Consider the following 72,089-nt stretch of genomic DNA (forward strand, 5'->3'; position numbering starts at 1 on the left):
GTCTAAGCTCCATAATCTACCCAATTCCTTGTCACTTCATCTAAACCATTGTAGAAATTGAGAGTGAGTTCATGATTTGAAAGATTATGGTTGGCAAATTGCTCTACCAATTCATTAAATCTTCTCTAAACATCATAAAAAGGTTTATTATATTGTTGAATAAAATTTGTGAAGACTTGCTGATGAAACATCTCAATGATCCTCACAAGAAAAGCACGTAAAAATAAAATTAGACATATAGAAAAGTAAAAATAAAAAATATACTATAAAAGAAAAAAAAAAGTCTAGATCAATCAAATCACTAATCATTTGATATTAAGCACGGGTCCCTAGCAACAGCTCCAAAAACTTAATTACTTGTTTATAGCCCTGCAAGTGTATGGATTGTGAACAAGTAATATAGTAATGAGTAAACACGAGGACCATATTGAGTACCAAACTATAGTGATTTTAATTATCTAGACGATCGAGTTGTGGAGAGATAGCAATTAAAAGAAATAAAATCTAAAACAATTAACTAAACTGAAATATAAATGGATAAGAGCATTCTAGAGTTAGGGGTTCACACTTCAACCTTATCATGGACTTAACCTTACCTATTTAACAGATTGAGAATTGTTACTTTGATGAAAATTAATCCTAAGATATCTTAAATCCTCTCTTAAGACACCTAAGGTGTATTTTAGTTAACCTAAACCTTACTTTCATGGTGATCACTGTTAATTAAAACTCTTTAAGCTGCTTGATTAATTATGGAGCTCCACAAATGATTTTAGCCTGTCTCTAGGTCAGCTGTCCTAGGTTCAAAATCCTAATTTCCAATATTAATTTTCACCTTTTAATTCTTCAGTTAGGATCTTATATCATAGATAAGTGGGCACAAACACATAGTATGCATTAAAAACACAGAATATTGAATCAAAGAACAAAACTCAAATCTATTAAATAACTTTAGTATAAATTCATAATAATTGAAAGTGTTACTCTCCTAACCCTAGAATTAAATAAATTACTCACTCATTATGGGTTTAACAAATGTAATGAAATTAAAATAAAATAACATAAGACAATCTGAAGAAATAATATAAAAGAATCCAGAATAAAGATCTACGGCTTGAACTTATGGAACTTCAGCTGAGAGTCCTTCTCCTTGAGCTTTGATGCAGATTCTCTCCAAATTGCTTAGAAAACTAGGGTTTGCAAGTAAAATGAACTCTTCGTCCCCTCTCTTATACATGTTTTGATCTTCTAGTATTTATATTAGGTACCTCAGAGTCATGTTTCAGAGTCCCAAAAGACTTAGAAGTCTGTTTGGAATGAGTGTAAGAGAATTTAAGTTGAAATAAAAGTCTGTCTGGTGCAAGTTGCATGGCCGATGTGGCACTACATGGCCCTAGCCAGTGTAATTCTCTAGACTACTTTATAATTAGCATTTGAGGGAGGACAACAAGTTATGCAAGAGTGAACAAGTTACACAGGGCAATTCACACAGCCCGTGTACTGAAGTCCTTCCTTGGTTCTTCAGGTTTTGATGGCCAAAAGGTTAGATGGGTGTTGGGCCATGACTACAAAACCCGTGTAATGTTGTGCAGCAGCTGTTTTTGTATTTCCTAACTTCCAAACTTATCCAATAAACTCCTACGCCTTGGATTTCGATTAAAATACCTGAAAAGATATAAAAAAAATTATGAAATTAAGCAGAGATTATCAAACTTAACAAAAACTAATGAACCTGAGTAAAATTCATGCAACTAACTACCTAAATGCTATAAAATGCAATGCAAAGTTGTCTAAAAATACCTATATGATATAGGTATCTGAAGCATCTTACACCGATTCCTTATCGTTTTGAACCTGGCAATGAAACCATCATTTGAGTCTCCATTTATTGGGTGTGGAAAAAGCCTCTCCATCTATTACTAAGAATAAATGGAATTCCTTAGAAGAGTAGAGTACCAATGAAAGCTATTTTTGTACGAGAATTTGGAAAGAGTCTAAGCTTGAAATTTGGGAAATTGTCATTGTTAGCCAATTCTCCACATTGTATAGTGAAATTTGCTATATGTTCTAAAGTCTATTGGCCATCTTCTCCAGAGAATAGACTTAACTTTGGAATTTTGTATTCTCTTGAGTATGAATTTTCTTTATCAATGACCTATAAATATGGCTTGTGGAACTCCGAGTGGCTAATTTGTCTAAGGCTAAGCACTTAAAGCTCATGCACATCATCTTTGATAGCCTCTACGGTGACTTGAGGAGTCACTAGAGCTAAAGGAATTAGGGCAACTAGAGGCACTACCTGTTGAATTGGGATAATGGGGCCATGATTTGAGGAATTTGGATTGGATGAGCTAGTGTTGTGATTACCCTGTAAGCCAATTGCCATTTAGGTTGCTTGGCTCCCTCACCTTCATAAGCAGTGTGGTGAGTAACAGTGTTGGCGTGTTCTTATAGATTTGGCTGGGCCAATGGACTTGCCATTGGAGTGACTATATGGAGGTAGTGTTCTAGGTTAGCCTGTCATCTAATTTTCACTCTTATGAGGAGGTTGGTTCTTTTCTTTAGGTTGAGCATAGCTACTATCTACAACACCTTATGGAACATGAGGTTGACACCCCCTGATTTCTTTGACACTCCTAGAAGTGAAGTCAAACTCTTTAGGCTTGGGGATTAGCCATAAGGGATGTGGGAATTAAAATATTAAATTTTTCCACCATCACTAGCATAATTGAATTAAGTTTGTCCAAGATATTATTAGTTTTATCCATCTGCTTCTCAAGTCTTTTCTCCAAAGTATCAATGATGGAAGACACATCAGTATTGTAAATAGGAACATGAACCATCTCACCTTGTTATTGGTTCAAGTCAGCAACCAAGGTAAGAATAGCCTCCATTTGAGTTAGGTTAGGATTATGAATCTCTTCATTTCCTTGAGGAATTAATCCTTATTCAAAATGCTCCACCATCTAGGGGATTATGGTACTGAGACTTACTGTTGTAGGACCTCCTTTCTTATCCTGAGACATGTCTTTCCCTAAAACATTTCTCATCTTTGGAGGCATTAAAGAGCCTAGCCAAAAACTACAAAACAATAACAAAATAGGAAATTATCTTATTGTAGTGAGTGAAACAGAATTTCGTCTCATTCGGAATGCCAAAACATTGTTTGATTGAAAAACAATCGGTTGGACAACAAATTGAATTTGCGGCCTACTAGACACTGGGTAGGTTTGGGTATGTTAATCCAAGGTGTGCTAAAGACTAACTTCTAAAAAATAAATAATGAGACATTGGCTAGACTAGACACAATTTTGCCATTACGCACTTAGTGAAATTAAAATAAAATTGCAAGAAATTAATAATGCTTCTATGTACTAGAATGCAAATGTAACTTTCTTTGTTTTTGTAACAAGTACTGGAAATAGGAATATAGGACTTGAAATTAAAATTACTATACTAGGAATCAAAAGGAAAATGATTGAAATTGAAATAAATAAGGACTGAAAATTGAAAGGGAAATTGTTTTTGAGTCGACTTGCTATGTTGGTTAATTGTTTAATTGGCAGAGTTTTTGGTGTCCTCATTTGCAGCTCATTTCTTTTTATAAGCTCCTTAAGAACACTCTAGATCTCCACATTCTCACTCTTACACATTCATAACAGTTACTCCACATCTTGTTCCACTCTGCTACTCTATAACTCCCCACTGCAAAATAACTAACACAATTATCTATAGCATTTATTTTTAATTAATTTAGGCTATCTAATTTAATTGATAAAATAGATTTAAGTGAGAAAACAAAAAATAACTATACTAGGTTTAGGCTAAAATTATTTAAAATTAAATTATGACACTAACAAATATATTTGAATTCTCTATTATTTTAATGAAATGATTTTTTTTAATAATCATAATAGAATTTAATAAATAAATTCACCGAGAAAGAGTTAATTTTGCTTCTTCTTTTTTTGTCATTTATTGAAAGAAATTTTTAACTATTAATCCTTGAAATCTTATTAGTTTCAAGTATATACAAAAATTGTTAAAATGTCAAGGTTCAAGGATTGACAAAGGCATATGTAGAGAGAGAGAGAGAGAGAGAGGCTTTGTCTTCTTTTTAGAAATCCCTTATCCTCTCTCATCTTCCTTATCATTTCTCTTTTCCTTTTTTTCCTTTTCTCATGTATATCTTCTCAATGAGCAACCACTAGTGAATTCTCATTGGTGACTACTACCCTTTGATTAGTTCTTTTACATTTTTTTTTCCTAATAAACTCCCATATCTTTGCCTGTTTGAAACATATTTAGATTTATCTCTTCATACATGTGTTTATTATGAACAGATCTGAGGTTTCTCCTTAATATTGAGGTCTTGCTCTTCCATTACTAGGGTTCTATTTTTTTTCCCTCATTAATAGGTTTTTGTTTATTTTTCGCAATACTTAATGAGCTCTTTAAAGTTCAAAATATAGCATGGATTTTACCCCTTTTGATTGGAGACTTTAGATTTTGAAGTATGGGTAATGATCTTCAATAAATAGAACTTGATAGTGTAGTCTATTCTTTCATTGATGTGTAGTATTTTAAACTCTTCTGGAGGTTAAGAGATAGCAAGTTTCTAAAAGGTCAATGTTGTAAAAAGCTTCTTTAGTTGTCCAAAATAAAAAATGACCTACTACTATCCAGAAAATTATGCTTTTTTATTTAAATTATTTCTAACTAAAAAAATTTAATTATTTGTATTTATTTTTTTTCTCTTATTAAATGGTTATGTTATTCTTTAATGAATTCTCTAAATTTTTTATTTTAAAACAAAAATGGCAAAGATATATATATATATATATATATATATATATATATATATATATATATATATATATATATATATATATATATATATATATTAAAAGATAATTTTGAGATGATTATGGTGTTAGTAGATAACCATTTCAAATATATAATTCTCTTTTAAATTTACTATTTAGTAACTAATTATTAAGTGATTAGTTTTTTTTTAAAAAAAAAAAAAAAAAACTATAAGGGTTGACCAATTTTAAAATCATTTGGCACGCAATAATATGTTAGATATTAAAAAAAAATGTAGATGTTGTTGATGATAACCGTATCTTGTCCCGCAATGCCATGTTAACCACAATCAGAGACATGCCAAGAATTCCGGTTATTTTGGATCTTGGGAATCAATTGTTTCTTTTAATATTTCATACTATATATTTTTTATAAGAAATGAAATATTATTATCATCATTTTTTAATAACACTTTTTAATATTATTTTTTATATAATATTAAAGTAATAAATAGCATTACAATAATAATAAATAATATATATAATATCATATATAATAATACCATAAATTAATATAAAATTTTATTAAAAATTTTACGTTATGAAATTTATAAATATCATTATGCGTTTATTGATCATTTTAATTAACAGCATATTTTAAATTTTTAAAACATGTTAAAATTTAGATTTGTTGTAGTTACTTCCAAAATAATGTAACAGGATTATTATTATTATTATTATTATTATTATTATTATTCACAATGATAGTGATTATATCAACTCCATCTTCTTCTATTTTTCTTTTTTTACTTTTATGCTTTTTTAGATGGCAATTAGTAATCGCCTCACCCCCCTCCTCATTTTATACTTTTCTATTTTTGTGTTTATTTTATATTTTATTAAAAAAATTTATATTTCTTAAATAGATTCATGATATTAATTTAGATTTTTTTAAAAAAAAAATAATAAGATACTTCATTAAACACTAACAGAATCAAAGGCTAATACATCAAGAAGAAATGGCGGAGATTTAAAAAAAAATATAAAAAAAAATAGAATCAAGGAGAGAAGTATTTAAACTTGATGATAAATTTATAAAAAAATAGAAAATCATTCTCCTCTTATTTAGAATGTAGAATTTGACAAGAATTTAATTATTTAGATTGTGATTTCATCTAGAATCACTTTAATATGGTTCCATCTCGATTTCTATTCGATTTCTTTCAATTTTAATAAATTTAATTATTTAAATTTTTCAATTTTTTTAAGAAATTCAATTTAAATTCAAAATAAATTAATTAATTTTAATTTGATTTCAATTTGATGTAAATCTAATTTTAATAGCACAAGTTTAACTGATTGTAATAAAATTTTAATTTTGAAATAAATTAACTAATCTGATTTTATTTGATTTCAAGTCAATATATGCGAAGGAACTTTGCACATCTATTGTCATCCTAAGATACAACGTGAATGCATGGCTTGATAGTTAGCTATGGTAGATGTTAGAATTATTAAACCACTTCATTGAGAAATAAACATATATAAATATAAAAATATAATAATTATTATTTTAAGTTAATATTAATGAATGATACTTTATTATTAACTTACTAAATTAAAAAATATTTTCCTACCAAACAACTTCTATATATTATTTTATAAAAACTATAATCATTTATTTTTTTTATGCATTATGTATTTTATTATTAATTTAATGTTTTGAAGTAATTATTTTACAAAAGATAAATAATTTTAAAATAAAATAATATAATATAATATTGTGTTATTTTAAATAAAGTAATGACATAATATATTTTTTTTTATTTTAAGATAGAGAAAGAAAGTAGGGGAGAGAAAGCGGGTAGAGATTGCATCCACTAGATATGATTTATTATAGATTAAAAATAAAATATATAGTGAGATATATGTATTAAATATATGAATTTTTTGAGTATTGTAAGAGCGTATAAATTATAAAAATATTTATGTGATTCACCTTCTCTATATAAGCTACATCTACGGGCATGTTATCTTACACTATCAATAAAATGATAAAGTTCAAATTATACCACCCTTCAACTTAATTACACCCAAGATAATATATACTATATAGTAAATACATTAGTTGATCATCTCAATCTCCTCTAAATATAACCTAATATATTTACTACTTTAACTATTACACCATAAGAATTCTCTCGTCAATGGATAAGAATTACTTCCTCTTGAATTTTGTTTTTTTTCCATCTTAAGCCAAAGCCTTTTTTCCTTTATAAGATTGCAATGAGCAATAACCCCACATCAATTAACCAAGTTAAATTCTCAGCAATCGATAAAACTCCTTTCTATAATAGGAGACAACCCCACTCTATTTAAGCCACTCTCCATAAGTAAAGTTTTTCTCTACGGGTAAAGTTAAATTATTTTTTATAATACTTTTATTTATAGTATTAATCTTTTAATTCTATTTTAATTAAGAATCGCACTCAATTTAAGAATAATATTAAAAATAAAACTTTTATTTCATGTAAAAAAGTATTATTTCATCTTATTAAAAATATATTTCTCTTATTCAAATAAAAAAAAATCTTTCAAATTAATTAGAATTTTTTATTATAAATTTAACAAATTTCATATATTGTCGAGTCGATAATCAGCCGACTCTAAGCAAGAATGCCGCTAATGGCTTTGCTGAAAGAGACGAAAGTGGTGGCAGAAGATCACATGGATATGACACAGTTAGATGCTTTCACTTGTCAGATAAAAATATACAAACGTCCCCTTCAAATATCAAAGCAAATGACCATTTCCTAACCCATCCTATTTGTTCTTTTCTCCTCCAAATCTACTTGCCTTCTTTCCTCTTGGAATGTGTGCTCATTAGAAACCCTTTTTCTTTTTCAAAGTACTATGACCCAATAGCTTAGATTTTGCTTCAATAAATAAATATTTATGAGTTAATAATTTTATATATATATGAATGATTTGATTTTGTTGTAAAAAAAAGTTTGAAGATAGCCTTAAAATGTTATTCTCGTTATCTTATTCTCTTCCCTTTTAAATATAACTTTTTTTTCTCTTTATGGTGCTTAATTACTCAATTTTATAAATATTTTTATAATAATTATAAAATTATATTTTTTTTAAAACTCACTAGACTTTAATTTTATTTTATAAAATTTACTGTAACTAAAAATTAAAGATTTCCATATTAATCCATTAACCTATTAACTATTTTACATTAAAATTATTTTATTTTATTTTATTAATTTTTTAATAAAAAAATGATTATATATAAAAGCATGCATTAAAATATTATTAAAAAACTAATAAAATAAAATAATTTTATTTATAAAATAATTTACAAATTAATAAATTAATCTGAAAATTTTTAATTTTTATTTACAATGATTTTTAAAAAATCAAATTAAAGTGAATTTTATAAAAAAAAAATTAAATTTAATAATTTTTATAAAAATACTTATAAAATTAAATTAAATAATCGTGTATGATATTTACTCTTTCCCCTCTTATTCTAATACACCCAACTCTCCTATCCATGCAGCAAATTTGCAAGATCCTCTCCCTCGAGGCTAAGGCCAATCTCTCTCCCTCCAAAAAATATTTATTTTTCTTGCATGCGATTTGCTTATAATACGCTTTTGATCTTATGTATCTTTTGAATTTTGTGGTTGAATAATTACGTTTATGCGGATTATACAGAATTTGATGGAAGTGTTGTGTAACACTGACTTTCTTTGACTTCCAATTTTCTTAATCTTGCAAATATAAAAAAAATAAAAATAAAATAATGGGTTTGGATTGATTTTTTATTTTGATATTGTGCTGTGAATTTTGCGAGTCTAATTTATGAATCTATTTATTGTATCTATATAGTAAATAAAGTTTTTCTCTGAAATTACCATATAGCGCTTTTTAAGGAGAGATTTATTCTTTAAAACTGTCATATAATGCCCCTAAAAAAAAAACTTGATTTACTAAGCAATAAAATTATATTTTTTAAAATATTATTATATTGATATTTTTTCAATCATAATTAATTTATGGTCTAATTAAAATTCTAATATTAATTATCATTAGTTATCATAATTATAATTATGTAGAAGATTAATAATTGCTTATTAATTATGTATAATACATAAAAATTATGTATTTCATCAATAAATTATATTATACTATTGCACTTTTCCCATAAAATAATTTCAATTATTAACAAAAAATAAATTTTTTGAGAAAAAAAAATTTTATTCAAAGAAAATTTGTTTAATTTTTTTCCCAACTATTTTAATTTTTTAAAGAAAATTTTCCCAGAAAAATTCAAAGAAGCACTTTTTTGAAATTCTCTAAAGAAACAATATTTCTAAAAAGACTTATGAAAAGCAATATTTTAAAAATCTCAAAAAATCACTTTTCAATAATTAAAATAAAAAGAAATTTTTTGGAGAAAATTGATTAATAATTCTAAAATATCATATTAAGATTGACCGGTGTAACCTAAATGATTTGACCAGATGAATCAATAAAATTTAAATTATTTTGTGAATAAAGTAATTTTACTTTATTTTAAATAAAGTAATAATAGAAACTATCATTAATTTATATATAGGAAAAAAATTAAATAAATTATTTTTTATTAAATACACCAAAAATTAATTAAAAAATGTAAGTGAAAATTTATTTAAATTAAATTAATTAAGAAAAAAGGTTTGAATAAAAATTAATTTAATAGTAATTATTATAATAATTTATCATTATTTGGAAAGTCAAATAAAGTAAGAAATAAAATTTAAATTATAATTAATATATTAAATTAAAAATAAATATTATATATTATTGTTGTACATAATACGGATATTTTGTTAATTTCTTAATATTTTAGAAAAGAAAAAAATAGAGTGAGTAAATTCTTATTTAAACACAGTTTACTATGAACTCAATATATAAATATGTTTGATTTATGTATTTAGTAAGTGGGTGTCATCATACATTTATGGTTTGGGTCTATAATAAACTGAGTTTAGGTAAAAAAAAAATCTATTAAAAATGAAGGGAAAGACTGAGAAGAGACGTGAGGCAAAAGAGATAGGATTAAAGAAAAAATAAATTTGATAAATTTAATATGATTACAAATTTAATAACGTCTTTTCCATGTACTTAATGGTAAAATATGAAACAAAATCAACTCATATGTACAAAATAACTTTTTTTTCAACAATAGAGAAATTGGTTTATGAATAAAGATAATACCTATCGATTAAATAGTAATTTCTTTAAAATATTTATATATTATATAATCTACCCCTAGTTATATTAAGTTCCAATGAAAGCAGACAATTAAATTGGCTAAGGCTTAGCATTTTAGAATATTTTAAAATTAAGAACAAAATATCAAATCCGATTTATCATAACATGTGGTTGATAGTATTTTAATTTATATTCCAAAATTTCATATGTAAAGATAGTTTAGATTATATATATATATATATATATATAATTTTCATTGCTAGAACTTTCTTTCTTACGAGAACTTTCTCAAAGCAATTTCATGAAACTTTTATGTGCTTTAAAAACATGATTCCAAATCACCAACATGCAATTAAAAAGTTTAAGAAAAGAAATTTGCAAAGTAAGAATCCTTTTTTTTTTCTTATTGATGGCCCATGCAAGCTACTTGCCAGAGCTGGAAACCCACTCAGGCACATGTACCTCAACTATAAGAAATGTTCTCTCTCTCTCTCTCTCTCTCTCTCTGAGATTCAACCAACCTAGCAAAATATATATCAAAGTATGGGGATGAAATTGTTCCATTCATTCAGACCTACCAAATTCCCCCTCACTGACTTTGGGGCCATTGTGATGATAATCAAATTTGTTCGCTTCTCTTCTTTATACACCATTCTCTACACTTAACCCAAAAAAGGAACAGAAAGAACTGAAATTGGTAGGGGAAAAAAATCCTAATTAAATTTCTTCTTAATTAATTAATCTCACTTAAGCATAGCTAAACCATAATTGATGGGTGTTAATTATTGGAGAATTGGGTTTGGTTCAGTGAAAATGGTGCATGCTGCTCTTGCCATGACCAAAATCCTTGCTGCTCTTCCATGCCATTGAACATGTTGCAGAAATTTTCTTCTTGAACCAATTGATCAACTTTCAGGCCAAGGTCTGGTCTTGATGATGAGATTTGGAGCAGTTGAGTCATACTTGTAGGCCTGATGGATGTGGAGAAGAACTGCTTAGTGCTTAGTTGGGAATTAGAGATTGGGCTGGTTGCTACTGGAGTTCTTGAGATATCTAAATTAGCATCACGACTGTTCTCACTTGCATTGCTCCAACAACCCTTATCTGTTTCTTTCTTGGGGTTAACTTCAATACAGTTTGACTCTGTACTTCTTAGAGACATTAACTGTAGGATTATTGGAATCAAACAGTGAGGAATTTATGAAGATCATGAGAAAGAAAATTAAAGATATTTCAGCTATATATATATATATATATATATATATATATATATATATATATATATATATATATATATATATATATATATATATATATATGTCAACTTGAGATTAATTACCAGAACTTAATTAACTTTGATTTCTGAAGCTCCGTAACTAATATTGGATTAAAAACTAATAAGCTTATATATGGAATTTCTTAGTGAGATAATGAATTAATTAATAAAACAGGAACTTATAAGAGATTTATGAAAAGAGAGGAAAAAAAAAAAGTTGTTTTTTCAAGTTTCAGTTTATATGCAGTTCCAAATTATGTTGCAAATCAGCAAGTCAAGATCAAGAGGGTAAAATTAATCTCATTTTAATTTAAGAAAATTTTTTAAAAATTAATTGTGCCCAGATAAAAAATTTTCAATTTTCCTTTTCCTTACTACAAATCAAGTACTAAACTCAAAGCAAATGTGATTAATGGAGACAGAAAATTAAGTTGAGTAATGGAATAGAAAGACATAATTACCTCTGCATGAAGTTTCTTATTCTGGGCATGAAGGGCATCATTGTCAGCTTTAAGTGAATCAAACTGTTTCTTCAAGACTTCATAGTCTTTCTCCAACTGTTTAGTCTTCCACCTAGCCCTCCTGTTCTGAAACCATACAGCTATCTGCCTTGGACGGAGTCCTAAAGCCTTGGCCAACTGCATTTTCCTCTCAGGCTCAAGCTTTTTCCCCATCTCAAAGCTTTTCTCAAGTGCCTTAACCTGCTCCAAGTTGAGCCTCTTCTTCTTCTCTCCTATTTGTGATCCATCATCAGACAAGTCATCATCTCCATGCACTTCTTCACACTTTTCCAGCCCAGAAAAGGACATCGATCTCCTCATCATGAAATGTCCCCCAGCACCTGCAAACAAAAACTAATTTCTCATATTCATCTGCACAAATAATACCCAACAAGTATCAAAGTATATATATATATATATAGAGAGAGAGAGAGAGAGAGAGAGAGAGAGAGAAAGAGAGAGAGAGAGATACCTGGGAAGAGCTGAGGAGGACACGAAGAGGGGAGGGAGTTGAGAGAGGAAGGAGAGGGAAGGTGGCCATTGTCTTCTTGAGAATGGAAGATGAAACCATGATGATGAGGAGGGAATGCCATGTCAATTAGTCGCGTGCAAGATCGATCGATCGATCGATCGATTATTCATTCATTCAATAAATAAATTATGGGAAATAGTTTCTCAAGATTTAAGGGGAGGGAATGGATTAGGGTCTGACTAAGAAGAGTGATTCAAAAGTGACAAGTTATAAGAAGACATGGGGTGGTGATGGGTTGCGCAGAGAGAGAGAGAGAGAGAGAGAGAGTTGTACAATACATTGTGTAATTTACACAAAGGGAGCTTTCATGGACCCATCCTCTGATATATGGGTCTCTCTCTGTCTCCCTCAGTACCTCTCCTCTGCTATTCTCTCTCACTAGCATTTTAAAATCAGCTAATCATTTGACATTTACTTCTAACCCTCAAACAAAGGAGCTGATGATAGGAATATTTTGATCGACGGGTCTTTCTTTAATTTTACAAGTACAAGAAATAAAGAGATTTGAGCTTGAATTTATGGAAATTTATCATTTTAACAATTATTTTTATTATATAATATATTGATTATTATTTAATCTATTATTATAATATATTGATTATTATTTTATATATTATATTAAAGTAATAAATAATATTAAGATAACATATTTAAATATTAAAATAACACATAAAATAATATATACAAATATGCATAATAGTGTTATAAATTAGTATTAAAATTTTGTTAAAAACTTTATATTACAGATTTAATTATACATATTAGTAGGTGCTTCTGGTTATTTTTATTAATAATATGTTTTAAATTTTTAAGAGTAGTGGCATATAAAACATGCAATTAAAACCTAGATTTATTGTAGACCTACTAGATTGAGATTTGAGAAACAATTTTAGCTTATTATTTAAAAAAAAAATCCTATCATTCTTTCTCATTTCTCAAGGGTTGAGCTAGACAAAAAAATATATATCAAATTTGAAAGTAGTACCAAAGATATATATTTTTCTTTAACCCTATAGTTTAGTTATTAGTGATTTTATCATAATCTGATGCTAAGTAGCTTGATAGACTCAGAAATCTACCAAATTGTACAGGTAGGTGGCCCTATGTAGCATGCTATTTATTTATTTATTTATTTTTTTTTATATTTTTATATATTAGAAATATAATAGGCAAGATTAAGAAAAAAAAAAAAAAAAAAAAAAAAAAAAACATAAAATATTTTTTTAATTTTTTTATATAATTACAAAAAAAATTATATATATATATATATATATATATATATATATATATATATATATATATATATATATATATATATATATATATATATAGATACACATACTACTCATAGTTAGAAAATACATTAGTTTATCTCTCTTATTCTCCTCTAATCATAATTAATATATGTATTATTTAACAATGTCACCACACTACATAGACATAACTAAACTCTATACTATTATAAACTACTATTATAACTTCATATCATTTCCCTTATCCTAGAATGGATGATATGATTTCTTCTTCCTCTTTGATGATTTTTCTTTTTTTTATATAAAGTTTCTTTTCTAAATATATATAATATAATTATTTATATATATAATTAATTTTCAATTACTAAAAATTTTATATAATTAAATATTAATACTAATTTATATAATAAAATAATAATATAATAATATAATAATAATAATATAATATAATAATATATTATTTTTTTTTTAAAAAATAAAAAAAATTTTTAAATTTAATCCATTTTTTTTGAGTAATTTCATATTTTTTTTTTTTTTTTAAAGATTAAAAATTTTTTTTTTTGAAATGAAAATAAAATTTTAATAAATTGAAAATAAAAAAATAAAAGTATTAAAAAAAGAAAAAAAAAAAAAAAAGAAATTAGTAGAAAAAAAAAAAAGATTAAATTAAATAATAAGAAAAATATAATAAAACAAAATATAAATAAAAAAATAAAATAAAAATAATTAAAAAATTAAATACTAATAAAAAAAAAATAAAAAAAAATAATACTAATAATGAAATAATTAAAAAAATGAAAAAATTTAATTGAGAGTGAAAAATAAAAATAAAAAAAAAATAAAAAATACAACCCATGTGTTACGAGGAAACTTGTCAACATGAAAACCCAGAATCCAAGGAGAAAAATAATATACAAAATGCTGTATATGTCTCATATATAAATATTCATCTCTGTGGTGGACCTTCCTCTACTGTCATTAATTTATGCTGTATATGTAATATTTTTAACTTTTAATTCACATTTTAAAATATTATATATGCTAAAGAAATATAAAATAAATAATGCATTTTTGTGTTTATATTTATACCAAACTTTTTCGGTTGATAAATAACAGTCTTTATTTATTTATTTTTTTCATCATGTGGAGTCCCCATTCGCTTAACCAGATGGAAATAATCCATATATAGACTGGAGTGGTAGCTAAATACAACTCTCTCAATAATGATGATTCTAGGATTCAAACTAGCTCCTAAGCCGATTGGGGATACATCCATTTTCATTTATCTAACCATTTATTGGTTACATTTTTTTTATTGAGCTATAATTATAATTTAAATTAAAAATAATTTTGATATTATCAAATTAAAGTTTATTATAAATGTTCTTCATTTCAAATTTTGATTTACCTAAAATTAAATAATTTTAGAATGTTTTACGATGTAGGAAAAGATATGGGATAGCAAAGAAAAGACCTAAAAGATTTGAGTTTTGGATATAGAATTTATATTTAACAGAATTGAATACTAAAAAAGAAGATTCATATAGTCCAACTTAATTAATTTGAAATCAAAACTTAGTTAATGTTGTTGAGATGTGCAAGCAATTAGAAACATCAACCAACTCAACCCTAACTGAGTGAAGAATAAATGGCAAAATGAGATTTCCAACCAAACTAAAAATAAGGGCATCATCTTCACCAATTTGTCACCCACTCCTTTTGCTTAGGGCTCCATCATTGCCTTTTCAAGGAAAAGCAGATGAGGACATGAAGCGAGGAAAAAAAATGTATGGCATGCCAAGAATGCAAGTGTCATTTATCCATTGACAGAGAAATTATTTTTTGCTTTAACTTTATCTAGCGTTCAAGTGTATCCAAGGGAATTTGAGAGACCCACCACCCTAATATTTTATGGAAGGGCATGGGTCCTACGAAGTACTGAATTGGCCTGCCCTACAAGAAGCTCCTCACATGCCTTTATTAGAAGATTAGGGGTGCACCTTTGGAATGGGGTGGATCCATGTTATTCCTTGCTGCGTTTCTCAAATTTTCAATACAAATGAAAGCAATTTCTGAATCTTCTCCACATGCCTTTTCTGTTCCCATGTGCTTTGCTTCTCTTTGTTCATCTCTTGCTACGCTTTCCTTTCCCTGAAGTCAGATAATCCTTGGATAAATTACTATAAAATCTTTATAATTTGTCAAAATTAATTGTTTGATCTTTATTTTTTAAAATAATAATTAAAATATATTTATATTTTGTAAAATCAAACTCTTTAATACTTCTATCAAAGAAAATCAAATTTGTTTAACATTGGATATTTACACTTTCTGATTCCTATAGTTTTAACTATTCATAATTCTTATAAATTTAACTATTTATACTATTTACTTTTTTTAATCAATGATAAAATAAGTTCACTAACGTTTTTTTTATAGGAATCTAATAAAAGGAATAAAGAATTTAATTTACAAAATATAATAATGTTTTAATTAAAATTTTTAAAAAAAATTAAATAATAAATTTTAACAAAATATAGGCAGCCAATAGTAATTTACCCATAATCCTTCTATGTGCTATCTCTTGAATCTATATATTTACCCTCCATTCCATATATGTGACACGATTCTTCCTTCTTTATTTTTTATATTTTCAATTTTTATTCCATAATTTATGTATACTTTTATAATATATTTTTCTAATTTTCATAATTATTTCCATATAAAAATAAAATTAATTAAATTATTAAAATGTGAGCTATCATTTTTTTTATTAACCAATGTTTAAATCCGTTAAGTAAATAACTGATACTTATATTGTGAGTTTTATGCACTCATTCATATTGTGCAAACTTATCCTTAATTTATTTTAATCTAGGGATATTATCTTAGTAAATCTAATTATTTTCATAATTAATACTAATCTGCTGGGGCCTTCTGATCATGTTCCTTATTAGATTTAAGTTTTCTTCCCTAGTGATGTTGGGTGGTTGGGAGTAAATAGTTCAAAGGAAGCTGTTTGCAAATTTATTATTCTTTATTCAATTAACTAATTAACTAATTATTATTATTATTATTATTATTATTATTATTTAACAAAAACTATGAAATTCATATCCATGGTTTCCACTGCAACGATGACTGCATATTTCCATGAGGATTCCTCTACTTTAAAATAATCTTAAGTGCTTACTTATAAAAAGTTGGGGACACTTAGCTTGAAATTTAAGCCCCCAAATGTTACGAATTGCACTAAGATAATAACAGTACCATGTAATCTACCAAATGTCTTATTCAACTTTATGTATCTTTTCTTTTAATGATAGACAATTTGGATTTTAATTTTTTTTAACCAAAAAACTTATCACACCTTTACACATATTTCATCGTATTAAGGTTTCTTTATTTTACAGAAAATATTTTCTTAAATAATATTTTTGACATTTTCTAGATTTAAGACACTTAGGAAAGTTAATGAAAAATATTTTTCTAATTAAAGGGAAAAACAAGTTATTTTTTAGGAAAATGACTTCCTCTTCTCAAAAGAGAAAATTATTTTTCATTTTCTAAACCTTGATAATATTATCAAAATGTGAAAACACTTATTTATATATAATATAAACACATCTCATTAGTTTAACATTACACCTAAATAATGAAAAATATTTTTATGAAAATTATATTTTTATAAAAAAATATTTTTTTATATATAAATTATTTTCATAAAATAAACGAGGGCTAAATATCTATATTCTTATTTATCTATACAATTGCACCCTTTATTCCAATGTCATCAAAGCACATTAATAAATATGCAATTAGCCGAGTGAAAAATAAAATACAAATCAAATGTGAATTTAGAATTGATCATATATTTTAAAAAAGGATAAATTATAAAATATATATCAAGATTTATAAAAAATTACGTGTTGACACAGCCTAAAAAATAAAGTTTGAGGTGAACAAATATAAAGATGGTAAAGTGAGTCGCTGGAACGTGTATATATGTTAAGCTTGAAAGACAACCATGTCATACCAACAGTTGAGGTCAGGAGTGGAGTAAGAAAATCAGTCAGTGGGTCAAAAAATTTTTATTTTGCTTGATGTGTAAATTTTTATTATATAATAGCAATTGAATAGAAAAAGAAAATAATTTTATAAAATAATAAATTCTTACTATAATATTAAATTTATAATTATTTTTAACGAATTTTTATTTTTTAAAAATGTTGTATGAGCGGTTCATTATTAAAATTATCAAAAACATATTTTCTATATATGTGTAATCAAAAAATCATTTAACAAATTTTCTTTTGTCCACTTGGAGTTTTTTTATAGGATAAAATCCTAATCTAAAAAGATTATATATATATATATATATATATATATATATATATATATATATATATATATATATATATATTCGAATAATTTGGTGAGTGAGGTCAATGATCAACTCTTTTTCACCTAAATGGCAAAATTCAGGCTCAATGGAACAATTAAATCTTTAATACATATATAATTATTTTTAAATAAAAAATTGAGTGGGGCAATTGACCCCACTCAGATGAATGTGGCTCTGCCCTTGGTTGAGGCTACACATACAGCAGAATTTGGTCAAAATAAGTAATTAAGGCAACAACTTGAGTTGCCAACTCCATCTAAGCATAAGTACGAGGATGCTTATGAATGTGGCTCCGCCCTACACATACAGCAGAATTTGGTCAAAAATAAGTAATTAAGGCAACAACTTGAGTTGCCAAATCCATCTAAGCATAAGTACGAGGATGCTTTCAAACAGTGGCGGATTTAAAAAAAAAAATTCTTGAGTCAATAAATTAAAGAAAATATGTATAGTAAAATAATTTAAATTGGTTTTTAAGTATTAAGAGTTAAAACATTTAAAGATTTAATAAGATAAAATTTAGTAAGTTGAACTAATATTTTTTATGTAAAAAAAAAACAAACTATCATATTCAGCAAGTTATATAAATAAGTGATTTATTTTAATATTTCTAAAAAAATGTTAAATAATTAAATTTATAAGAGTCAATTTAAAAACACACGCATTTATATAAAAACATTTTAATAAAAAGAGAGATTATTGACCCCTCATTTGTTAATGTGGATCCCCCACTGCCGTCGAATAGAGGATTCACTTGCACACGTTAAGCACAATCCTCTGAATTGATGGTATTCATCCACAGAGACATGGATGTCCACAAGAACTAGCTCCTCTTAAAAACACACGTATTTCGTTCTTCTCCATCGTTAGATCTTAAGTGACATGACCTCCATGTCATCACCATGGAGAAGAACGAAATCTTGCAGAACGAGAAGGGAGAAGTCATGGACATTTTGAGCTTCAACGGGAAGAAAAGGACTGCTCTCTTGAGTGAACAACCAATGACTAAACCACCTGATCAACAAAAGAGGGGAGGGTGTGACTCAAGGCCCAATTTCTAATGCGGGTAAGTCAAAATATTGAAAAGGCCGAACATCCCTCAAACGAGCCAAGGGGTATTCCAACAAACCAGGTTGTAACGCAGGCTTAATACCAGCCACTAAGCAACAAAACCCAATTCCCTGACTCAAATATTTAAGGCTGATTGTGTGGCGCTCGGCATCAAGGGGCTCAACTTTGTCACTAAGGAAAGATTGGGCATCGAGTTTTGAGGCCTCTTTGAGCTGGCCTCACGGGCCGCTAGATATGAAAGGCTCCTCAGGTAAAAGAAACAAAAGCAATAAGTAGCTTTAAAAAATTAATTTCAATCATTATCCCCAATTTAGTAGTTTTGCTGTTAACTTTAATTTATAGCATAAAAATTTACGTGATCTATTATCATAGGTTTATAGGTCCACTTATAGTTTATTTCAATCACTCTCTCAATTTAGATAAATGCATCCCTCCATCAACTTTAATATACACTAAAAAATTTTTAAATTTTAATTTAATATATTTTTCTTTGAAACTTTTATAAAAAAAAATATTCATAATAAATCACAAATTATGATTATGTAATTATTCTTTCAAAATTTTTATAGTTAATTTAAAATTTTAAAATTTTATTTTATTTATTTTCTATTTATTTAAATAAAAATAGCATTTTTAGAAATAGTCTTTTATATATATATATAACAAATAATGTATCAAATCTTAAATTATTATGAAGCATATTTTATATTAAAATTATTTATATATTAAATTAAAATATAAAAATTTTTGTGATACAATTTAAATTTTAGAATTTTTGTGCTACACTTATTTATGTTGAAAGGCGATAACAAATTATAGAGACTTTGATAATACTCAAATTAAATATCAATTATTTTTATGATATAAATTGAAATAGTTCATTTTGAGTGACATGAATGAAAACCTTTAGAGAAACAATGTATAAGAATCCATTGGAGGCTAACCTAAACGTCTTTGACATAAAAAAGGAGTCAGACTTTAATTTTTTTTTTTTTTCTTTGGACAAATCAAAGAGGCAAGCCACAAATAAGAAATTCCAAGCCTAACTTGAAGGCCGCCAAGCAAAGTAATGTGAATTTACAATTCTCAAGGTGACAAGATCTAAAGGAAAATGTGACATAAGGCCTCTCCTCTGGGAAGGACAACACCAAAGGAAGAAAGGCAGCATGGAACCAGACTTGATTAAACCTAAGCCTATCTCAAGTCATTTATTATATGTCCATCCTGCAGTTGGCATCAGCCAAGCCAAGCAGATCTTATACAAGAAGAGACTTGGAGACACCGTTCAATCAAGTTCGTCTATGGGAGGTTCGTATCACTCTAGCCCATTAAATATCACGATCCTGAGTAACTCTCCATCCCAAGCCAAATTAGTATTTCACAAGCGAGAATACCCGCGGCTTGCTGCGGATGATACAACATTCATCAATAATTAATATATATTATATCTAACAATTCGTATATATATTCATGCTATAATAAAATATACAGTAACAAAATTAGTAAATTGGATATTAACAATCTAGACACATTGTATTTTTTCTATACAAATAAAATAACACGTATTACTATAATAATAATAATAATAATAATAATGATAATAATAATAATAATAGGAAGAAAAAAAATATCCTCTTAAATTAATATGTAAAAGAAAAATGAGAATAAAAATTTAATTAAAAGAAAGTGACAAATATTTTTATTGAATTTTGAATCAATTGCATTTTGTAACTCATGTTGGTTAATTTTTAGTTCTATTTTTTAGGAATTTCTTTCTTTCTTTTTTGTTACTAAATATATAATTAATCAAAAATAATAAATATAAGCTCTTTTAGTGATATAAATATAGTCAGAATAAAAATATTTTATTATTAAACACTTATTTTATTATAGTTTTTTTTAGATTTCAATTACTATTTTTAAGATGTAAAATCTTTTAAAAATCTTTTATTTTTTTCCATCAGCTCACATATGATTTATTTGTATAGTCAGTCATATTTATTAGAACAATAATAATATAGTTATTTTTGTGCTATTAGTTAAATTTCATTCTTATTTATGGTAAAATAATAACTAAAATTTTATTATATTTAAATAAATAAAAATAAAAAGTTATGTGATCACACTATATTTCATAAGCAGCTTAAAAAAAAAAGTGCAAAAATAAAAGAAAGTATAAATAGAGTATGAGATTTGTTATAATTAGCAGATGAATTGGCATTTACAAATATGGTTATGATGGCACTTTTATGATTTAGAATCAATGAAAGTGTTTTATCTTTTAAGTATATAATAATAATAATAATAATAATAATAATAATAATAATAATAATAATAATAATAATAATAATAATTCAACTTAATTTTAACATGCTAGTTAAATATTTTTTAAAATTCATTTTTAAACTAAAAAAATCATCTATTAAAATTTGATGATTAATTTCATGAAATAAAATAAAATTAGATATTTTTTAGTCATAATATATTAAAATCAAGTGATGACTTCGAAATTTAATAATAAATTAAATAATCACATATGAATTTGATATATTATTTTTATCCATCTCGTTTTTGTTTTTTATTTTTAAATTTGGTTGAAGTTTGAACTTATTAAAATTAAAATTTTTAATTTTATAATTAAAAAATATATACACTAAAAATATTATAATATCATCTATTTTTATTTTTTATAGTTCACACTAAAAAAATTAATTTATAAACATAAAAAGAAAAAACTTGGCATGTATGAATATATAAATAAATTATTAATATTAAAAAAAAAAAAGCCAAGTGTAACTTAGAAGTAGTTTAAGTTGATAGCAAAACATATTGCCACGTATGAACTAAGGCTTATGCACCTAGACATTATTATTCACAGCAGGACATTGGGTGGACTGAAATTTTAAAATAATAGGAGGGTAAAAGTGTACTTTTACTGTTATTAGAACATTAGAACCGTTCTGTCTTAATAATATATAATATAATATAATATCATAAATCCATGGATTCATGTATAAGGGATAGTGGGTCAATTGAATTAGTATTTTTATGTTTAAAATGCTGAAAAAAAAAGTCAATGGCTTTTTCATGATTGTATCAGTGTGATAGGTCAAATCTGCTTCAAAAAATGCTAGTTAAGCTACCGTTTTCTAGAGTTGTTAAATCAATTGCGTATAATATATTTTTTAACCCTAAAAATGCTAATTGAAATGGCAGTTTTGAAGAAAAAAAAAAAAAAATCTCTGCAGCATTAGAAATGACAAATTGGATGAGAATTTATTCTTCTCCATCCCTGCACACCTAACATTAACTCGTAAGGAGTCGGTTGGTTTTAAAGTCATTTTTTCTCTTCCATTCAACTTATATGTTTTCCTTTCAAAAAATTTAGCTTTACTCATGTTGTTTGTATTTTGCATTGTAATTTTTTTTTTAATATATGCATAATTATAAAGTAAGTTGTAGTGTTGTTTGATTTTTCATATTAAAAATAAAAAAAATATATTGCAAGGTAAAGTTCTAAGCTTTTTAATTTAATTTTAAATTAAATATTAAATTAAATCTTAACCTGTAAACTATAATGTAAATTGTTATTATGATGATTATTGTGATACATTTGTTTAAACTTTTCCTTTTGATAATTTTATTAATATGCATGTTAATTTTTGTGATCATATTAATGCTATGCATTTAAATTGTGATAATTAATTAAAAGTAAAATTAGTATGTTGATATTTTGTTTTAATTGTAGTGATATGTTGATATACGGTTTTCATTTTTTTTATTAATATAAATCTACCTTCTTTGAAAAATTTTGGGAAAATAAAATTAAAAAATGAAAATTGTTACTTTTATTAATATATAGTGTGATTTTTTTTAATTAAGATTTAATAATTTTAGTGTTACTAGTCATAAAGTTCAAACAAACTTTGAAAATAAAATTGAAAAAAATATATATAAATATAAGGTTTATTTTTTTTAATTATTGAAAAAAAAAATATAGAAAAAAATCTAGTATGAAAGTAAGGAGAGGTTTAAGAATTTCACAATACGTAGGAATGACAACAGGACAAGTCGAATGTGAGGATCGCTTCTCCCGTCCTCGCTCTATAGGAGTTTGGAGTCGGGGCTGAGACTTCCCCGTTGAGGATGGAGTTTGGAGTCAGGGCTAAGACTCCCAGTTGAGGATGGAGCGGAGTGGAGCGGTTTATCCATAGGGAGTTTTCTTTATATATATATATATATATATATATATATATATATATATATATATATATATTTCATCTTAATTTATTAGTATATAATATAATTTAATTTATTAAAAAATAAAATATAATTAGAAATACATGTTTTAGAGATTATTTTAATAATATATTTAATTTTTTATAAAATTATTATATTTAAATATATAAATGTATAAAAATAAATTATTTTTTAATAAAAAAATAATATGTTATTGTACGCAATGGGTTACAGGGATCCGAGGCGAATAGAAGGTCTTTTCGATCTCCTCCCATACAAATCAGGGTCAAGGCGGGGTCAGAGAAAATTGATTGGATTAGGGCGGGTCGAATCAGATTCAAGAACTTTTACCATCCACAACGGTACGCTCTCTATACTTAAAATTTGCATTCAAAACAGAATGTAGCATTCAAATTTGCATTTGAAGGATCAGTGTGCCATTAGGATAATTGGAGAATAAATTTTCTATATTTCCCGTGTTTTAATGATTTGATGCTTACTCAATAAAATATTATTTTAAATGATATTTTTTTAAGTAACCTAATTACCTCTAATAACACCATTTTGACTGGTAGTTTAATTGGTAATTTTATGAATGCTTACATATATATGCTAACAAGAGAACTTAAATTGTGATTGAAAATGCTTCTTTAATTGACAATTTTGTATTTAATTTTTAATCTTAAAAGTACTTTTTTCATTAACATTTTCTTAAATAAATATTATTTTTGTAAATAATTTTAAATTCAAATTAGAGTTGTAACACATTATTTAAATAATTAATCTCAACAAAATGCCTGATTTGCATTAAAAAAAATAATTATAATAAAATAAAAAATAAAGTATAAAAAGCATATTAGTTAGTGGAGGCCATGAACTTAAATTAGAAGCAAAGGACAGAGAGACATTCCTCCCAAATGCCCACTAATTCCAAAATTTATTCTATTTTATAACACATTTTACATTCTATCATTTATGGTTTTTTCTCCTTTTTTGTCTCTTTAATCTATGTTTTTGGCTACTTCACACATGCATGATATAGAACGTGTCTGGAAAGTTCTACTTGCCTGTTGTTATTGGCTCATGTTGACCATTCTCTTAAAAAATGTTTTTTTTTTAAGCTTTATAATATATGCATTATTAGTTTTAGGTTACCTAACTTGTCACTTATTTTCTAAATTTTTAATTAGTAATTGTTTTGCTTACTTGTAATATGTGATTATATATATATATATATATATATATATATATATATATATATATATATATATATATGTAAAGAAGTGTTTCATTACAATGATAACTAACTTATTTTTCTTTTTTTCTGTTTTTATTCCTCAAACCTTTTAAAAAGTGTACTAATTTAACTTTATGAAATAAGTTTTAAGGTGTTCGAAAATATTAATAATTCTAATAATTGTTAATTATTATAATAGTTATTAATTATTTTATTAATTATTAATTAATAATTAGTGGTTAATTGTTTATATAGTGATTTAAAATATAAATATTCGATAAAAATAATTATTGAATTAACAATTAGATATAAAAATAATAATAACGCTCTCTAGCTAAGAGGATAATATTTCATAAATTATTCACTCAACTTTTAACTAAGCATAAATACTATATCATTAAACAATATAAATAAAAGGATTAATGTTTTGATTAGAGTTAAAATACTAATACTTTAAAAGTTATTATCGAATAGGGTCTTAATTGCATGTTGTATATTAATTTTTCTAAACAGTGTACAGTGACAAATGTAGTATTTAAATTTAATTAACGTGAGTGACGCATATGATCTTTAAACAATAAACGTAAATACAAATGGATATAAAATTAAAACTCTGAAGAGGACAAATTATATATGAATAAAAAATATTTAAACATTAATAATATACATAAAAATTGTTAAAAAATTAAAAAATTTATGTACAAAATCTTTTAAAATTTTAATAAAAAATAATATATACTTAATTAATAAAGTGATTTACATATGTTACGCTTAATAATGGTATAACAAATTTATTTATTGGGAGGAAATTGTAAAAAATAATTTATTAACCCTATTTTTCGTTTTACAAAACTACTACCTCGAGGATCAGTCCCTGATGGTTTGATATATTACCAATTTTTATTTTTTAAATTGTATATCAAGTTTTTAATTATATAATTTTAATTTATAAAGTGAACTAATTTTTGTATCTAATGAGTTTAATGGTGTGCATAACATATTCTAACGTTTTGTTAAAACTAAAATTCTCTTAAAAAAATAATTCTACACATAATTAAAATATAGTTTATAAATTATAATTAAGATTATTTATTAAAATTATTTATCCTTAAACTACAAACAATTATTTCAAAATTTTTTTGGTTAGAAATGGTTCATTTTGACACCACTCTTTAAGTCGTTTTGAACAATCTGCTCAACCTAAAAGCGACGCATAATTAACTTCAATAGCATTTCATTTGAATTTTAGCTTTTTAGAGACACAATATTCAAGTTAACGTTTTTAATGTTTATTTTGATGAGATTAATAGATCAGTATATATACAATGGTTATGCTTAAAAAAAAAAAAAAAAACAGCAATTTGAGGGATGCAAAGCGTATCGGGTTGGAGGGATTAAGTTTGAGTAATTCGAGTTTGGATTATTTTAAATTTTATTTTTTGCGTGAATTCGGATTATGTTATTTTAAATTATGGATTGATTTAGTTATACAACGCTGATATCTTTTTTTTTTTTACTCGAGTTAATTAATGGATTCAGGTCAATTTCCATTGAAAATATTAATTTTTTTTTATAAAAAAAATAATTTTATTCATTTAATTTTCATGTCAAAATTTAGATTGATTTAATTTTAAATCGAGTCAAGAGTCAACATGAATTTTAGAGTTGACTCTCAATTAAATCCTTCATTTTACTTTACGAGTCATTATGATTCTAGCCATTTCGAGTTTTATGTAGATTAAAATGAGTTACCAAGCACTTCGGATGGGATGAGATGGGATCAAGTTGATGAATCATGTTTTTTTTATATATATAATTTATTAAGTGAAAGAATTAATTTTTGTTATAAAAATTAATATATTAAAAAAGAGTTATTATTTACCATAATATGTAGAGTATTACCACTCTTCTAATTTAAAAAATTAGGTTATGATTCTTATAAAAAAGGCTTATGGTGTTGAGTTAATTGGAGATTTGTTCTGATTGTTTATTTAAATATTACTGTAAAATTATAGAAAGAGGAAGAAGGATCTCTACACATGATATTCAATAATTTAGAAATGATATATGATAAAGTATTGAGGATATTTTTTTTTTTTTTTTTTTGGTTGGATGCTAGAGAAGAAAGGAGTCAATTTCAAATATATGTGTGTGTAATTAAGGACATTTATGAGGGAGTTGCTAGAAGTGTAAGAATAGTGAGAAAAGATATGGACAAGTTCTCAATAATAGTGGGTTTACATTAAGTATTAGCTTTTGTTCTGTACCTTTTTACCTTAGTTGTGGATAAGGTAATTAGTTATTCAACATGATGTCTTGTGATACTTATTATTTACAAATAATGTTGTCCTAGTGGAAGAAATTAATGAAGGAGTTAAATAAAATTTAAGTTATGGAGAAGAACTATTGAGAATAAAAGTTTTAAGCTAAGTAGAAGTAAGATGTAATATATACATCATCATAAGGAAAAAAGGGAGTTGAAATCGAAAATTCGATTTCAAATAAGTGAAATCAGTTTCTATATAATTAAAATTAGAAATTGATTTGAAACTTAAATATTAATTCTAAAATTCGTGTGTTTTTAAATAAATTAAAAATAAAATATGACGTCCATTTCAAATCGTTTTAAAATAGGCATTTCTGTTTTAAAATTAGAAACTAAACGAATTCCATTTATAAATCTATTTTAAATTAAAAGCGAATATTTTTTTTTGTTTCTATTAACCTGAAATGGTTCAGCTGAAGGAGACACAAGAGATTTTCCTATCTCAATTAGATTACACCAAGGTTTAGCTGTAAACCTTTACCTTTTTAAATTAGTTTTAGATGAATTGATGAAACACATACAAGAGAGTATCCCTTGGTGTATGATGTTTGCAGATAATATAATTCTGATAGATGAGACACGAGAAGGAGTCGATTGAAAGTTGGAGCTTTGGAGAAGTACTCTAGAGTCAAAGGGTTTTAAGTTAAGTAGAATAAAAACAGAATACATGCATTGCAAGTTCAGTGAAGGCCGAACTGGTGATAGGGAATGAGTTAGTTTGGATGGAGTGGTACTGCCCCAAAGTAATCACTTTAAATATCTCGACTCAATCCTTCATGTAGATGGGGGATGTGAGGAGGATGTTAGTCATAGGATTAAAGTCGGATGATTGAAGTGGAGAAGTGCCATGGGAGTTTTATGTGATCACAAAATTTCTAATAAATTGAAAGGAAAATTTTACCGTACAGCCATACGACCGGCCATGTTATATGGTAGTGAGTGTTGGGCACTGAAGGAGTCGTATGTGTCTAAGATAAGAGTTGCGGAGATGAGAATGTTAAGGTGGATGAGTGGTCATATTAGACTAGATAAAGTCCGTAATGAGAGTATTAGAGAAAAGGTAGGAGTGGTGCCTATTGAGGATAAGTTAAGAGAAGGAAGATTGAGGTGGTTTGGTCATGTGAAGCATAGACATACGGAGGCTCCAGTTAGACAAGTAGAGCACATTAGGTTAGAGGATAGAAAGAAAAGAAGGGGTAGACCTAAACTGACTTGGAGAAGAGTAGTACAACATGACCTAGAAGCATTACACATTTTTGAGGATTTAACCCAAAATCATTTTGAATGGAGAAAGAGAATCCATATAGCTAACTCTAAATTCTTGGGATAAAGGCTTAGTTGAGTTGAGTTGAGTATTAACCTAAAATGGATTTTTGTTTCTAATCATTTTCTAACTTATAAAATAAACAAGGTAAAAATAAAACATTTTTTGAAATCAAAATACATTTGGTTTCTAAATAGAAATAGAATTTTCATTTCAAATTTGTTTCTAAACATAATAAAATAAAAATAAATTCCTTTCTATTTTGAAACCAAATGCTTTGCCATTTTAGATTAGAAACGAAATTTATTTCTAATCCATTTCAAATTAGTGTAAAAATTTTTATTTGTTTATTTATTTACATTTTTTCCTATATTGAAGCATATAATATATTATTAATTTTAAATGCTCAATATGATTTGGATATCAAGCTATCAAATATCAATCAAAATTATAAATAGATATCATAGTGAAAGGTTATGATAATAATGTACTATTTCAAAAAAAAAAAAATAGCATAAGAACAAAGTAACAAGCTAGTCATTGTCACCAATATCATCCATCACATTCTATCTCTCATCATCATGATGAGTGAGTAGCTCGCGAGCTAAATTGTATACCCTACATCATTTATGCCATCATATTTTTTCATTTTTGTTTTGTTACATGCACTCCTCTCCTCACCTCCACCTCGGCCTCTCTCCTCTCTCTAAATCTCTTCCTCCATTGCCTCTGACTAATCGCGATAGGATGCAGTATAAGATGATGCATGTGATAAGCCAGGGTAGAAAACTAATGCTTAGGATCCAATAATGTAAACCCTGCTCTTCTTCCCCCTCCCCCTCTCCTCCCCCCACCCCCAACCCCCTAACAAAACCTGATAATAAAATGCCACCTCATCCACAGTGAGGGTTATTACACCCTTTTATGGTTGAGTTGATTGCTCCTTAAGTGCCAAAAATGTATCATGCATAAGTCAATACACATGTATTAAATACATTTTTTACCTAAGTTGAATAAACAAGGCAAAAGACCTGTTTAGGCCTTTTAAGTTACGCCAAATAGTTACATAAGACCTTAAAGTGTTTCAGGGTTCAATTAAGCCCTTCAACTCTTAAAAAAGATCAAATTAAGTCTTTCAAATTTTTAAAAATAAATTAAATAAATCCTTGAGGACAAATAAGCCATTTAATGTTTAAAAATAGATTAAAAAAAAAGACTAAACTATAATTTTCTTTTAATATAAATCTAGCCAAGGAGTGCATGAAGATCTTTTAATCCATGGGGTTCTCATCAGCAATTTTGTGTATTTGATTTGTGACATCCTAGTGGATATTTACTGCATCCTTTAACATATTGATACGTTGTTTTTTTTATTGAATGGTTCAAGAAGCTATGAAGATGATGAACTTTTAAAAAAACTTTTTGCATTATTCGACAAAGAACGACTTATCAGTCTATTTCAGGATGTAGTAGATACTGACACATTACAAATTAGATAGCAGAAATATTGATGGGACAGCGTGCATTATAAGATCTTCATATTAGTTGAATTTATATTAAGGCAAATTATAGTTCAGTCTTTTTCATTTATTTATTTTTAAGAGTTAAAAGTATGTTTGTCCCCAAAATAGTAAAAAGGCTAATTCATCTATTTTTAAAATTTAAAAGACTTATTTGATCTTTATTAAAATTTGAAGGCCTTGTTTGGACCTCGAAATACTTTAAAGACTTATATAATTGTAAAATAGGCCTTTTACCAATAAACAAACTCAATTATTCATCTTTTCCTACAATTGAAAGAAAAATAAAATAGTTGTTTACATACCTTAAGTGATTGTTCCGTGCATTAACCATATAGTAGGTGCCCTTCCTAAGGTGGGTCTTATAGAAAAGCTCATAGGGAAAAGGCCTTCAGCCAAGCTAGTCTTCCTGAAAAGATAAAATTATTTTAGTGATGTTTAGAATAATGTTCGATTAATCGCTACTAATATGTAGATAAACACTAACAAAACCAATAAATATGAAATTATTACCATTCTATCCATGTGTGTAGCATGTGAAACTAAACCCTTTGTATGTTAAGAAATGTCTACCCTAGCTCCCCCTGTCTCACTACAGTGGTTAGCAGTAAACTAATGGCTCTTAGCATTGAACTCTAGGCTATTCCATGCCTCATTTCGATTTTGCCTTGTACTATCAAGCACGATGACCTTGGCTTTTCCTTTTCTAACATTGCACATTAGTGCCTTGTAGGACTCCGCAGCCTTAAGCCTCTAAGCATCCTTTGCACATGCAGTCACCTCTTCCCAGTTGAAGTATTTCTATAGTAAAATAAAAAAATATATATATAAAATTGTATTATTATGATAACTTAAAAAAAAAATTAACAACATTTCCCATTAATTTTGGACAGTTTAGCTTATTTATTAGGCATTAATTACACATATTAAAAAAACTTCTTATATTCTTAACAACAAACAACATCCACCTAAACTACAGATGGATATAACCTATTGGTTTTATAAGAAAGATAACAAACATATTGATTTTATGCAAATGTACACGTTAGTACTTAAATTGCCTATGACAAGTAATAACAAATCTTAACTGAAGCAAATTAATTTTTAATACTTACATACCATTAACGAGCTTTATTTGTTTCTTCCTTCCAGAAGTGGTGATTGATACTGCCTTAACTAATTAACCTCTATGACTAAAGGTCGATCTAATTACAGGTTCAGAAGATGGGGTAACAGGCGATGAAGGTGGAGGTAGAGGTTGAACTCCTAGTGAATGGTGAAGGAAGTCAAGGCTAACCTTATGCAGACTAGTCCTACTGATCATTAGGATCATCCTGTAGAAATAACTATCGTGATTGTGAATGACCAGATGAACCTCCCTTGCGACCGTTTCCTCGCATCATGCATAAACAATTGTATTAATTAGTTATCTCCTTTCAAATTATTATACATAATACAAATGAAGTTTCCAATAGTTAGAATTTATAATTTGGGTTTAGGAATATATATTCATTAACAGAAATACCTAAATCTAATTAATATCACTATCATATTCATCATCATTTTCCTCATCGCTTTCTGTTGCCAATTCAACTCTTATTCATCCTCAACTTCCTCTTCATCAATTTCAATTAGTGTGCTGCTTGGATCATTCAAATATTGTTATTGATCATCATCATCATTAATTTGTATCCAAGCGACTTCTATTTCATCTTCTTGAAATGGTTCTTCCCGTGTGGAAGGGGGGCGGGTGTCACATTCACTTGATTCAAAAGATCAATGACAGACCTCGCTTTGGTTTTGAACACAGACCACCAATCGTCCTTGTTGTGCTTTAAGCTTGGATATATGGGATAACTAACTTGAACAAATAGAAAAAACAAATGGTTCATACCTATTGAAGGATCATTTATGATTAATATCTAATAGTTTGTATTTTGGATGAACCTTTGTTCCACATTTGGTGTTGGATCAAACCAATCACATTTAAATAATATAGTTCTTTTGATTGTTAATCCGGGGTACTCTAATCGTAGCACTTCATTAATTAACTCTCCATAGTAGTTACTCTCATCAGTACCATAGTTAGTCCCCTTAATGCATACCCCATTGATCATCATTGCCTTATGTGAACCTTAACTTTTAGTGTGAAATTTATAACCATTGATTACATAACCATTATAGGACATAATGCTTCTTAACAAATCCTTTAAGAACTAGGTTGATATGTTATTGGAGGGATCATGGACATATTTATTGAACCACTTATCAAATTCATGCTCTAATTTCTCATCAACTTATATTTGCGTGGTCATGTGTAACTCATCAACAAAAATGATGCATGTAATGAAAGCACTCAATTACACGTTTTAAATTAATAATGGCATTATAACAATTATAATAATTTAATATTACAAAAACTTACTCAATGTACAGTTTCACCTTTATATAATTCAACAAGATATACATTTGTGTTGCTCAAAATTCTTCTTTTGTGAGATATCTAACCTTTCCTTTTTCCAGTGGTCTACTGGAATGAGTGAAATTTGATAGATTCCCTGGATGTTCATTCATATGTTTGACCGTATCATCATTGCGTGGAACCTTTCGATGCCTAGTGTGACATGTGATTCAAAATAATGAGCGTAGAACAATGATGCATCTTCAACTAAGTATGCATTACAAGTGGAACCTTCCACATTGGCTTTGTTTTTCATAATATTTTTTAACTTCCTAAGGTACCTATATCGTTAACTATTTAGTCACAACAAGGTTTTTAATTCTCTATATATTAATAGTATACAACAATTACATTAAACTAGTTACCTCTCAAATGGGTATATCCATCAATATTGCTCTGGACCTGCAATCTAGGCTTCATAACCCAAGTGCATCAGGAGATGTTCCATGGAATCAAAGAAGCTTAGAGGGAATATACGCCCTAGTTTACATAAAATTAGGGAAATCTCTTCATTGAGGTATAACATTTCTTCTTCTCTTAGTGTTGTTGAAGTTAACTCTTTGAAGAAATTGCTTAATCAAGTGTATAATGCTTTTGAAACCGAAATCAATCAGTTTCTAACTATTAGGAATTAGAAACTAATAGGAATCGGTTTCTGATTTGACCATCAAATTTCATAAATAAAATAGATAATACCTTAATGTTTGAAATTGAAAATAGTCAGTTTCTAATATGCTTAAATTAGAAATCGGTTGCAATTCGATTTCAAAATTCAATTCGTAATCGATTTCTAAACTGATGCTAACTTTTGAAACTGATTATTTTCCATTTCTAATTTCATTTTCAAATTTGTTTCTAATCATTTCTAATATATTTGACCTTCCTTATCAATCTTTATTTCAAAAGCTATTTTAAATTACAAACCAACGTTCATCAATTTCTAAATTTGCTAGATTCTTGTAGTGCATTACGAGTTTAACTCTTATAGAAGGAATGGATGGAGATTCAGCTAGATGGAGTTTTGATACCTAAGTGTAACCAACTAAATTATTTAAGTTCTATCATCCAAAAAACTGAAGTAGTAGATGAGGATCTAACTCATTGTATCAAAATAGGTTGGGTGTGTTATCTCTATAGGATCCTTGACAAAGTAAAAGGTCAGTCCAACTATAGTGTATGAATGTTGAGCATTTAAAGTACAACATACTCATAAGATGATTGTAGTAGAAATGCAAATATCAAGATGGATTTCTATTATCACAATAATAAATAAGATTAAGAATGACTACATCGGCCAAAGAGTTTATATAGCGCATATTGGGATAAAGAGAGAGGGATGATTAAAATTATTTGGTCATGTAATGTTTCAATACAAAAGTGTGATAAGTTAATGATGGAAAGAGTGAAAAGGAAAAGTGAGAGATTTAAAATGACGTAGATAAAAGAAGTAGGCAATATCAAAAGATTTATACTTTTTGAATATTACTGTGAAATTGGTTTCAAATTTAATGGAATGCAAAAAGGTCTTCATATAGCTAACTTAACTAATTTAAAATTAAAACTTAATTGTTATTAAACATCGACTAAAATTTAAATTTAAGGTGTTATAATTTTAAAAATAATGTAACATTAATAAGCTAAAAGCCTAAAGCTCAATTCATTTTTTTAAATACTTTTTCATTAGACCTTTTCCACTATTAGAGATAGGAATTCTTTTATGAGATGTAACTCTTATCAAGTTATGAGAACTGTTACGAAACAATATGACAATGGAAAAAGTATTGAATTAAAATCAAATTTGCCAAGGTATGATTAAAATAAGCTTAATAGTTAAAAAAAAAGGCAGCTTTCAAATTTTTATAATTATATTATAATTTCTAATTTTAACAATTTTATTTTAATTTAACAATGAATTGTAATTTTATTTAATGGCTAAAGTTAGAATGCTTGCGTGGTAGTTAATTATATATATATATATATATATATATATATATATATTTTATCATTAGTCCTTAACATAATTATGGAGTTGAAAGAATACTTCCCATGTTCAATGTTTCCAAGAAAAGTGAATAATATTTTCAGTCAATTTTTTGTGAGTAAATTTAAATGGCAAAAATGTCTCCTTCCACTTAAAAAAATTACAAATTTTAATAGCGTGCTATATATATTGATAAAAATTTAAAACATGTTAATAAGAATTATTAGTAAATATATAGTGATATGCATAAACTTCATAACCTTAAGTTTTTAACAATACTTTCATACTAATTTATAGTATTATTATGCATAATGTTGTATATTTATTATTTATTAAGTTATATATTATTTTGATATCTAATACATTACATTAATATTATTTATTACTTTAATATTATGTATAAAACAATATTAAAAAAGTGTTATTAATGTTATTTGTTGCAATGAAAATAGAATTAAAGGTAAATACTTTCTATAATATTCTCTATTCACGCATCATACATATAATTTTTATCGGTTGAAATATAAAGTTATATGAAAACCTTCATTTCTGTAGGAAAATGTTAGTCACTAATGTGGCTTGTCCAATGCTAAAGAATGGGAAAAAAGATATTAGAACATGAACGGCAAGTGTGGAAACGAGGCATCCATAATGATCTCTAAAAAATATATGCGAATAAGAATAGATTATAGTATTCTTATTGAGAAAGCGTATTCGATTCTTTTGTAGGATGGTGTGTTCGTGCAACTAGGTTCGCAACATGTGACAAAACTGTTGAAATTGGCACGATGCAAACGAGCATTGGCCGACAGTCATTAATCTTGGCATGCTGACCATTAAGGATGAAAATTGAAGGTTAATTTTAAAGATGAAAGGGGTTTAAGAAGTCATTAGATGGGTTTGATAGTGTTTATTTTCATTCTCATTTTGCTACTTAGTGTGTCAAAATTTGGTTACATATAAGCTAAAGGTATGATGACTTTTGAGGGCCATTTGTGGGACACTAGTGGATCTTTAATATCTTATGTTTGTAAAGTCTTAAGAATAGTTTATGGTATCCCCCTTCCGAGTAGAAGACATTTGAGTGTAACTTTTCAATTCCCCTTACTTCAATTATGTTAATTTTGCCCTCTGCATTTACTGATTTAATGTGATACCCCTTATCCGTCTATAGTATAGCCGAGTAAAGCGTGTCACATTCGGTGTTGGAGCACCCTATCTTATCTTGTCCTGTCCATTATTACTTTTAAACTTTAGAGAAAATATGTGATAAAAATTTTTTTTTATCACAAATTATTTCTATGGATACCCGAGCAGAGCCTCCTCTGTTTTATTAGCATCTGGCGGTTTCTACTATTCACCTGTTAAAAACAATTTCATATCTATCTCATATTTATATATACATCATGTCATATCATATCATTTCTACTTATAAAATTTCAAAAAAATATATTTTTCATTCATTCATTCATATGAAATTCATCTACAATAATTTACAATTTATTTACAACAATAAAATTGAATTACATATCTCAAAAAGATTTACATCATTTACTTATATACAATAAACAAAATGCAAAACTAACTAGCAGACACTGTCAGATCTGATCAAATCTCTATCAACGCACTACTACTGCGACTACTGCTATGACTGTGCCTGGTCTTCAGTACCTACGCGATTAAAAAACTAACGTGCTAAGCAAATTTCTTAGTGGTGCATAACGTTAAAGAAAAATAATTGTATAATTACAAATAATAATTCTAGGCTAATTTCATAAATTCTAAGTCAGTTATGAATTTTCTGCACTTTGAAAATAATTAAATTTATCAGTATCTTTTCTATTCATTTCTCATATTTTCAATCTTAATTAATTTATAACAGTGCCCAAGTAATCTATAACAGAGTATAAGGCTGGATACACGGGAGTATACTGGTTAAATAACCATATGTCTACCCTATATATAACTGTCATGTCAGGCACAAGGCCAGTGGGCAGGCTTTTAAAGCCAGTAATGAAATTAGGCTCAATGGCCAACGGGCAGGCATATAGCCTGTAAAACAATCATATCAGATATATTTTATCAGTCAATGATTATTCATGTAGACAGTACTGCTATCTATAGTCCCTAATTGGTATACCAATCGATCCAAACTATATACATAAGCCTAGGTTTACTTTGGGCAATTAAGCATTATTAATTACTTATTAGAAATTTCATGTCACTTTGTAGTGGGAAAGTGGGTTCCACATACCTATTTCATGTAATTCAGTATTTAGTAACATATTAGGGTTAAACCCTATTATAAATTTATTTGTCTTATGAACCTTCCTTTAGGTTCAATTTTAATGTCTTGAATTTACCTATCAATTTGATCAATTTGTGGCCACTGTTTGGCCATACTTCCTTCATGGAAGTTGTTCCTCTATGTCTTGTCTTGTATTCTCTTTTTGAATCATGTCATTTAGATTTCTAGAACTCATGTTATGGTCGAATAACCATAACTGGTTCATTTCCTAATTCTGAATCCTTAACTAGGTAGATTTTGAAGTTACACTTTACCAATTTAATTGGGCATGTTAGAGCCACTTTTAGGCTTAGTGTTCTCCATATAATTTGTTGCCCTACGTCATATGGTCACTCAAAATTTTGGATTGCAATTTTTTCAATTCTTGTAGAATTACTTATAGCCAAATCACTGCCCTGGACTCAAGTACCCTATGCCAATAGGATCCTAGTTCAGGTTAGTAGCTTTGACTCAACTTTTGGGATTCTTACATTTATAATTTGAGGAAAGTGTCTGAAACAAAGTTGTAGCTCTATTTCTCAAGTTTCAAGAATAATATGGCTCATCCCAATTGGAGTTTCCTAATGGGATATATGACTTGAAGACTGTTCTATAGTCAATGGTCACTTAGGCAAATTTCCAGAATTGGTATGCTAACTTGAACTAGCCAATTGACCTAGTTCCCTTGATTTTTGGATTTTGGTCAAAATACCAATATTGTAGATTGACATCTTTTGGACATTTTTCCACTAGTTTCATTACATTTGGATTTCTATAGACCAAGTTATGGCCTCTTTGGCAAAACTGGTCAAGTAAGCCTATATCTAGCAATTTCTGGGCAATATGGTTCTGGGCAGTTTTGTTACCTAAATTGGGCCAATAATTTGGTTTGGTTTAAGATATTTCTGAGCTCTATGGTCTTCATAAAAGTTATAGTCCTATATCTAAGCTCTCTAATGATATAAAATTCAAGTCATTTTGACCTGTCTAGAGGAAGTTATGGCCAAATGAATGTGTATTGTTCATTTGGTCATTTTTCTGGGTTCATCATTTGGTCATCCAGATTGGGACAACAATTTGGTCAATTTCTGAGCAAAATTTGAGCATGATCTCTTCATGAAAAATGAATCATTTTAGGTCTAGTTTCATCTCCAATTAGCCTCATACCAATTGGAGTAACACAATTTCGGTTATGGCTCAAAACACATACTGGATTCAACAATTCTCAACCTGCAAAGAAATTTACACTTCCAATTTCATTTCCTCCAACTCCCAAACTACAAATTGGCATTCATGGCACTTCTAATATCATCAATTCATCTCAATACAATCAAATTCTATCAAATTACACAAAGTCACAAATAATTAGTTCTAAACCCTATAATTCAAATGGTCAAGGTCAATAATACACATTCAATCAAATTTCTAATACATGAAACTTCATCCCTTAACATATAACTCATTCATCAACATCACAAATCACCTTTTACATGCATGAAATTATCAATATCCCATGCTTCTCAGGGTTGCCGAAATGAGGCAATTACACAAGTCTCCAATAAATTGTTCAAACCCTAATTCAAATTATCAACCTCAAACATACACAAGCAATTAAATTCTAGTACATGTAACTACCTTAATCAACATCACTAATCACCATTTACATGTATGATTTAATCAAACTCTCATGGTTCCCATGGCTACCGAATTCTAGGGTTCACCATTCCTCATCATTTCTTCAATTTTCTTAGCATATCAACTCAATTCAAGATGTAACTAAGAAAGGAAGAGAAATTATGCACTAACCTTTAATCAAGAAATTCCCAAGCTTGTAAAACTTCAAAATTTCTCTTTTTCTTTGCTGCCTATATAATTCCCAAGGTGTGAGGACTAATTTTTTGTGAAGTGAACTTATGATTTTATGTTGAAAATGGAGGGGATTTAAGCTTGGATGAGAGAAAATCCATGGAGGAAAAAATGAAGATGAATTTGGCCATGGAAGAGATGGAATGGAGAAGATGACTTAAGTGGATGATATTTGTTATCTTATGCCTTTATATACTCCACTAACAATTTGTTTAATTATTATAATAATTAAAGTTTCAATTTTTCAAATAATCCCCCTCATTTTTCCTTCAATTACATTATATATAGTTTCATATTTTCATGGGATTTTCAAAATTTTAATATCACTCATTTTAATAAACATTTAGGTCAAAAGTCAACTTTGGGTGCCAAATGACCAAAATGCCCCTCTTCTGGTTATAGTTAACCTTTTTTGGTAATACCGACTAAATCCCCGATCCGATAGTTCCTTTAATTTTATACTGTCTATTTCATTTTTATTTTTACTTGTACTAATTAACTAAATTTTCTTTGACATTTTTAATGTCATTTGTACCTTAGTAAACCCTTAATTTCATCTCGAAAATTATTTCCTAGGGTTCCTCGCAGGTCTGGGGTCATTAATTGTCTACGCAGTGACTTCCCGGTACGGTCACCCATCGCCGTGGTTCTGGCTCCTTTAACCTAGTTACATTTCATTTTTTTTTATTTTCCCTTAATTTTTCTTGATCTTTATTTCATCAATTTATGTCTCCTCACCCTAGTTTAAGTGTAGTTCCAGACATTCTAGCTGTCTGAACAGATATTAGTCATCAGAACAGTAGGATGTATGGACTACTTACGGTGAGGGTGTTACATTTAATCTAGCTCTATGTGAGTTCACTTTGTTGCGAAGATGTTGCTCTTTAGAATGCCATTGCCTTGGGTCATACTAGTTGTACAAGAAATACTTTCTTAGACCTCCATCATTAATTAAATACATAAATATGTAAGATCCATATATTTAATTTAATAGGTAGATCTCACCATATATCTTGAATCTTATATTCATAGTGCACCAGATCTAAAAAAGAAAATTCCCTATTTGTACTTGTGCTGCCCATGCCAATCTTAGCATTTGCTCACTAGTTTTTGAAAAAAAAAAAACAAAACAATGTGTAAATAAATATTTGTTTGACTTTAATATCTGATATCAAGTATCACATTACTTTCTTATGAGAGATAACTAGAGATCCCAGCACAAATAGAAGACAATATCTCTCTCATAAACCAAAAGCTCCAGCTTCTCTCTAGTAGTCATTTCTCAGTGTTGTTCTAGGGGGGAGGTCCGACCATCTGGCCATCGATACTCCCCTTGCCCCTCTCATTAAATATCATTTTCTCTAGTTTTTTATTTGATCTCCTTTGTCTCTTCTAGTCTTCAGTCTCCTTTTGGAGGTAAAGTACCCCTTCTTTGGATGGGGATTTAGTGTTTTTTAGTTGGGTTTGTGGGAAGCTTTGCATGTGGTAGTTGGCTCTAATGATATATGGTGTGAAGCTATTCGAAGCTTCATTGGCTGGCAATCATGGAGGTGGTCATTGTTCTGGACCCTTTGCCTAGCCATTTCCTGATTCATCTAGCGTGGTCTTAGTCCCTAGATGCTCTCCGATTTTGCTGCTTTTCCCCCATTTGCATATGAGTTTGATAATAATGAGTAGGGGAAGATTTTGGTTGTTTGGGTGCCTTAGCACTTGATCTAGTGTTGATGTTCTTCCCCTGCATGTTTATTTTCAAGTTGCCTTGCAGATTCCTTATTTCAAGGCCAGTGAAATAGTGAAGACTGAAGAGGAGTCAACAGATGTGGCTAAAGCATTATGGTTTTCGAGTCATACCCGATAGCATAGAATTTTCTTTTTCTTCTGGAATTGGATCTACTGTTAGGCTTGGGTTGGTTAATTGTAACTTTGACATGGGTACTCTACCAATGGTGATAGATCCACAACCGAATACACCAGCCCAAGGAACCTAGCTAGTAAACCCTACTGATCCTGATTCAATGATAAAAAAGATTAAGGAAATGAAAGCCGTGCTAGAATCATTAAAGAGAGAATACGAGCAAAATATTAAGGGCAACACTCCAAATACACTAGTGGTCATATCGCTACCTCTACCTTCCGTGACTACGATACCATCCGAAAAGCCGGTCAGAGAAGTAAACTATGAAAACAGCAAAGGCAAGACAAAGAGAGAATATTCAAATGATGAAGAATCAAACTCTGAACAAAGTGCTCTTAGTCAAAAAATTACACAGGCAATAAAAAAGTTTCAAAAGAGTTCTCATGATGATGATAATGGAATGGGAGACGGCTCACCTTTGAGTGATAAAATACTGTCAAAATTCTTTCCACTAAAATTCAAATTACCAACCTTACAAAAATATTATGGGACTTCTAATCCTAGAAACCATTTGGCAAACTTCCGCACAATAATGCTAAAACAAAATGTTAACAATTTTATTTTATGTAGGGTTTTTCCAATGACAGTAATAAGACTTGCCCATAAGTGGTACCAAAGGCTATTGGACGGCTTTATAGAAAATTTTGAGTAATTGGCAAGCTCGTTTAACAGAAGTTTGCAAGCTACATCCCACCTCGAAAGTTATCATCTGATCTGAGAAAGATTCGACAAGTAGAAGGAGAGTCTCTCAGGGAGTATATGTCCAGATTCAATGCAGAAACCATACAAATAGAAAACCATAACCATGAAATGGCTTGTGAAGTAATAAAAAAAGGGTCCAGAAATAATAGATTTGTGGATTCCCTAATAAAGAACCCAACAGCAGATTATGAACAACTAATGGAAATAGCAAAAAGTACATCAGGTTAGATGATGAAAGAACAACCCTAAAAAAGAAGAAAAGTGCACAGGCCAACGTTCAGAAAGGAAGTACAAAAAAAGACTAACCTGTGGACTAGATTTGGTAACCTCTCAACGAGATCAGTACAACTCTTACACATCACTAATAGAATCCAAAGCCAGGTATTGATGTGGATACAGAAAAATAGCCAAGAAATCAAATGGCCATAGAAAATGAAACTAGAAACTACAAACCAAAGAGATAGAAAGAAGTACTATCATTTTCATGACGATCACAAACATACCATAGATGAATGTTGGCAATTGAAAGATGAGATTGAAAGGCTCATTCGGCAAGGAAATCTCAAAAGGTTTCCTAAAATGAAAGGGAGGCAGGACAAATCAAAGGACAAAAGTCAAGAAAAACACAATAAAAAAGAGCCCATCGGAGTCATTAAAGTTATTACAAGAGGATTGAAAGTCATAAAGATAATGGTAAAAGGATAGCTGGGGCAGTCAGCTTTGAGAATGTATTCTCTGTTGATACAAAATTATTCTCTAAAGACCCGATCACTTGCAGACCAAGAGATTTTGAAAATATTAGAAGGCCTCATTCTGACCCTTTGGTGATTAATATTTTAGTGAATAGGTACATGATGCAAAGAGTTCTCGTCGATATAGGCAGTTCAGTCAACCTGATCACACTAGAAGTTTATGAAAAGCTCGGGTTAAAAAGAGAGGATCTCACCAAAGTAATATTCCCTTTGGTCAGGTTAGGAGACAAGATCGTGTCAATAGCTGAAACCACGAACCTAACAGTAATCTTGGACGACAAAGTCCACAAATGATCCATATATGCAGAGTTTGTAGTCGTGGATATCCTACTTTCTTATAATGCAATCTTTGGATGACCAATTTTAAATGGCAATAATATTTTGATTAACATGGATTGTTCATGTTTGAAACATCCAGCTCCAAGTGGAATAGCTGTGGTAAAATGGAGGAAAAAATCAGCTCAAGAATGCTATAGCCGATCTACAAAAGCAGTAAGCAAGGTCACACTGCCAATTGATCTCTTTAAAAAGCCAGAAAGCAGTGCCTCTCCAGAACTAGCAAATTAGATCGAAGAGGTTGAGCTCCATATAAGAAAGAAGATCAGGATCAGCACTGCACTGCAGGGTCTGAACAGGGAAAAGCTCATCAAAACACTAGCTGAGAGATTGTCAACCTTTACATGGATTTTAGAAGAAGTTCTAGGAATAGATCCTACATTCATGGTTCATAGCCTCAATGTCGATTCAAATAATAAGCCAATACAATAGAAGAAAAGAAAAATTATGGTAGATAGATAGTTGATTATTATAGAAGAAGTCTAAAATTTATTAAAAACAGGTCTCATAAAGGAGGTCAAATGCCCAACATGGTCAAATGGCAAATAGAGGATGTGCATCGATTTCACCGACCTCAACAGAGCATGTCTAAAAGACCATTATCCTTTACCAATAATTTACAAGCTAGTTGACTCCACAGTAGGACATTCAGTATGCTCCCTAGTAGATGCCATATCTGGATACCACTAAATAAAGATGGATCCAGAAGATAAGGAAATGACAGCATTCATCATAGAAATGAGAGTCTTTGATTATAAGGTAATGCCTTTTGGTTTAAAAAATGAAAGTGTAACTTATCAATGATTGGTAAGTAAAATGTTCAAAAAGTTAATCGGCAAGACGATAAAGGTGTACGTGGACAACATGATCATTAAGAGCAAAAATTTGGAAGATCACCCAAAAGACATCGCAGAGGCATTCAACATATTTGATAAAGTTGGAATGAAATTGAATCCCATAAAAGTGCATATTCAGAGTCAAAGCAGAAAATTTTTCGGATTTTTAATTTCAAAGAAAGGAATAGAAGCTAACCTTGAAAAATTCAGAGCCATTATGGAGATAAAGCCATCAAGAACCATCAAAGAAATTCAAAGACTAAATGGGAGAATAATTGCTCTTGGATGGCTTATCATGTTCAGTAACAAAATGTCTACCATTCTACAAAGCACTCAAAGCTAGAAAGAGCTTCAAATGAGGAGAGGATTATTAGGAAGCATTCGATGAATTGAAAAATTTTTCAACAAACTCCTTTATTGGACTCGCCTAGACAAAGTGAGATCCTATGTCTTTATCTTGTAGTAATAAAGGAGACTGCAAGTTTGGTTCTGGTGAGAGAGGAAGATGGACAGCAAAGGCTAATTTACTACATAAGCTAAGTTCTAAAAGGAGCCGACCTCAACTATCCAATCTTAGAGAAATTAGCTTTTTTAGTTCTTTCAATAGCAACAAAGTTAATGCCATACTTTAAGTCCCACACCATCAAAGTATGCATAAATTGCCCTTTAAGGAAGATTTTACAGAGGCCAGACATGTCAGGTCACCTAGCCATTTGGTTAATAATATTGGGAGCTTACAATATCATGTATGTTCGTCAAACAGCTCTAAAGGCAAAGGTCCTTGTTGATTTCATCGCTGAACTCACACCACTACCAAAAGCAGAGACAAAATAGAAATCAACATGGAGCATTTGGGTTAATAAAGTAGCAGGTACCAACAGATCAAGAATTGGGATTATTTTGGAGGGTCCCCAAGGTAAAAAACTAAAGTATGCTACATGGCTGAGCTTCCAAGCTACAAATAATGTGGCCGAGTATGAAGCTCTACTAATCTTCCTACGCATCATCAAGGATTTAAGAGCCCCTAATGTTACTATATATTCTAACTCTCAGTTGGTAGTGAATTAGTGTTAAAGCAACTTCTAAGTTTAGGATCCAAACCTGGGGAAATACAAAGCCAGAATACAAAAGTTAGTAGCCTAAATCCAATCTAACTTTAGAGATATCACAATCGTGCAAGTTCTTAAAGGAGAGAACTACGACACAGATGCCTTAGCCAAAATGGCAGCAACAGAGGAGCAACACCTATTTCAGCCAATCCACCTCAAGGAAATAAGTCAACCAATAACTAACTAAGAAGAGATCCTCTCAATTAACATCGGTTCAATGTGGATGTCCCTAATTTTCAATTATCTTGAGCATGGAACCTTACCTGATAAGCTTATGGAGATAAAAAAAGTTGTATAAAAGTCATTAGGCTACAATGTTCTCAACGGATGGATCTACAGGAAGTCTTTTACACAACCATGGTTAAAATGCATCTCGCCCAAAGGAGCAGAGGTCCTGATAAATATTCATGAGGGACTATGTGGAAGTCATGAAGGAGATCAGACAATCATTAAAAAAACATTCCAATAAAGGTACTTCTAGCCTACTACAATGGACGATGCCAAAAATTTAGTTTAGTAATGGAAAAAATGCCAAGAGCATGGTTTCATTCCTTGGACCCCTACAAAAAAATTAACAGTGATTGGAAGTCCTTGGCCATTCTACCAATGGGGAATCTGTAACACCCTAGGCAAATCCCATATCTGTAAAACACGGGAGAGATGCTAGGTTTATAAGTTGGTAGTTCGTAATCCCTAGTGACGCGTTTTAAAACCATGAGGGCTTCAGCCCAGAGCGGACAATATCACTAGTGGGCGGGGCCGTTTCATTTGTGGTATCAGAGCTGCTCCGCATGCAACCTTGAGCGATGGTGGGGCAAACCTCAGCGAGGATGCTGAGTCCCATAAGGGGGGTGGATTGTAACACCCTAGGCAAATCCCACATTGGCAAAACATGGGAGAGATACTGGGTTTATAAGTTAGTGGTTCGTAACCCCTAATAACGCGTTTTAAAACCGTGAGGGCTTCAGCCCAGAGTGGACAATATCACTAGTGGGCTGGGCCGTTACATTTGTGGTATCAGAGCCACTCCGCGTGCAACCTTAAACGATGGTGGGGCAAACCTCAGCGAGGACGCTGAGTCCCATAAGGGGGGTGGATTGTAACACCCTAGGCAAATCCCACATCGGCAAAACACGGGAGAGATGCTAGGTTTATAAGTTGGTAGTTCATAACCCCTAGTGACGCGTTTTAAAACCGTGAGGGTTTCAGCCCAGAGCGGACAATATCACTAGTGGGTCGGGCCGTTTCAGAATCGAAGTACTCAGACTATTTCCCAAAGCCTCTGGATCCAGGCAGTATGTCATCATGGCCATAGACCACTTCATTAAATGGCCTGAAACAGAAGCAACGCAACTTATCACTACCGATAAGGCTATATCTTTTATCAAGAAAAATATCTTTTATCGCAGTGGCATCCCTAAAGTTATCATCACAGAAAATGGAACTCAGTTCAAAGGACACAAATTTAGAGAATTTTGTGCTAGATGAGGAATCAATCTTAGATTTGATTTAATGTATAATTCAACGACATGATAGAAGTCACCAACCGAACTATCGGAAGTGGGCTAAAGAGAATGTTAGATAAAGCAAAAGAAAGATGGCTAGAAGAGCTCCCATTTGTACTGTGGACATTCCGAACAACTTCCCGATCAGCAACTAGTGAAACCCTCTTTTCCTTAGTATATGGCTCAAAGGCAGTAATCCCTGCAGAAATTAATGTTTTAAGCTCCCAAACAGGGAATCTAGACGCAACAATGAATGATGAAGAACTTAGATTCAATCTTGATCTAGCAGAAATAATAAGAGACTGAGCTTTCATTAGAATGGCAAAATATCATTAGAGAATGACAAGCATGTATAACCAGAGGGTGAAAAACCGATCCTTTATCATTGCCGATCTAATTATGAAAAGATTTGATATTTCAAAAGGAGTAGCGGGAGTAAGAAAACTAGCAAGCAATTGGGAAGGACCATATGTAATTTCAAAAATAATCTATCTAAGAGCTTATAAGATCGCCTACCCAGGAGGGAGGGAGCTCCTGCAGGTATGGAATATTTGCAACTTGAAAAAATATTACTAATAAAAGAGCAGAGCTCAATAAATTCAATCTTCAAAAAGCATCATCCAATCTCCAAAGAGACATCTGATCTTCTAAAATCTTCACCAATCTCTAAAGATCTGAAGCATCAAAGACCTCACTTGAGACACCAAGACCTCTTCCAAGGCACAAAGACCTCATTTGAGGCACCGAGACATCATCCGAGGCACAAATACCTCATTCGAGGCACTAAGACCTCATTTGAGGCATAAATACCTTGTCTGAGGCCTCAAGACCTCATCGAGGGGATAAAAACCTCATATAAGGCACTAAGATCCCATTCAAGACACTTAAGACCTCACCCAAGATGCAAACCACATCCAAGGTACTAAGATCACTTTTGTGTCACCAGGATCTCATTTGAGATACTGAGCTCTCGGCACTCAAAAGTATTATAACTTCCTCTAAGGTGCTACCTAAGACATGGATTAGTATAGACCTTTGAGCCACTTTAACTCAAAAAAAGGATTAGAATAACATCAGGAGACCAGGGGAGATCTTTGGTTAAGCATCGACAAATTAGCATAAATCAAGGATTAATTAAAAAGAAGCCTTGATCAAAAGAGTCATTTCATTGCAACAAAAGAAAAATATAAGTCATTCAGTAGGTGGATCCCCACCCAGCTAAACATCATCATTTACACTAAGAGAACCCCCAACTTCCTCATTCTTACTATTACTCTCTACTCCAGCACCAGGGCCGAGCTTTTCAAGCTAGGCGAAGTTCTCATTCGAATAGTGGCTTAGTAGCTCAGCGAGAAGGTCATTGTGAGCCTAAACATAGGCTTTGGCCTCTTTTTCAATAATTTCATTCTCTTTTTCCTTGAGCTTAGCTGAAAAATTAGCAAGGTTAGAGGCCTAACTCACCTTGGCATCTTCTACCTCCTTTTGCAGCCGAGCTACTTGCTCCTTAGAAGATCGCACTTTGTTCTCTAATTCTCGCACCCTAGCCTAACAACAGTCAAGTTATTTTTTAAGGCTATGGCCTCATTAACTGCCTTAAACATCTCCCGCCTAAGGAAATTCACTTTTTCCTTCACCATATGCTGAATGGAAGCAGCCTCCAGGTTTAAGCTCATGGATTGATGAAGGAGGTCTTCAATACTTTTTGGCCTTGTCCGAAGGTGATCATCAAGAAGACATAGGGTCATGGCAGTAACCGTAGCCAAACCAATATTGCCCTTCATGAATTGGTACCTCTCCAGAAATTGGGAAAGAACTTGAGCACCCTTCAAAATCGGTTGCCCAAATGAACTGCCTCTAAAGGTGGTAGAAACCAGTAGTTGACATGAAGGCTAATCCTAAATCAGAGGAGATCTAAGATCGATAGGCTAATTCTAAACACGAGTTGGCAAGCTAGTCTCTTAATTCTAGACCCACTTCTATGGTAATTGTTCACTAGCTTTCGTAATAGCAGCATGAGAGGTTGCCTCTTTCTTATAAAGGACTCATTTGGTGAGCTCCCTCTTTTTTTCCTTTGTAGCTTTCTTAGCTTCAGTCCCAGTCATATTTGCACATAAAAAGAAGTTAGTTAGTTCATATTGAGTTGAGAGAGCAAGAACTATGGTTTTTACCCTTTCCAAGCCCGAGATTAGTAAGTTGTAAGGGGATGCACTCCCCAGCCACCACATTGGCCAACCACCATTTTAGTTTGAAATTCACAACATTGACATTTAAATAATGGTAGGTGTTGGCTTGACTTTTCAATTCCAACACAACCACATTCTTATCCCGATTTAAAAAGATCTCTCCCTGAGGTTTCTCAGCCAGATAATTCCAACTCCTCAAAATGCCCTCGAAACCATGAGGATCTTTGCTCTGAAGAATAAAGAATTATTCAAATTTTTTAGAGAGGACTACTACTTCTCATTTTTCCACCTCCTAAGGTGATGTAAAGTAGTAAATGTTTTCACCATAGGAATTAGATTTTTAGCTCAGCAAAAACGTCGAAAAGCCACTAGAGTCTACCAAAAATTTAGATGAAGTTGAGCCACACAAATGCGATGATAGTTTAACACATCTTTATAAATTTAGATCAGCCTTTAATTGCTTTTCATAAACCATGATCTGATCTCCCTTCTTGAAGTAATGATTGACACGAAAGTCTTCATAGCACTTGATCAACTCAAACAGATCTCCTGAGAGATTGAATTCTTCACTTATACGGAGAAGCTCGAATGATAGCAGAATTGAGGGAACCTCATCTAATGGAAGTGAATCTTTTCTTGGCTTCTGGGATTTTTTTTTTGCTAGGACAGGCAAAATCAAGTGGGTTCAGCATAGATTGCACTACATCTACATCAACCCTCCCTCTGTTTCCCACATCCTTATTTAATATCCATGAAAATTGGACGGATGGAGTACTTATCATTCTTTGGCTATCGATATCACTCATTTTTGAAGAAAAGAAAGGCAATCGAGAAAAAGAGAAAACACTAAGAAATAAGAACACTACCTTCACTGGAAGAAGAAACTTCATTGGAATCTCAATTGGGATCACAAAGTCACCAGCCAAATGAAATTGAGAGAATTCAGAGAAAGCACATAAAGCAACCCTCACACAAAAGACACACACATATATATATATGAGAGCATTAAAAGAGGAAAATTCAAAAGGCCGCCAAAATTTTTCACCTCGAAATGCCAAAATGATGATTTATCTCTTGCAGCTTTTGAGAGAGACGCCATTAATACGCATCTAGTTTCAAAAATCGTTACTCTTTTGAACCTAAAGGATCGGACTTGGTGGGGGGATTAATGATATAAAAGACCCTAAAGTCGATCTGGATAGAGTTTGCCCATCCGAGCTTAGGTGTGAACACCTAAGGGATCCGAGCTCGAAGGCAATCTCTAAAACCACCCCATTACCTACAAACCTATTTTTTGAGATCGAGCAAATCAGAGAGATCATCAGCCTCGTTGAGTTCAGACCAATTAAAGATCACACCGCTAAGCACGCCTAATTCCCATCTTAATTTTAAGATGTGCACCGTTACAACTTAAATAGGGAATTAGAGAAGATCTAGTCGAGATTTCATATAATTACCATCCCAATCACTATATAAACAAGGTAAAGCTTCAAAAACAGGTATGCACTAGAAAATACTCACCTTGGTTACATTGAATATTCTGCTCTAAACTTGATTACTGACTTGAACGTTGAAGTAGTTGTTAACCAGCCACCGACCCTCACTTGACCTTTGACTTTTAGGTGACCCTTGATTCAGTCAGACCCAACATCCAGGAATTCCACAGCTATATTAGTTCTTATTACTAAAGCTTATCAATTTTAATTTTAAATTATTTTCTAACACTCTCTAACTTTTATATTTAAAAAGTGATGTTCTCAACAGCAGTTCCAACAGTAATGCCAAACAAGTTCTTAGTGGTTTAATGATTAAAGAACCCCTAAACCCATTCTTTAGTGAACATAATTAAAATAAATAAATAAATAAATTACTATTTAGTCCATTTATTTTAATAAAACTATTGTAATTTAAAAAAAATAAACTATTTAATTCCTATATTTTGCTTTTGTTAATCTTTTTAGTCCCATTGTTAAATATTTTGTTAGTAAATAGATTTTAATGCTAGTCAAACTACTATTTGATCCCTCTATTTGAGGAAAACTAATTAGTTGGTCTCTAAATTTTGAAAAATACAATATTTTGAAAACCATATTCTTGGATGAAAATGAAAATTTTATTATTGTGGAGACTAAATCTGAATTTTCATCTTTTGTTAAATTGTTCAAGTATTCTTCATTCAATTCCTTTAGCATCAATATTTATGTGTAGCTCTATTGGAAAACTGATTAATTTTTTTGTGTAAACAGCTTGTACCATTTTTTATTAAAGTATGAAAAGCATAGAGAAGGAGAGTAAAAGGATATGGGTACAAAAAAGAAGAAATATGGAGAGAGAGGAATAAAGGGGAGAGGGTTAAGACAATTATTAAAAAAAAAAAAGGGACTAAAAAGTTAACGAATCAAATTACAAGGATTAACTAATATGTTTTTCAAAATATAAGACCAATTAAATAGTTTTACTAAAATAGATGGACTAAATAGTAATTTAAATGATATTAAAATCCATTCACTGAAAAAATTGATAGTGTAACATCCTCACTATAGGCAGTTTCGTACATTCCATTGTTCTGATAATTAAAGTCTGTTCGGATGGTGGAATATCTGGAACTACACTTAAACTAGAGTGAGGAGTCATAATTAAATTAAATAAAGATCAATTAAGGTTGAAGAAAAATAAAAGAAGTAGAGTAGTTAAATGAGCAAAAGTTCCCAGTGATGAGTAACCTCACTGGGAAGTGACCATGGGTCTGGTTGCTACTTTAATCTATGTAGGACTTTGCAAGACCCTTAATAAAGGATTAATTGAGGAATTATCATGAATTAATAAGTCAAGAAAATGAAAATAAATAGGCACAAATAAGTAAATTAAAAGCTAAGGTGAAAAAGGAAGATAATGACGTATCGGGTATTATACAAAAGACAGACAGAAACCCGGTAAGAGAATAATTTGGTCAATCAAATTTAAGAGTTTGAAATTGATAAAAAATGAGATGAATTGAGGTAATGAAGTTAGATTCATTAAACTAATCAAGATTGAGAAAAATTAAATGTAATTAGTGAAAGTCAAATTGTAATTATTATAGATTTCAATTTAATTATAATATTGCCATTCCCCTTCATTACAAAAATGCCATTATGTCTTAAATTAATATAAATATCAAATAAATAGATAAAAATCAATAAAAAGTTGTTTTCTTCTCCTTTAATCAGTCGACACTCTCTTCATCCCTCTATCTTTCATTTTTCTTCCTCCATTAAAGCTCACCCAAAGTTTCCAAACCCTAAATTCTTCCCTAATTTCTTTAGGAAATCAATAGAAAACACAAATTAAACTTTGAATTGAAGAAAGCTCACAAGCAACTCAAGAAATTTGAAAGATTGGTGAAGAGGAGGTGTTAACCAAATCAAGGTAAGCTATGTTCTAAGCTTTGATTATGATGAATTCATGAAATTTGAGTTTGATTGTGGGATTTTCTTTAGAAATTGATTGAAATCTTGGGTGTAATTGAAGGAGAGGAATTCGGGGGAGTGAAGACCAGTTGGAAGAGCAAAGTTTTAGTTGAGTTGAAAGCAAATTAAAGGTGGATTAGAGTTGTTTAAAGTCTAAGCACAAAGGTTAGTGCTAAGAATTTTATGGATTTTGAATGTTTCTACAAATTGAATTAGGGTTTTCAATTCTTATGCCTTATTTGATGTGTTTATACCTAAATTAAAACTATTTGGCATGCAATTGTTGTGAAATGCTGATGAAATGCCAAAACAAATGAATGAATGTATAGTGGTGAATTCGGACTGATCCTGGATAGCCTAAGTCTAGTGAGTTCAAATGCTCATAACTTGAGCTAGACAACTCCAATTAATGTAAAACTAAAGCCAAATTAAAGATAAGATAAAATACTAAATTTTTTATGGAGAACACTTGACCTGAAATTGACTGGAAGTCACTTGAATTCTGAGTTGAATCTGGAAATGAAAATCTAGAATTCTGGAAAAATAACTAAATGAATAGTACATGCCAAAATTAGCATAACTTGTACTAGGGAACTCCAAATGATGTGATTTTTGTTTTGTTAGAAAGTTGAGACATAAAAGAACAAATTTCATGAAGAACAAACTACCTAGTTTTAATTATAAATTGGTCAAAATTTTAGAGTAAATCTATATTGCTAAAACTAAAATTTCCTATGATTCCAACAACATGCCCTGTGACCCCCGTATAGTAAACAGGGCATATCTCCCATTATATAGCTCAAATTGAGATGATTCAAAATGATTTTGAAACCTAAGACATAGGCCTACAACTTTGTTTTAGAGACTTTGTTCAAATTCTGGGTGTAGAATATTAAAACATTGAATGTAAAATTTAGGTGAAAACCTGGAAACCTAGAAATCACAGGATACTGCATCTATGAACTAGGATTGAAAATTTAGCCATAACTCATTCTACAAAACCTCAAACTGGGTGATTCTTGAACTTGTGTAACCCTGAGACATAGGGAAATAATTCATATGAAGAAAAAGATGCCAAATTATGACTAAAACCTATCCAAAATAGCTTGAAAAAATGAGTCCAGAATCTATCTAGATTCTGGAATACCCTGAAAACTGGAAATTTGTCACTGGACCAGTTTTGGTAAATTGGCCATAACTTAGGGTACACAAATACAAATTGAGTAATTCTAAAGCTAAAATAAATATAATACATAGATCTACAAATCTCATGAAGGAGGTACAGCCTAATTCCTACTATACCTTGATCAAAATTGTTAAAGAAGTTAAGGCATTAAATCTAGAATTTATGTAATGTCAACAAAATGGATCAAAATATGAAAGGCAATGAATGCCAATGGCATGAAAAACATGAAGGACATGTGAAATGGTATTTTGGGACTTATGCTCCCATGATGAATGAATGATGAAATAATGAGAATGTTGACTTGCTAATAATGATAAATTAGCCTGAGTATGCCTAGACAGTAGTGTAAGGGTTGGATAGATTGGCATGCCAAGAAGGGATGAGATTTAGTAGTACTGCATTTGGCTTTTATGCCTGGATACCATGGGCAGGCACCGATGTGTCCGATATGGTTATCCCATGTTATGATTTCTTTTAATAATCATTGGCAGGCACCGATGTGTCCAATATGATTATTCCTTTAGCTTTTACGCCTAATTTATATAGCATATCTGGTAGGCACCGATGTGTCCAGTGCCAATATACCAGTGTATCTAGTCTTGATAATTCTGTAAAAGGTTACTTGGGCACTAACATGAAATAAGAAAGTTAAATATTAAGATAAAGATAGAGAAAGATCCCAAAGAAATAAATGCTTCCAAAGATCACAAAAATGTGTAAACATGAGGAATCAAGAAAAATATGGTGAAAAGTCTTTAAATCCATTATGTCATTAAACTACGAAGTGACTTCAAAAATTTGATAACACAATTTTTATTTTCTTTAGAATGATTTATGATTAATTAAATATGCATTTTCTTTATATTATTTAAAGTATGGAATTATTACATTTATTTGTATATTATACTTTCATTCTATTAGTGCACCAATAAGTAAAAATGCTTAGAGCGATGGTTTTTTCCTCGCGCAGGTTCAAGTGATGAAGTCCAGTAGACTCTGTGATAGGAAAATTTGAGTTGATTTGCAGTAGGAGCCAGTGTCACCTCCATATTTCATTTTGATATATATATATATATATATATATATATATATATATATATATATATATATATATATATATATTATTGGCCCACAATTATGCATAACTATATGTTGCAATTAAACACAAGTTGTAAATTAAAATTTGAGTTATATTAAGCACATCTTGTAAATAATGAAATGAAAGAAATTCATGAATGGAAATGGTTATGTGAATGATTATGAATTATGATTTGTGATATTGAATGGTTATTAAAATTGAGAATTTCTTATTGAGATATTCAAATAAGTTAATTATTTAACAGGTCAAATGTTAATAATACGGGGAAACTCTTACAGTTTTTCCATTAAAAATTCCTTTTATTAAATTATAATAGAATGGAATCAAGAAATAAATTTTAAGGTATAAGAATAGGTGCTTTGACATGAGATGTGACATTCCTTTGTTCGGCTACACTGTAGACCGGGTAAGGGAGTGTTACAGATAGAATGACTGATTAACGGATTGAGAATAGAGAATTAAATAATATATTTTTTAAAATAGATGGATTAAATAATTAAATTTATTAAAATGTAAATACTAAATAATAATTAAAAAAAATAAACTCATATTTGAATCTATAAAATAGAAGTGAAATTACAATTTTCAAATGGCAACCAAATCATATCTCTATTCTCGCAAATGATTTGCTTCTCCATAACCAACAACCTCATAATCATAGCAAAATGACTAAAGGTAAAATGGGAAATAATTATGCCTTTTTGAGATTGAGGAAAGTGGGAGTAATTGTGGGTTCTCATTGTCCTTCAGCTGCTACTAGAAATTGTTGCGTAATAGGGATGACAATAGGTAGAGTATCCGCGAAAATCACCTTACTTGAATTTGAACCTGAACCTGATTAATACTCTCAAAATCCAAACTTGTTTCAAATCCAATTAAAATTTATTCTCAATTACTCGAACCCATCCCAAATTTGATTATTATTACCCAAAAGATATCCAAACCAATTTAATTTTATATATTTTAAATAATAATCTACATAAAAGAATTATTAATAATTTATGTTCTAAAATTTAATAATTGTATAAAATTGTCACAACCCAACTCTATGGACCAAACCGATACTAGAACTTAGGCTAGCATAAAACCCTCTAAATTCATAATAAGCTTCACGGTTCCCAAACCCATAACCAACCCAAGCCCAAATTTAAGGCCCATCATTTGAATAAAACATTATAAATTAGTTTGGGCCAACTCAGCCCATCAGTCATCACAGTTAGAGGAGCTTAGGTCAACCCTAATGCCTAATATGTAAATACCATTTAATACCATTAATTTTTATTAATAAGTATAATATATATAGTTACAGCTGAGTTCTAAGAATAAAATAGATAATTAAATAAACTAATAAATAAAAAAAATCTAATTAATAATATTGTACCCTGCTAAAAAAAGTGTAGGTTAGACTCTGAAGAAAATTACTCTTCCTGCAACCTAGAGAAAAATTATTGAACAGGAGTGAGCATTTGACTTAGTGAGTTTAGATGTTGATTACTACCTAAAATTAATGTAATTTTATCATGAAATTACATCCAACACATATAACAAACAATTCATATACTATTTGCACAAGAAGATAATTTGGAGCTACTCATACATCCATTGTATTACACCAATATATAAATGTGATAGCTGATCCTCTATACAGCTCTGTCAATCCAAATCTCACCAGCGAGAAGTCTCTCAAGCCGAACTTTCACTTAAAATCCAAAATCCAAGTGTGATAGCCAGCGAGATACCTCTCAAAGCCATGCCAGACCTCGACTTTACCATACTATAAGGACCAGGTTCCAACGAGACTAGCTCAAGTCGCGACAATATATATATATATATATATATATATATATATATATATATATATATATATATCGGAGCCGACTTTCTTCTCCTTGCAGATATTGATTATTTTTGTAATTTCAATATTATTTATATTCTTGGCATGCTCATACATTATATATTTATATTTACATACTTAGTTAAATAAATTATGAGCATTATGAGCATACTTAGTTAAATATATTTACATATTTAATTATTATCAATTGTTTGTGTTATATATATATATATATATATATATATATATCACAAACAATTGATAATAATTAAATATGCCGTAATAAGAATGCTCCTAATTTATTTAACTAAGTATGTAAATATAAATGTATAATGTATGAGCATGTCAAGAATATAAATAATATTGAAATTATAAAAATAATCAATATCTGGAAGGAGAAGAAAGTCGGCTCCAATAACCTATATAAACACACTGATCTTTATTAACCAACCGACAAAAATAACTATTAATTTAAACTACAGAAGCAAGAATTAATCCTAAGGTCTTGCCTAAATTTCAATAGAGTCTCCTTTGTAACTAGACTTAACCCCCCCATAAGAAAATGCAATAACAGCAACACACAAGGTCTGAGGCCACAACAATAATTATAATGCCCATCTGGAGTCTACAAGAACCTAATCTAAAACCAGATCTCCAACTCTAGCTCGACCCTCTAACTCTTCTATAGTCCAAATAATTATTTCTAGTGCTCTAAAAATATGAAAATATTCCTGGAGCTTTTTTACATCATCCTTGTATTAATTTTTTTACATCATTCTTGTATTAATTAAATCATTTTACTTAATTTTACTAAGTTAAAAATATTTTCCAAATTAACTAGCTAGTTTAAACAAGGTAAAAATCACACAACTTGAGTTCGGGATTACTTTTACAAAATCTGCTACCTAGAACATGCCCAGAATGTCTGATAATGTTGGAACGATTATAAATACAACCACCTTACGAGATAGCCCGCTAGTTGTATGGACCGAGCCAAAAACTCAATCTCGAGTGTAGGAGAGCTATTATGCAAAATCTGAACCAGTCACGAGTATTATTTTTTAAATCTGAACCTATCCTAAACCTGATTATATATTACTCAAATTTGTCCTATTAAAATTTGATCGGATCGAGTATTTACAAAAAATCTTACTCATTGCCATTCCTGCACCAAAGATAGTGAGAGATGGGTGCAAGAATTATTTAGTTTTTAAAAAAAATTTCTACTTCTTCTAATTCAGCCAAGAAAACATTATTTTTTTTCTTTTAATTATAAAATAAGAATTAATTTATCAATGAAAATAAATCTTGACTAAAATTATTTTTCATAAAAAATTTTAAGAATTAATATGATTTTTATATATTTCAGGAATTAAATTATAATTTATCATTTTTTTAAGATAGTATCTTTATCAGTTTTTGTTTATTATATATTTATATTAAGTTCATTTTTTTAAATAATTAAAAAATTCATATCAAAATTATGAAATGAACGAAGTATAAAATATTTTTGATTATTTCACTACTCATTTTAAATTAATGTGGTAAATCTAATTTTATTTGATGCATTGAATGGTTGATTTGAAGAAAAGCATTACATTACATATTCAAAAAAATGATATATAGGTCAACTACATATCATGTATGGCACTTAATTTTTATAAATACCCTTTAACAATAACCTTCATAATTATTAATTCTTACTTGGACAATATATATATATATATATTCAAGACTACGCTTTCAGCCTGTTTGAAAATTATAACTTTACTGTCAATTCTTATATTTGAAAAAAAATAAATGAAAAAAAAATAATTCTTTTAATATAAAAAATATTTTAAAAGAAATAGAAATGAGGGTTGAAAATTATGGCTTCCACTAGAATAAATCCGTTCACACCAAAGAAGTGGATAAATATATGAACAAGTTAGCAAAGAAGTCGAAATTTATAAAGAGTGGTTAACTGAAAGTGAAAGGGTACAATTTTAAGTTTAGAGAACAAAGGTAATCTCCAGTTGTAAAACATGGAATGATGGAGATCCCAAATACTCCCAAGTGACTTTAAGTAGATTATAAATGGAAGATAGTTTGAAAATGTTATTATAAATGGAAGATAGTTTGAAAATGTTGCAAGGCCTACTCAACCAATCAATCAAATCTATTAATATATTTTAGTAGTTTATTTATTTATTTTTTATTTTTATTGTCTATCTATATTTTTGAAGCTTTGTATTTTAATTTTTAAGCTTTGTAATTACTTTTAAGCAATCAATACAAGTCTTTTTTCAATTTCTTATGAGATTAGGCAAAATTATATATGGAACTCAATAGCGTAACTAAGTTTATATATTCAGTATCTGATAGCTTGCATTCTCAAGCTCTTGGCCAACTAAGTTGTTTCCACAACAAACAAAATTACATATAAGAAAAAAATTCAATTGAATTCTCTCATATATAATTATGCATGATTTTTATTTTTCATAAAAATAATTTTTTGAGTTAAAAAATATTAAATTTGTTCATTTTAAAAATAAAAATTGATTTAAAAAATTAATTAAATTAAATTTTTTTAAATTCTAATTTTCAAATCAACAATATGATCATATGAAAATTCATTTAAATTGATTAATTTCTTACATATAATTTATTTTAAAAAAAGACCTTTAGATTAAAAAAACAAATGCTTGAAATGTGTAGATTTAGTTATTATTTTATACAACCAAAAAAAAAAATGCCTCCTAAGTAGCTTCATCGGAATTATGGAAACGCAATGGGGTGATGGTGCTGGATACTACAAAGAAGAATCCACGTGCTATCACGTGAACGTGGTTATACCATATTTCTTTGTACTTGCATGTGATTATGAGCAAAACTAATCCCCAAGCTCCTCTTTGCTGTAAAATCATCAAATTTTTTGAGTTAATGGATTAATCATTGCCTTTTTTCTTGAGATAAAAAATATTATTTAAAAAAATTATGATTTTTAGTAGTACACTAAGTGTTTTGAGGTTTTTCTAGATGACATACTATGGTTTTAACCCTTATCAAGACTTTAATCATACCCTTAATTTTCTTTTTTGTTTCTTTCGAATTTCTGTTTTAACATTAAATAATTTTTGAAGTATCTGCATTATACATATATTAAATAATTTATAATAATTTTATTTATATATTCATAACTATTTAAATTAAATTACAAATTTATTGTTAATTAGGTAATTTTATAAGTAAAAATACTTACTGATATAGAAATTATTATTCTATACTAAATTATTTAAAAATTTATATGTTATCATTAATGTAATTATTATCATATAATACTAATATATTTATTAAAGAAATGCAATAAAATAAAAACAATAGTATATATGATAAATTTCCGTTTCGGCTACTATAATAATGTCCTCCATTACTCTTCTTTATTGTAAAGTAGTCACTAAGACACAAGATGCTTTTTGCCCAATAATTACATAAATACATATTATATTTTGTTTTTATTGCTTGATAATTGTATCTGTAGCGGTTACTGTTTTATTGAAATAAGTTCTTAAAAAGCATGAAAAGGTGAAAATATTATTTAAAGGATAAAATAAAACAATTAGCTAATTGTATTAGGTTTGTTTAAACTCAATTTTTGTTTTAAAGAAAATAAATTTAATTTATTTAAATTTTAATTATTTTTTGTTTAGTTAATAATTTCTTTTTTTTTTGACAATGGAGGCTATATTAACTAGGTAATATAAAAGAAGATTATTTGTAAATTAAAAATTATAAGGTTCTATTTTATAAGAATTTAATACGTAGTCAAATTTATACATATGAAAAAATAAAAATTTCATAATAAATCTCTTTTCTCCTATTTGTCTATAATTTTATAATTTCATAATTCTAATACTATAAGTTTTCTTGTTGCTATTAAAATCATGAGAAAGTAAAAATAAAAAATAAAAAATAAAAGAGATTACAAAAAATACCCTGTAATTTCTTCCATTTTTCACTTCAGGATCTGTGATTCACTTTATTGTAAATTGATATCTTGAGATTTTGTACCATTAGCAAATGACTTTCCGTTTGTCAAAAAGTGCTAATGGACAACAAAAAGCTGTTGTCGTTGAGAAAAATCTGCTGACATGAAATAAAAAAAGTGAAAACTATAAAAAAAAAGAAAAGATATTCTGTGGTTTTACTTATTTTCACTTCAGGGTCTGATATATACTTTGTGACAAAGTGGTACCATATGATAACGCTCTATTAACAAACTACAATATTTTGTCTGACATTAGTGAAATTAAAATAATATTTTTAATTTTTTTAATAATAAAAAATAAAAAAGAAAAAATAATTCACACATCGCTAAAATTTTTTTTGCAAGAAAAGAGACTTGATTCACTTTGGGCATGGTAATTCCAAAAGTGAAGGCATACATGCTAATGTGGAGTTTTGAATAAAAAACCTAACTTTCTGAATCACTATCAATAGGTTTCTAAAGCTGAAATTTGCACCTTTACTTTTGAAATTATTATTAAAGATCGCTGATGTGGCATAAATTTTCGAGTGAATTACTAGATTAGTATTATTGAGAAATTAAGTAAGAAGAATAGTTCTGTCATTAGAACAGTTAGATTGAAACAGTGCTCTTGGCTAATTAGCCACTTGTTTCTCCCTTCTATAAGGTGGTTAATACCTTTTTTCACTTTAGGCACTGCTTCCATCAGTACTTCCTTTTTGTGGCTAAAGTTGCTGTCTGAACTTCCTATCACTTCTGGACACCGTGCTAGATTCTTTTCGTATAAAGACTTGGCCATCAAAAAATATTAAAACTGGCAAATTGAGCTATAAAAAAGAATATGCATAAACTTTTCCATGGTATTCCAAAAGTGAAGGATCTTAGGTTTCGTTAAATAATTCACTTGGTTTACTAACGGTGCAAAACTTTAGAGTATCATTTTGTTACAAAATAAACCACGAAACCTGAAGTGAAATGAGTGAAACTACAGAATACCTTTTGTAATTTCCACTTTTTATTCCACGTTAGCAAATTTCTCTTTCACTTCAGTAATTTTCTATTACATGTTAGCACATTTTGACAGAGAGAAGGCAGAAAGACATCGTTTGCTAATGGTGCAAAATCTTAGGGTACCACTTTGTCACAAGGTGAACCACAGACCCTGAAGTGAAAATGAGTAGAAAACATGGTACTCTTTATAATTTTCCAAAAAGAAAATGTGGTTTCATGCTTTGATATTTAAGGACATGTAGTTTCATTTTTTGTCAAAGCGATATCTTAACATCGTCTCTATTAGTGTAAATGGTCAAAATTAGTCTAACGGCATTAAATTATTGATGTGAAAGTTTAAAATTTTTAAGATAGTGGTTCTCACAAATAAGTAAAATATCAAAATAAAAATAAGTATTTTAATGTGGTGGATCCTACACTACAAAAAATAATTAGTTTTGCAATCAATTATTACAACCAATTTTGGAATCGATTTGTGATTCAGTTTCTTTTTTTTAGTAAAATAGTTAATTTTTTAAAAATGTAGCAACCAATTCAAGAATCGGTTGCTAAATTTGTAACACCCTCACTATAGCTATTCCGTACATTCTACTGTTTTGATGACCGGTGTCGGTCTAGATAACTAAAACGTTTGGAAAAATATTTAGACTAGAGTGAGGAGTCATAAATAATTCAAATATTAATAATAAAAATTTAGAAAAAATTTTAGAAATAAAATACAACCAAGTTAAATGAGCCCGGTGCCCTAGCGATGGATAACCCAGTGGGAAGTTGCGGTCCTCGCAACTAGGAGCCCTAAACCCGGGAGAAAATTCATAAAATAATTTTTAGGACACCAGAGAAGAGTCATTGAGGTTTCTATGGCATTAGAATGCCAAGAAAAGGTTTAGAAAAATTTTTAGATTGGTACAGACGATTTTGGCTTAATAAGCCAAATGAAGGGCATTTTGGTCATTTCGTCTTCAGAGATAATTTTTGGCCGACTTGTCCAGTTAATTAGATAATTATTATGATCTAAAATATGAATAAATATTGCTAAAAATTGAATTGAAAATGAGTAGAAAAGAAAAGAAAAAGAAAATGAAAGAAAATACCTAATTATGACATCATATGATGTCATTAAAAACCTATCCACCAATCACAATTAAGCACCACTTAAATAAGTAATAAAAGAGGATAAATGAGACCAAAAATTAAAAAAAAAATATTCTGCTCCTTTCTTCCTCAAAGTTGCCGCACCACCATGGAAGAGTTCCTCTTCCATTTTCTAAGCTGTCAAGCTTGAATTCCCACCCTTCCTCACCTTAAAAGCTCTAACCACCTTCACTAAAAATTACACCCACACCAAGGAGAAGTGTTTGGCTGCTAAGAAATTTGAAGAAAGTGAAAACAATTTTAAGGTTTCAACAAGCCAAGAGAGTGGTTAAAGAGGTTAGTGCACTAACCATACCCTTTATCTTTCCCAAGTATGAAAAGCATGCTTGATTAAAGTTGAAATGGCATGAAAAGAAAAGAAAACTTGGAATATGTTGAAGTTTCAATTTGTGGTAGCCCTAGGAAGTAAATGAATTTGATGGTTTTAATGATTTTGTTTTAGTTAGTGAAGTTGATTAATGAAGTTTAAGGCATTAGAAATCAAATTGCATGGATGTATGATTGAGATTGAAATTATAAGTTAGGGTTTTGACCTAACTTAGTTTTTGTATTATTGCTTAGAATTTGATGATGTTGAGATAATTTAATGACCATTAGAAGTGCCAAATATGTCAAATGAAGTTTGTGGAGTTGGGAGAATTGAATTTGGGAGTGTTGATTCTTATGCAGGAAATTTGGACCTTTGAGTCCAATGTATTTTTTGAGCTATAACTGGAGTTGTATAGGTTCAATTGGTGCAAGGCCAATTGGACATGAAACTAGATACATAATGGTACAATTTTGCTGAAGAAATCCTACCCAGAAAACCAAACCAAGTTGACCTAAAAATTACCCTAATCCGGGTGACCAACATGCTGTCCCTGGAAAATGACCAAATGAACAGTATTTGTTCAAATGGTCATAACTCAGTGTAGAAAAGTTAAATTGATCTGAAATTTTACCAGCAGAAATCTGAGACATAGCCCTACAACTTTCATGAAACACAAATTCAAATTTTGACCATAACCTAGTCAAATTGCCAACCAAACTTAGGTCACTAAATCTGGCAAAACCAAATTGCCCAGAAATTCTGGGTATAGGTCAATCCGGCCAGTTATGGTAAAATGACCATAACTTGAGTTACAAAACTCCAAATGGAGTGATTCAAAAAAAGAAATGTAACTAGACACAATGAGGAACAACTTTCATGAAGACAATTTTATCAAATTCCTACTGTACAAATGACCAATAAAATAGTAACCTTGATGCTTGAAATTTGAAAATTGTAAAGTAACCAACACTAAGCTTTGAAAAGGTATTGGCAACTAATACCAACAACTTTAGAATGTAAAATGTGGTATCTTGGTGAACTTAGGTTCAATAAATTTATTATGTATTAAAAAGTCAACAATTTGAGTGAATAATAATGTGAATAGTAATACAAAGACACAAAGTGTAAGAACTAAATTGGTAGAGGAAATTAAGTTATGAAATTTGAAATCCATGAAATGTTCATGGATTACTTGGAATAAAAATAGTAATTTACCTAAATGACTTAATGAACATTTAAGTTATGTGAGTATATTGTTAAGATTTGTATTCCCATTACTAGTAGGTCTAATAAAATATAAGTGATACCACTTGAATTTGAAATGAAATTAAACTAGATGGATTATTGAGACTTATACTCCCAACACCAATGGAGTTCATAATATATTAGCAATACAACTTGAAGTATGAAATGTACTTTATGTGAATAGATTGTTGAATGAATAAATGTGATAAAAGTGTCATTTGGGATTTAGGTTCCCATCAAGAGAGAGGAAAGATGTTTTGAATGTGAATGGTACATGAGATTAAATGAATGTGAATAGTAATTAGTATGAATATTACGATAAATGCATAAATTACCTAGAAATGTGAATTTGGAAATTATGTTTCCATTATAAATAAAATTAGAATGCTATAAAAATATAAACGAAAAATATAATGAAATGATGAAACATATGAACTTTTAATGGTACTATGTGCCCATGTATTACCTAGACATATGTGTCAGATTGGATAGATTGGCATGCCAATAGGGTATTGTTTTAGCAGTACTGCGAAAGATTTTATGCCTGTATTCTTGGCTTTATGCCCATATTCATGGCTCTATGCCCACATTCATGGCTTTATGCCCGCACTCATGGCTTTTTATGCCCGATTATGTGTTATCATGGCTTTTTAGCCATACTTACTACATACGTGGTTGACGTTCTGCGTCCCATGGTATGACGGCCCGAGGCACCGCGGTGTCCAGTGCCAACGTCCCGTTATCCAGTTTAGTCAGCCTGTCATAGGTTACTTGGGCAGAAAAATTTATTGAAATAAGTTAAAAATATTAGAAACTAAATAAATCAGTGAGAAAAATCCGAAAGGTATTAAACTAGTATTAAGAATTTAATTATTACGAAATGATTCACAATACATAGAAAATATTAAGAGAGTAAATGAAAGACTAGCAAAATAAGCATAACGTAAGTAATTATTAGAAATGCATCCTCCATAATAATATAAACATAAACTAAATATTTAGATTTATTTGTACATTATATAAATAATTATTATAAACTGATGATAGAAGAGATTCTAGAGAACAATATAAATGACGAAAAATATACTGTATGGTAAATTTCATATGAACCCAGTAAAATTCTTGAGTATAGAAAATATGCTCTAATTATTTTTACTTGTTATATTATTGAACTACTAAGCAGCAATGCTTAGCGCGATGGATTTGTTTCCTCGCACAGGTACTGAAGTTAAAGCCCAGCGAATACCAAACAGAGATTTTAGAGTTCTGATCTGCAGAGTGTTCAAGGTTGTCACCTCCTCAGCAATGCATGTAGATAGGGCCCATATAGATCATATTATGTATTTTGTATATTATAATTAGTTATTATTTGTAATGTAAACTATGAATTGTATGTTGAAATATAGATTATGGAACTGTAATTAATTTGTAGATCATGTAAATTATGAATTTATGTAATCAGTTTGTAAATCATGTAAATTAATAAAACTTGAGAACTTATATATATAAATTGTGCATGAATGGAAATGTATGGCAATGAATATGAAATTGAGATATATGAATGAGATGTGAATTATAAGATGATTATAAGAATAATTGATGAGATTTTTATTGTAAAATATTATTGAAATTTTCAAATAGGTGAATAGTAAAACACGTCAAACGATAATAAAATAGGGAAAACTCCGTTAGTTTCTTCGTCGAAAAATAATCGATATTAAATATAATGAGAATAAAATTTTTAAAGAAATAAAGTAAGATAAGTTAAGGTGCTCCGACACCGAATGTAGTACGCTTTGCTCGGCTACACTGTAGTCGAGTGAGGGGTGTTACAAAATTAGTTGTTATTATCAACCGGTTTATAATTGATTGCTAATATTAGAAAAACTTTAAATATACAATTAGCAACTGATTTTAAAATCAGTTGCTAATTGTATATTTAAAGTTTTTCTAATATATCAGTTGTCGGTTGCTATTGGCAACTAATTAAGAAATTGATTGCTAATAGAACCAATTTAGGGAATTGGTTGCTAAATTAGAGAATTGTTTTAATTGTCTCCAAAGTTAGCAATTGATTTGTAATCAATTATAAAAAATTAGTTGTTAATAATAGCCAATTAGCAATCCATTGCTAAAATCGATTATTATTTGCAATCAATTCCTTATTGGTTGCTAAATAGCAATCGATTTTTATAACCAATTATAAATCGATTGTCAAATTTTTCCTTCCAAAAACGTTTGCCCAATTTTTTTTTTTTTAATTGTGACCGACTTGCGAATTAGTCGTTAATAGAAACCAAATTTTGTAACTGATTAAAATTGATTGCTATTAGTAACCAATTTTGTAACTAATTTTTGCCCTATTTTTTGTTTTCTTTTTTTAATTTGTAATCGATTTTTGAAATTGATTAAAATCAGTTACTATTAACAATTGATTTTGCCCATTTAAAACTTTCTGCCTTTTTTTATTATTTTGATTTGTAACCGATTTGTAAATTAGTTGATAACAACAATCAATTTTTAAAATCGATTTTTTCTCCCTAAAAATTTTCGCTCATTTTTTTTTTATTTTGATTTGCAACTGATTTGCGAATTGATTGCTAATAACAACTGATTTTTACAACCAATTTTACAACTTTTCCCCAAAAATATCCGCTCAATTTTTAAAAGAAATTAGCAATCGACAATCAGTTGCTAATTCACTTATACAAACTACCACTCATTTTTTTTCTCTCTTTTTCTCTTTTCTCTAATTTTCTTTATCATCTTTTTCATTCTCATATATTTTATTCTTCATCTTTTTCTGTCTAACATATTTTTTTTATCATCTTTTTCTTCATCATTTTTTTTATCTATTTTCTTATTCATCCTTTTTTTTTGTCTCATATTTTTTTTTATTCATCATATTTTTCTTTCTCATATATTTTATTCATCATCTTTTTTCTTTTTCATCATTTTTTTCTCATCTTTTTTATTTAATTCATTTTTCTTTGGCATAAAATAAAAATTTTTCCATGAACATATTTTTTGTTAGTAAATTATTTGTTTTGTAGTATTAATTTTTAGAGTTTTAATATATATATATATATATATATATATATTTATGGGGTAATATTTTTAGTAATTTATCTTTTAAATATCTTTTTATATTTAATTTTTTGTTAATATTTTTATAATAGTTATTATTAGTAATTTTTTATAATATTTTTATATTAATTTTTTAGCACTAGTTTTTCATTAATAATTTATTATTTTAGTAATTTTTTGAAAATTTTATTTATTTAAATTTTTATTTTTTATTTGGAATTTTTTTTTAAATTAGCAACCGACTTTTTAGTTGCCAAATTAATTATAAATAGTAATCGATTTACAAAATGATTGTAAAACTAAAAGAAATCAAAGATGCCAAATTTTTTATGATTGATTATGTTTCCGTTGCTAAATCGATTGCTATTAGAAACCATTAGTTTTTAACCAAAAATTTTATTTTTTTTAAATTTAATTAATTCAACAACCAATTTGATTGTTGGTTGCTATTTGCAACCGGCTGAATCGGTTGCTAAATTTGTTATTAAGTCGATTAGCAATTGATTTTAATAGATTAGCAACTGATTCGATCGGATTCTAATTTTTTTTTTTTTAGTGCTACAAATAAATGTTAAATTTTATTGATTAAAAACTTGAAAAAAAATCATTTTCTATTTTTTTTGAGAAATAAACAATATGGTATAATCAAGAAATTATACATTCCTCAATAAAAAAAAATACATAAGTCACAAATTAAAAAAATATAAAAATAAAAATAAGTATTTTAGTGTGGTAGGTCCTACAAATAAAAATTTAATAAAATTTACATTTGTAATTAGAAAGTTTAATTGATTAATTTTTTTTTTCAAAAAATCATTTATTTTTTATTTGTTTTCTAAGAAGTAAACAACATGGTACAATCAAGAAATTATAGAGTCTTTGTAAAAAGAAATCACATAACTCACAGCCAAAGAATCCTCTCTTCCTACCATTATTTGCCTCTAATTTGGGCTCAAAAAATAAACAGTTATCTTCCCCTTGAGCCTGTGTATTGGTAATGATTAGCAAAGAAATAACATTGTTCAGTTGTTCGGCATTATAATCCTCTTTATTTCTCTCGCTATTAACTTAGGTTTACAATGTTTGGTTTGTGTTGATAGTTTGGATTACTTAACGATATTAGTCGATCTCTCCTTAAAAATTTATCTGAGTTTCGCTGACTCTTGTCTACCAAGAAATCCTTACAAGACCAAATGCTTTTGCTTTGTTTTTGCTTTGTTAATTTGTTAATTTGATATCGTATTCTATAGTTAGCATCCATCAATTAGATATTCTATGTGTGTTTATTGTATTTTGTTTCCTAGAGCTCTCCTTCAGTTATCCACAAATGAAAATGGAAGAACGTGATCCATTGTCTCATTCTTATGTTTTAGTATTTGAGAAGATTGTGCTTTTCTAGTTAGTAATCACTAATATAGTTTTGTTATTCTAAATCTTAGTAATGTTTATGGCATTCTTTAAGAAGAAATAGTTGGAAGTTTGATTTGCTTACTGAAATCTTAATTTGGAAGATAAATTTACTAGCGGTCACTGAACTTTAAGGATAATTACAGTACGGTTACTCAATTTTGTTTTTTTCCTTAAAAGTCACCTAACTTTAATTTAAGAATCATTAAAGCCATTGTTACTGAATATTACAAGTTTTCAGGTTAATATGTTGATCTGTCATCTTTTTACAAAATGAAATTACCTTATTATCCTTTACTAGATGAGGACGCTGCTTACTCACTCTTTTCTTCCTCATTTTCCTTCACTTTCTCATTGCCCAAACAGTACCTCAAGCTTTCCTCCTCCTTCAAGCCTTGCTCTCACTCCTTACCTCATAGATATTAATGGGTATAATTTTTTGAGGCCATAGCAAGATCATTTGTTGCGAGACCCATTTCCAAAATTCCAATTTGGCTGCTATTTGGCACTTTCCCACTATTGTGCCACTTACTTAGATGCACACAAAAGCATTTCAGCTTGTTTTTGCCTTGGTAATCTTTGATTGGTCAGAAATCAAGTCATTAATAATTGTTATTCAATTCTCACTAACATAGTCACTATACTTTCGCTGTCCTCTTTCCTCATAATGGTAATAGCGAAGCTCAAGCTCCTCTCCTCCTTTACGAAGCTACATTCTATTGTTGCATTTATCGCAAGATTCACATCAAATATATATACAGTTTATTTATAAAAATATAATTTATATAATTTTATTAAATTTTCTTTATTTTTTATTAATTAGTTATTGAATTATTTTAAATTATAATTAAGTTATTAATTCTCTAATTATATATATATATATGTAAATTATAAATTATTTAATAGTTACTCTCTTAATACTATAATAAGTAGTCATTATTATAAGGTAAGTTATAATAAATTAATATATATTTATTATATATACCTATAATTTTATATTGTACATATATATAATTCTATTTTCTTTTTTTTCACTTTATATATACTTTTTCATATTATTAGTATTATTTTTAAGAATAATATTAATATTAGTAAATAAAGATAATATTTAAATATATTATGTTTCTTCAATATACAATTAAGAGGACATAATAAAATTTTGATATTTAAAATGATAAAAATAATCACATGATTGAAACAATTTCAAATGATTCTATATCTTGAATCAATATTTTTTATTATATTACTATATTTTTATCATGAAATCTTCATTAAAAGTTTGAGAGATAAAAAAAAATAAATAAAAAAATGAAACAATATTTAATTAACAAAAATAAAATTTAAAATAATTAATAAAAAAATTTAGGACATTATTTAATTTTCATATATTAAAATTATAAAAATATATATAAATTAATATTATATATATATATATATATTAAAATTATTATTTGTCACGTGTATTACCTTGAGTAATTCTCTAATATATATATAAATCAGGAAGGTATTCCTAAGAGACTGACACATGATATTCTATTTCATGGTATTTCCACGTGGCATTCGCTATTATATTGCCATGTGACTTCCTCTATGAAATTTCTCTATTTTTAATTAATTATTTATTTATTTTAAATTACAACTAAATTATTATATGTAAGTTATAAGTTATTTAATAATTACTCTCTTAATACTATAATAAATAACTATTATTATAATAAAATTAAAATTATTAATAGCTAAGTGAATTAGCACCCGCAATTCCCTAGTTAAATATGAATGTTAAGGATAACAGCAGATAGGATATCCACAGAAATCTTAAATAATATTTTCAACTCAAATCTATTTTAAAACCTATTAAAATTTATCCTAAACTATATAAATTCTTTCCAAATCTAATTATTATTATCCGAATAAGACCTGAACCCGTTCAAGTTTATATATTTTATGTAATAATTTATATAAAATATTTTTTTACTAATAATTTATATTTTAAAACTTAACAAATCTACAAAATATTTAAATTATATTTATTTAAAATATAACATATAAAAAATTTTGTAAATATTATTACAAAATACATATTTTAGATTTAATTAATTATTTATATGAACAAATTCGAATAATCAATACCTAACATATAAAATTTAAATTTAACTTGAACTCGATGCAAATGATTTATAAAACCGTGCTACCTAATTTAATTAAGATATGTAAAAAATCACTATGTGGCATATTAAAACTTACAAAATTTTGTCAACTATATAGCTTAATAAGGATACTTAAAAATAGCTATGAGGCATCTTAAATAATAACAAAGAGCTTATTTCAAAATTTAAAATTAAATAGTATATATCTTTATATTTCTTTTTATCAAATACAAATTTATTTATGCTGCTATTAAAAATTATTTATTAATAATTTAAATCAAAATTCATTGTTCACTTTTCTTGAATAATGGTATAAGGATTATTAAAATCTCTCTTTTTCACTTATCAAAATATCAATTAGAACAACAAAATGCAAATCTAAAAAAAAAAGCTAGAGAAAAAAAATAAAAATCACTAATTCAAAAATGATTATAACTTTTTTTGATTTTTTATATAATTATTTCTTAAATATTAGCATAATAATTAACAGAATATCTTTAAGTATACTTACTATTATATTTGATATAATGAACAAATTTTTTATTCGTTTACAATTTTTTTTAATTGCAATGACACTGCAAATATATTATATTGTTATAATTTTTTTAAGAACTGTTTAGAGAAAAATAGTTAATATTTATTTAGGAAATAAAATTTAATTCAATTTAATTTTTATAATCATATAATTATTCAAAAATATAATATAAATATAAATTATATTGAATATAATTAATTAAAAAATTTATCATTAATAAAATTATATAATATGATTTTAAAAGTAATATTAAATTATATTATTAAAATGAATAATAAATAAATCACCCAACAAGCAAGTAAATCAGCGGACTCAAACCGATTGCATATTATTTAAACCTATTTCAATAGTGTCGGATTCAATTGAGTATCTGAACATATCAGAGGCATTGCGATCCTAATGGATTGAAATTGTTCCTTGACCCCTGTTCGAACAGCAAAATTGAGAAATTTCAAAATGAAAAACAATATTAACAATTAAAAAAAAATTTCTTTTCCTTTGTGCTTTTCCACGTGGAAGCTCCAAGCTAGCCAGACTTTTCCACCCTCCCATTTCATTTCTCCCTTGGTCCCTGCTCTCTCTCTCTCTCTCTCTCTCTCTCACAAATTTCTGGAGAGAGACAAAAAAAAAAATAAAAATAAAAAAGAGAAAACGAAGGAGAAGAAGAAGAAATGCAGAAAGAGACCCCACTGTGAATCAGGTGACGGTCTTGGTGATGGTTATCTGCACTCACTTTTTCTTCGAATTTTTTTTTGTTCATAACATTTAATCTCCTTATTTGATGTCAATTTTTAATCTTTCTTATTCCACAATTTTCCCTCGTTCTTTTTCTTTTCCTTTTGCATCGAATTTGATCATTTCACGGGAAAAATCTTCTATCTTGTCTTCTTCTTCTTCTCTCTCTCTCTTGTTCAACGGAGCTCTCTCTGTTTCAGCTTTCTACTCCTTATTATGTCTGTTCTTCAATTTCTGCTTTTTGGGTTCTTTGATTGAGCTTGGTTTCTTGATTAATTAACACCCCATTAGTCAGTTTCGGTTCCTTTACGTGTTTTGATGGATCTGCCCCTGCGATTTTTCTTATTATTTATGAAGGGTGGAGGCATTTCTTGATCATCTAATTATTTCCAAAATTTTCAATTCTTTTGTGATGCTTTCTTATTGAATCTTTACCAAAACTCTTCTTCTTATCCAACTAATCTTTCATGTCTATAACTTCATAGTCTGCTCTGTTTCTTTTCTTGAAGTTTTCTCTGTTTTTCAAGGAACTTTTTTAGATGGGTTGTGCAAGCTCAAAACAAAAGCGTTGCCGGCGTTGCCGGCACTGCCGGCACTGCCACGCACCCTATTCTCCGATGCCTCGGAGCTACTCAATGCATGTGGTTCATCCGTCGCAGAAAAGAGGCGATGGCTATCATGTGGTGGCGCTCACCTCCACCACATTAGGCTCTCTTGCGCTCGATTCACCTTCCAATTACAAGGACAATATCAATGCTGCTATTGATATTTTGACAGCGAAAAGCAATGATGAGGAGAGTACCAATTTATGTGATGAGCAAAATGGGATTTCAAACGACAAGGAATTGAAGAGCAAGGAATTTTCAGTGGGGTTAATTGAAGCCAAGAGTTGGTCTAATATGATCCAAGAAAAAATTCCCAAAATTGTCCCAAGGACGCCAGTTAGAACGCCGCCTGGAGAGCCTGAAACCATCAATGCTTGGGAGTTGATGGAGGGTCTTGAAGAAGATGATGGTTCTGTACATTTGCCTCATCTGTTTCGCAGCTTCTCTTTCGATCTTTCTCGCGAAACAAATCCAGTTCCTGATAGCCCAAGATTGAATGGGACCACATTTTCACCAAATAATCCCCAGACTAGTCTCAAACCTCTTTGGCTTAAATTAGCAGACGAAGAAGCAAATTCCAAGTGTCCGGAATTCGACCCTCAAATCATTTCCACTTTCAGAAAATCTCTCCAGGATCTCTCTCCTGCCC

The 72,089-nt window shown here is 28.9% G+C and overlaps 2 protein-coding genes across 3 annotated transcripts in view; one reads left to right on the forward strand and one right to left on the reverse strand.

Annotated features, from left to right (window-relative positions):
- Positions 1-10,617: 10,617 nt before the first annotated feature.
- Positions 10,618-12,628, reverse strand: LOC110646041 (homeobox-leucine zipper protein HAT7). Its single transcript, XM_021799345.2, has 3 exons — positions 12,322-12,628; positions 11,811-12,190; positions 10,618-11,238 (listed from the first exon to the last, which is right to left on the reverse strand). The coding sequence occupies exons 1-3, from the start codon at positions 12,440-12,442 to the stop codon at positions 10,852-10,854; spliced, it is 888 nt and encodes a 295-aa protein (XP_021655037.2). The 5' UTR covers positions 12,443-12,628; the 3' UTR covers positions 10,618-10,851.
- Positions 12,629-70,677: 58,049 nt separating this feature from the next.
- LOC110646042 (uncharacterized protein At3g28850) overlaps positions 70,678-72,089 on the forward strand; it is a 2,386-nt gene continuing 974 nt past the window's right edge. Inside the window, exons 1-2 of one of the 2 annotated variants that reach the window (XM_058140954.1) lie at positions 70,678-70,800; positions 71,375-72,089. The exon at positions 71,375-72,089 is cut by the window's right edge and continues 974 nt beyond it. In XM_058140954.1, coding sequence (XP_057996937.1) covers positions 71,375-72,089 — 715 coding nt within the window. In that variant the 5' untranslated portion in view covers positions 70,678-70,800. Of the gene's footprint in view, positions 70,801-71,362 lie in introns of both variants that reach the window. The other variant, XM_021799346.2, reaches the window with a different exon arrangement.

Source organism: Hevea brasiliensis, chromosome 18 (assembly GCF_030052815.1).
Source record: "Hevea brasiliensis isolate MT/VB/25A 57/8 chromosome 18, ASM3005281v1, whole genome shotgun sequence".
NCBI classification, from domain to species: Eukaryota; Viridiplantae; Streptophyta; class Magnoliopsida; order Malpighiales; family Euphorbiaceae; genus Hevea; species Hevea brasiliensis.

Coding starts and splice junctions, on each gene's coding strand:
- LOC110646041 (XM_021799345.2), bottom strand. CDS start 12,442: ATGGCATTCCCTCCTCATCATCATGGTTTCATCTTCCATTCTCAAGAA. Junction 12,191..12,321: donor TCCTCCTCAGCTCTTCCCAG/GTATCTCTCTCT, acceptor TTTTGTTTGCAG/GTGCTGGGGGACATTTCATG. Junction 11,239..11,810: donor ATAAGAAACTTCATGCAGAG/GTAATTATGTCT, acceptor ATAATCCTACAG/TTAATGTCTCTAAGAAGTAC.